At 43.2% G+C, this 72,089-nt stretch overlaps 2 protein-coding genes across 6 annotated transcripts; both read left to right on the forward strand.

Moving 5' to 3' along the window:
• Nucleotides 1–8,555: 8,555 nt before the first annotated feature.
• On the forward strand, nucleotides 8,556–39,194 carry grin1a (glutamate receptor, ionotropic, N-methyl D-aspartate 1a; the record flags this gene model as incomplete). Of its 5 annotated transcripts, none has more annotated exons than XM_079235146.1 (21): nucleotides 8,556–8,804; nucleotides 11,714–11,848; nucleotides 13,533–13,709; nucleotides 17,690–17,752; nucleotides 18,548–18,645; nucleotides 19,831–19,952; nucleotides 20,990–21,164; nucleotides 22,007–22,151; nucleotides 23,887–23,973; nucleotides 24,390–24,525; nucleotides 24,839–24,966; nucleotides 26,496–26,660; nucleotides 27,160–27,278; nucleotides 27,652–27,764; nucleotides 28,325–28,473; nucleotides 28,591–28,748; nucleotides 29,297–29,458; nucleotides 29,777–29,886; nucleotides 30,250–30,395; nucleotides 35,565–35,675; nucleotides 39,089–39,194. In XM_079235146.1, the coding sequence occupies 21 exons, from the start codon at nucleotides 8,556–8,558 to the stop codon at nucleotides 39,155–39,157; spliced, it is 2,817 nt and encodes a 938-aa protein (XP_079091272.1). The 5 variants fall into 5 exon arrangements, with proteins under 5 accessions (XP_079091272.1, XP_079091274.1, XP_079091273.1 ...); XM_079235148.1 differs by lacking the exon at nucleotides 17,690–17,752 and adding an exon at nucleotides 34,733–34,759; XM_079235147.1 differs by having other exon boundaries at nucleotides 39,092–39,157.
• A 5,178-nt stretch (nucleotides 39,195–44,372) lies between these two features.
• entpd2b (ectonucleoside triphosphate diphosphohydrolase 2b) lies at nucleotides 44,373–53,796 on the forward strand (the record flags this gene model as incomplete). Its single annotated transcript, XM_079235521.1, has 9 exons — nucleotides 44,373–44,489; nucleotides 46,630–46,747; nucleotides 48,305–48,455; nucleotides 50,200–50,359; nucleotides 50,587–50,814; nucleotides 51,358–51,627; nucleotides 52,179–52,298; nucleotides 52,619–52,753; nucleotides 52,848–53,796. 9 exons carry the CDS (start codon nucleotides 44,373–44,375, stop codon nucleotides 53,061–53,063), a joined length of 1,515 nt encoding a protein of 504 aa, XP_079091647.1. The 3' UTR covers nucleotides 53,064–53,796.
• Between the last annotated feature and the right edge of the window lie 18,293 nt (nucleotides 53,797–72,089).

The raw sequence follows: 72,089 nt of genomic DNA on the forward strand, positions 1-72,089 counted from the left end.
GCATGCATTGAATGTGTTAAATTGAGCAGAATCATGAAACATTCACTGTACTACTTGGCCAGTTTGCACTTCTCTGAGGCCCATATTGTTGCTTAGCACTCCTTATCTGTGAATATGCTTATCTTATCTGGGGTTTATGGTGGGAGAGCACTGTGCTGCCTTTGTTATACTAAAGCATTACATCAACGGTCGGCTCACACAGCTTTAGTCCGGGCAGAAAGTAGGTTAGCTGTAATGAGGAAACATGTTGCGCTTGTGTTAGCACGGCGTTAAACGCATGGAACGGACAGAAAATCCAACGTATTTTTGTTATGAAGTATGGCTGAGGCAGGAGTCATTGTGGCTGAGCAGGAGGCCGGTGTTGCACTGGAAGAAAAGCACCCGGAGGCTACAGAGAACACCTGTGGGAGAGTTTTCCACGCCACGAGGGGCGAGCAGGAAGATGACAGCGACTTTGTCACGCAGCCTCTGCTTCGGCACGAGCACCGGGATGCCGTTTGTGACGAGAGTCCCGAAGCGGGCGAGCGAACGGCGGCAGATGGGGCTGACCGACGGACATCTGTTCCACCAGAGCCGGAGTCGGCTGTGATGGATGAGCCGGGCTGCAGTGGAAGTGTCAGGAGTTCGTGCAGCGACAGCAGTCGGCACGAGTGCCCCATCTGCAGCGAGCTGTTCGACTCGCAGGGGGACCGCCGCGTCACCTTACTCCACTGCGACCACGCGCTGTGCCACCACTGCGCGGCCGGCATCATGAAGCGGGCCAAGGACCAGAGCCGACTGCAGTGTCCCTTCTGCCGACAGACCACCCCGTTCCCGCAGTGGGAGATCCGACGACTGCAGGAGGAGTCGTACGGCGGCGACTGCGGCGTCTACGAGCCCGGACCGGCCTCCGTCTTCGGTCCTGGCCCCGAACCTCATCAGGCCGTCCCAGAACCCCCCTCTCTGTGCTGCTTTGCCGTGGACACGCGGGGAAGCGCGTTCTGCGTCGACCCGTCCCGCCTCGTCGGAGGCCTGGGGCTGACGCGGCCGCGCTCCCTCTGCGTCTCCGTCACCGCCCTGCTGCTGCTCTGCCTGCTGCTGCTGGCCGTCTTCCTCTACATAGTCGTTCCCCTCGTCATGCTGTCCCTACTTTTCACACACGGCTAAGCTCAGAGATCAACATCAGTCGCCTGACTTCTGCAAAGTGTTTTTTTTCTTTTTCTTTTTCGAATGCCCATGCCCTGTTGACTGTTTTGATACGGTCATAAATAAGTGACATTCGGGGAAATGCAAGCAGCTGCACGGTTGTCACATTGAACGGGGAGCAAACAGTGAGGAACATGTTTTTCCTTATTTATTATCTTTCATTTTACATGCCCTGATTATTCCAGACTCACCTTTGGACCGTCTAGCAGTCTTTTACGGTAGATATTATTATTGGAGAAAGTCCAATTTGCAGTTGGCAAAAAGCTAACTTGAGTCCTAAATAGGATTACTTGAACGTGAAGAATTATTTTTTTTGTACTGTAAAATGTATTTAAAAAAAAAAAAAAAAGGAATTTGGCACCAGGAAGTTCATCGTACATCATTTTTAAAACATGACACATGTTCAAACTTGTCAACTTTTGACTTTTGTGTTTTTTGAAGAGTGCCTCTGCTTTGTTCTGTCGGGTTTGGAGCCACAGATAAATGGAGGTTTGACTTTGGATCAAAACTCTTCATATCTTTCTGGGTCTCGTATTGACCTACTTCTCATCAGAACAGCTCGTTGCTCTCTGCTGTGACTGCTCCATATTCTTAGCAACAACAAAAAAGCTAGCTTGATCTCCTGTCATAGTGCATAATTGAATCCTTTATATCCATTTTATTGTATCTGAGAGAGAAAGAAAGAGGGCAACGATGAAAGATGGAATCAAACCATTGATTTGTTTCTTCCTCCTTTTTTCCATTATTTTTTGTCGCTGGTGCACTTTTATGTTTGTCGCTACGTATCTGTGATACTAAATGGAGACATTACCATTAATACTCATAGATAGACTAGATTTCCTTTGAACTGAGTTGTGTGTCTGCCTTTTCTTTTGAAGGGACATCGTCGGATACGGACCTTTGACGAGCGTTGAGAATGTCGGAGTATAAACGTTTCAAACGTTCAGCTCATGAGATCGTCCTCGTGGAAACTATAACCGAGGCTTTACACGCATAACTAGGACGTTGAATCCAGCCAGGATCCTGTTATGAGCATCGTCAAAGGCAAAGATGCTTAAAATAGTCGTTTTAAAAGTTTATATTTAGCTTTAAAGCCACACTCATCAATATGTTTTATTACAAACAATGGATTAAAGGAATGTATGTGGAAGGAGTCACTCATAGTGACAAACCCAAAGAAAATGGCCACTGACTCAGAGGCTTTTTTTGTCCGTTTTGGATGTTTGTTTTGATTTCTCTGCAACTCTGCTCTTATCAGAGAGCGGTCTAAAACCTCAGATGAACCCAGTGCCACAGCCAGACACCTTTCTGGATTTACATTGATGAGTTGGACAAAATGTGTGAACTATTAACATGTTCGGCATTAAAACTTTAAATGTGACGATATGTCAAAGTTGTTCTCGGGTTGCCCCGCTGCCCCCAAGTGGACAAAAAAATACGATAAAAACATTCATTTGTGCACTTTTAACAAATGAAGTACAAATCAATGCAGAGATAATAATCCATAATTATCCATTTTAAGTCGTATGTAACGGACAGAAACGTAACTTTTGTTGACATTTTTTGGATTTGTTTTGTGTTTGCATTATTAGTAGGTCTGCTTGATTTAATATCGGCACAAAAGTTTTTTCAAGGCTTTAGGTTTCCACTATCATTGTTTGATTGTAGAGTCTAATGCCAACTATGAAGCCAAGACACGATTCACCAAAATACATCACCCGTATTACTTATAAAGTACTACCTCTATAAATAATATACATGCTGTATATATTGCATTGGGCCCTGATGTACAGACTCAATATCACCTTATTGTGGACCACAGAGTACACACACACACACACACACGCTCCAAGTATGCTTTATATTTATATAAACTACTGTATCCCTTTAAAGAGGATCAGGACCATTGTTGTGTCTTCATAATAACATGTCCGCCTGTTTTCTGGGGTCTAATCCTGTCCCGACTCGGTCGACTGTCTCAATTGCTCGAGCAAGAGACTTGGAGCCGACAGGCCTCTCTAATGTCAAACTGGAAATGGATCCACATTGATGAGGCCTGCAGCCCCTCCTCCCCTCTTCCCTCCCACAAGGCTGTGCTAACTGGGATAAAATACAGAAAAAGATTCTTTGTGTTCTCTGCAGCACGAACTCTCCCACTCGGCATCGGGGCGAGCAGGCAAGCGAGCGCCGAGTGGGCTTACACATCTATAATGTATGCGAGGGCTTCTCGCTACATGAGAAACGCATCAGATAGGCAGGCGTCCATCTGCAGATGACTCATTGAGGCAATCCACGTTCCCAAGACTCTGTTTGTGTCGACGCGCTGGCAGAGAATGCCCTGCTTTGCCTCTGGCTCGGATCGGATCACGTGGGCGTCCGACCACCGTCAGCTCCAAAGGGACAAGCGTATATTCAGTATGGAGGCCGACATGCATTCATTCATGTCAGAGCAAATGTGTTCTGAAAAATGTGTTCTCTCATCTGAAGCGAAGAGCAACGCGAGGAGCTGAAGACACGCAGTTGTTGTCACAGCGTCAAAGCAAGCCGGAGTGCAAGTGTGACATTCTCTGTCTGCTGCCCTCCAGTCCCACTCCGTGTTTCACACATGGACGAGTCCTCAATTAAAGGCTCTTTAAATAAAAAATAAAAGTGACATTAAGTCTGTTTTATCTTTCTTCAGAATGTCAGACTAAGTCCCATTAAGATGCAGGTTGGATCACTTTCATGAAAATGTCGATATTTAAAGAAAAAAGGGAAAGGATTTCAATTTGAAATGAGATCAGTCAGACTATTCGCTTAAATGTCATCAGTTAATATCAATTTAAAGTTATGGTTGAGTTGAGTCATTTGCTAATTGGGGGTAGTTTTCATGATCAATGGTGATGCATTTTCTTCAAAAATATATTTTATCAATTAAGGGAAAACATTCTGAAATTGCATTTTCATTTTTAAATTTGATTGGGTCATGCATATGTGCATACTCTATTTGTTATTTATTATACATTTCTAAATACTTTATTCTATTGTATTATTTCACCTTTAAATTATGTAAATATCTCAGTTTATTAATGTCCACAAAGGTTAGAACATCCTGCTGCAACAGAAAACGGGTTGTCCCAATATGTCCAACTTTGTAAACACGAATTTATGGTTTCAAGTCTTCTTCATTACAGCATGATGTTGATTTAGTAAATGATGGGCCCATATAGAGTCAAAGACCATAAAGCAGAGCATGCTTAAGGGCGATTGCCAGTTCCCTACCACCCTGATCACTCCTCCTCAGTCCAAATGTGGTCACTTCTGTTCACTGGTTGCAAAAATCCAAGATGGCGACGGGGAAAATGTCGAACCCGAGGCATCAAAACCCCAGTCCACAAACCAAAGGGCCGTCACAACAACTAAGTCCACTATATATGCAGCCTATGTAGCGTACACAAAACATTTTGAATGAGTGAATATTTATCGTCCACTGTGTTGGGTTATTTTTTTTATGAAGCACATTACTATTGTACTTTTCTGTTGATGTAAAATGAACTGCGATGCTATAGTGGGCAATAAGCATTCACTGGCTGGTGTGTTTATTGCAACAAAGTTATTATTTAGTGAGAATTCTGGAGCGCAGTGTGTTTAACCTTTTTCTTGCAGTCGGCCCTTTTTACCATGACGGGAATAAAAGGTGAGGAGATCCATGAGACACACCTGTGTGCAGGGGGAAAGCAGCTACCCAAAGCAGCATGGAGGAGGGGTGATGTTTTCAAGTTTATTTCAGCTTCTGGACATCTTTGCTCTAAAAACCAGCACACCAATGTGACACACACTACTGTAAGTAAACAACAAATAGTAGCAAGTGATCCAATAATCTCTGGCTGGATTCTGCTGAAGATGCTGATCCCAGAAAGTGGGATGAATGGAATCTTGTTCAGCTACATCTCGGACCTGTTCGGTTACAACTGTATCAAGCCATTAGGATAAATCTCTTTTATTGCAACTCCCCAGGCTTCTCCTTCTGAATTTAATTTCCCTCCATTTAATGGGCAGCACTTTTGGAACACACACACACACAGAGACAACCATGTTCTTGCAGAGGACTGAGTGTACGAGTCTGTTTTACAATGCGTGGGCAGCAGCTCAAAGGGTGAACGCAAAAATGTGTCCGTGTGTGGATTAGTGGAGTGTAAAGCCTGCGATCATCTTTGTGTGGCGCAGACTGACTGAGAGAGTTTTTATAGGTCGTTGTGTTGCTTCTCCAGAAAACTCCTTACATAACGACTGCAGAGCAGATTGGTGGCCTTATTGATGTGTGAGATGGAGGAGTGGGCAGGACGAGAGGCTTCATAACCTCACTTAATGAGAGGCCGGCCAGCACGCCGGCAGGGCCATCCAATAAGCGGTGAGGTAACAAACTGGCTGTGGCAGGCGTGCAGGGGCTGGGAGGAGAACCATTAGGTGCTCTGCTCAACACCAGTCATTTAACATTTATTTTCAGTGGTTTTGACGGTAGTAGGCCTCGTCTCCACCCGTCTGACATTTTGGAGGCGGCGTGTTTTGTGGCTCCAGGATGTGTCAACTTCTGCTTGTTGACTTCAATGAGGGGAAAAGGCCTTTTGAAAGTGGCTGCATCTCCAGAGGGACACTGTGTGCCCAATCAGACCAGCCAGCCTCAGTTGCTCCAAAATGTTCACACATTGTTGCTTTAGCACTCTTATATAATACTAATGTTTGAAACTAAAATATCATTATGTTCCCTTTTGAAGGGATTTCTTCCTCGGCAGTTTATTTTTAATTGGTAGATTTTGTGACTGTTGCAATTTCCTGCAATAACTGTTTAATGTTCTTTTAATGAACTTTCCGGGGGAAAAAGAAAAAGGTTTTAGTTCAACTGATGGATGTTAATGATTTTATGATCTCAGAAAAGTCTCCTACTTATTTGGCTAAATAATCCTCTAAAAATCCTTTTATTACTTTATTTTTGGATGATGGGTCCGAGAATCAAGTCAAGTGAATGGAATTAATGTGTTCACATATTCTGAGACGTGTTCACAGAGCTGCTTTGTGTTGATAATAATGATAAAGCATTTATAGTCTTCCGACCACTTTAACACTACATGGACTCACTAACATTCACACACCGTAGGCACAGCTACGTGAGCAATTTAGGGGTCACGTGTCTTGTCGAAGGACACATCATGGACATGGGCTAAGCGGGGATCGAACCACGGTTCTTCTGCTTGAAGGACGACCTCGCTCCCCACTGAGCTACAGAAACAAAAATACATGTATTTGCCAGAGCCATGCTGTGCCACCTTCACTTCTTTAGCTATGGTTTGTTTTTGCTGCACAATTGGTGTCCATACTTTCTAAATGCATTTCAGGCAGAGCTGTTTTCTTGCAGGAAAGAACAGAAAGTAAAATGTATTTATTTTAACAGTGCACATATATTATAGTCCTTGTCTTTAGAAAAAAAACTCAACTAATCATGTTTGAGACAAGCTCATTAAAGCTCACAGCCAGCAGCTGATGACTGTTGATTTCCTCCGCCTGGTGATTAATTCATCAGCTCTCTGCGACGCGGAGAGACAGCAGTGTTGTGCGATTTATAATTCAGAACACTGTTCGATGCTTTTACACTGGCCTCGTTTCCAGAACAGCCTTTTCAATCGCAGCTGCTGTTATCCGTAAACACACAACACAAACCCCCCTAGGGCAAAATAAATATTTAAATATTTGACTATTAATAATCAAGATGAAATTATAAACGGCCGTTTGAGGGCGGTTCACACAACGCGTCCTCTCCTGATGAAATCTCTTTTCACGGTTTCAGGTTGGCGCGCGTTTTGTTCGAGTCATTGGTTTCGACGCCTCCTGCTGTGATGAATACACTCAATGTCTGCCTGTCAGGGAATATTTCCTCCGTGTAAAGATCCCTTTCGTGCATGTGGGTTGTAAGAAATAAAATAAATAAATAAAAATCTAGTTTCCTAGGTAACCACGGAGGTTGACTGCTGCTCCCACCCAACATTTACCGAAACGCTCCAAAAGCGCCGGGTCAGAGATTACGCAACATCTAAAGTAACGCGGGCCGATCGTAGTCCGCGTCTGCACACACACACACACACACACACACACACACACACACACACACACACACACACACACGCACACACACACACACACACACACACACACACACACACACACACACACACACACACACACACACACACGCACACACACACACACACACACACACACACACACACACACACACACACACACACACGGACAGACGGGTGATGAAGTGTGACGGCTGGATGGATGGACGCCACTGATGCTGCGTGATTAATGAGCTGTCCACGGAAGTCACAGATATACGCGACACAACCAGACTATTTGTGTGTCTCTCTCTCCAGTTTGGAGTGAACTGAGTCCCACCAAAGCCGGTGTCATGGCTCATCTCTGACCTGAAACCCGCTAGATTGAAATACCCTCCCCCCTCTCTCTCTCCCTCCATCTGCTCTTGTGCAATCAGGCTATTTTAGGAGAACATCTCCCAGCCGTCTGGTTGTCATTACAAATCACCCGCATTAACAAAACCCACAAATATTAATCTGATTTAATTCAGCGGACTATACCCACGCCCTGCAGGTATGCAAACATACACGTGGGCTGCCCGGATGAGGCCTGTCCGTCATGTTATGAGTAGCATGGGGGTCTAGTGGATGCTGAACAAGTAGGTATACATTTATTTTTCATACGTTCTTCTTTCACTCAGCAGCAGCGGCGCGCCGACGCGCAAAACCCCCAAGAGTGGGGGAGCTGACACGTCGGGAGCGCGCACCCACCACCGCGGCGCGCATGCACAGCTGTCAGGACCAAGGACAGCAGCCGCTGTGCCCGGATTGACCAGCCAGCGACGCATCGGGAGCGTTCAGTCCGGACAAAGCGCGCGGAGCAGCGGCTGGAGGGAGCGCGACACAACACCCCTGCGGGAGGAAGCCGCACGGAAGCCGAGACAATGGCTCAACTCCTTCTTCCAAACCGTCGGGAGGTTTGAGAACATTCTGCAGAGGAGAGCGGAAAAAAAGAGGGGGGGGGGACAATGCGGTTTCAACGTTCCTGTTTGACAGCCGGCCCCTAATATGAGCATGCACATTCCTCCGCATTGCACATAGATCCACCTTTTTTCTCTCGGCCTCCCTCCCCTCCTCGTCCCTCCCCCAGTCCTTCCCAACCGCCCACCTGGATCCGTGTCTGCAGTAGCGCATTCAACCGGCCGAGCCGCGCTGCTGCTGCCGAGAAGCAGGTCGAGCCGACCCGCCAACGGCGCTGAAAGGGACCGGGCAGCACCGGGCCGTTTGGTGGCCCGCACGATGCGTCTGTTTCTGCTGGCGGTGCTCTTCTGGTGCTCCTGCGCGCGGGCCGGCTGCGAGCCGAAGATCGTGAACATCGGGGCCGTGCTGAGCCAGAAGAGATACGAGCAGGTCTTCAAAGATGCGGTGACCCAGGCCAACCAGGTCTACGGCAGGGACAAATTCAAGCTGACCGCCATCTCCGTCACGCACAAACCCAACGCCATCCAGATGGCTCTCTCCGTCTGCGAGGACCTCATCTCCAGTCAGGTATTCTTCTGCCTCCTCTGCAAACACACCGTCTTATTAATAACCTCTGCGCTATAACTCATATGGTCCATGCACACCTCCACATAACTGTAAAACGGGTTCGCTGTGAGTGTTTTTGAAGGAGAAACCCGCTGTGCCTTGATAGAAAGTTGTTTTTAACTAACATGACCTACATGTTAAAATCGGGTGTGTTTTCTCTCTCAAGGGGCCACTGAAGTGGGCAAAAGACGGATGGATGCATGTCGAGCCTCGAGCTCTGAATCCAGACTAGACAGCTGTCTATTTCGCCAAAGCCTCACACTATTCAGCATGCACATATAAGGAATCAGCCCATACTTTACTTACAGGCCTGCCAATTGTCCAATTTGGCACCATGCACTGCATTTGCACACAGTCCACTCAGTGTCGTTCTAATACAGCGAACTCCCCACGGACCCATCTGTTTTTACAGACGTCCATAAATAGGCTCTATATGGTTAGGGGCACATCTCGGATGAGAGGGCAACATGTATACGTTCCGGGACACACTGCTGCACAACCACTGAACTGCAAAGGATGCAGGGAGGAGTGGAAATGTGCAATACGTCGTATGCAATTACACAACTTGCATGATACCATTCTGGCCGGACAGCGGGGCTGACATCCGCGGAGGACAGCTTCTGTCTGTCGGTCTGCAGGGGTGGATCACTCGCTCAGCTGCAGTCTGCAGACATGATGCCGTTGGTGCACGAGCAGCATTTTTTATTTTAAAATGTTTGAAAGTATGAGATTAAAAAGTGAGGCAAATATTCACACCTCATGCATGTGCTTCAGATTTAACTAAGAAAGCATATTTAATAATGATATTTATTTAATTTTTTAATTATTTAATTTTTTAGAGTTGTTGAACCATCCTCTCATGTTTTGCTCAACAAGGCTTTGTGTTACATGTATAAATACATGTAAAAGAAGAAAAAGAAAAAGCCAACGTTATGTCACGCGCGCATGTTGAGGCGTGAAGTCCCGCTCTCGCTCTCATTTCTCCCACACAGATAATGAGGCTTCATGCGAACCAAAACACCCCCGCAGCTTCAGCACCGCTTTCATGTCCTCGGTCCTCTGCTTAGTGTAAAAGCCTCTAATTGATGCAGGCTTGCAGAATATCGCCGTTGCACCCAGTCCGCCGTCACATGCTCATCCACAGCATGAGCAGCTTCCACCAACAATGGTTCTGCTCTCTTAAAAAACACCCACATCCCTCTGGTAGAAAAGAGACGTGCATCACACCTTATTTAGACAGAAGGTCCGTGGAAGGTTTAATGTGATGGGATTGGCTCTCAGTTACTGAAAGGGAAGTCAGTGGCAGATGGAGGAGGAGATGCCTGGGAGCAGTGCTTGGATGATAGACCTCATTTTTGACCCAGCCATACGGACTGCTCATATTCAGCAATCCATGCCTGCACAGCCATGCCAGCTTTGTGTCCATCTTCCTTCACATCTCCCGGGGCATTTCTCAAGACTCCGATTTTTTTTCTTTCTTTTTCATGAAAGTAAAAAGCATTGGTTTGCTTAATGCAGGGATTAGATTAAGCCGAGCATCCATCCATGCATGTTTGTCTGCCAGCACAGCGAAGACATTTTGTACAAAGGAACCGATTTCTTTGCTTTTCTGTTTCTTTGTCGTAGGTGAATTTATGTAGATATTCAGGTTCAAACATGTTATTTTTAACCTGTTTAGAGCAGCAGTTGCACTCACTAAAAGATGATGATGTTTTATTGAAAGTGCACACGCATTTCATTAAACTTGAGGTTGAAAAGCAGATGTTTCAGCCGATGCGGCAGATCGGGCCACAGATGCTCGGGGGCCCCAAACGCTGTGTGTGGCAATCTTTGGACATTCTTATTCATCTATTTAAGCCCTGGTCAAGACAGCAGCAGAAAATTAAACAACGTTTTAGATATACAACATGTACAGTTACAGAGAATAACATTGCAGGATCCGGCAGGAATTTGAGTAATTGTAAATAATTATCATCCCACTTTTATATCTATCCTTTTGGAAAATATGCATGCTTGAATATACTGTTTGTTCCACCAATCTAAGATGGTGACCGTGAAGAGCTCAACACACTCTCACTTCATGCTGTTAACCCCGTTAACTGATCTCAGATATGCTGAAATGAACTTTTCATAATAACTGAATATCAAATGCTGTTTCATGTTAATAATTCTATGCATTCAATGCCGTCGCAGTAAACACGTTGTGACTTCAGACTGAAACACTGGCTTATAGGTTTAGGCAATGAAACCACTTTAGTTAGCTTTAGGAGAAAAACCATCATGGCTGGGCTTAAAATAAGTACATAATCTTAGGTCCAGGCAACAAGACCACTTGAATATAGTAACATGAACTGAAACCACGCAGCAAACATCAGTAGCATCCTTTTGGGAGACGAACACTTGCCTCCTGGTTGAAAGTCCTGGTGAATTTTCTCTGAGCGTCAATAATGACAATGATGGTGGGATAGCAGTTAAAAGCCGTCTCAAACAGACTGCCTTGTGCGTTGGGATTTGACGCCCTGGGAATAACAGCAGCTGGTACATTATGTATACCGTTTTTGTTGTTGTTGTTACAGCCTACAACAAGATACATACGCTATAAAGACTGTTTCATATGTCTTTTTGTCATAGTTGTCATAGTTGCTTGATACAAATGTGAGAGTTTAGTTTTATTGGCTTTACCAAGATGGATAATGGGCGTTTTGCAGCTTCCCAGTTGTGTGTTTGTGTACATATTTTCTGCAAAAATGCTATAAGAGAGAAAGATTCAAGTCTAAATTGGACCCCCTTAAGTCTTTTGCAGAGAGCGAGTAGCGGCGTTTTCATTTGCTGTCAGCATGACTAAGTGTTGTTCTTCTGCGCCTCTGCAGGTCTACGCGATCCTGGTGAGTCACCCTCCCCAGTCCAATGACCACCTCACTCCAACGCCTGTCTCCTACACTGCAGGCTTCTACCGCATACCCGTGGTGGGGCTCACCACCCGCATGTCCATCTACTCGGACAAGGTGAGTGACGGACGGGAGCGAGAGAGAGACTAGAAGAGAGGAAAACAGGAAGAGAGTGAGCAGAGCGATCGAGAGGAGCTCCCATGGGGCGGCTTCAAGCGCTTCCTAGATTAAACGTCCCATCACTGTCCATTAGAGGAGCTGTGATTAAATGGGTTTCCAGCAGAAAATTGAAAGGACATCATTAATAATTCCTCCGAACATGAGTTATGTTTTTATGAAGCCAGTAAAATGAAAACTTTAAAGCAATCACATAAATAAAATGCCGGGGACTTTAATAAGTCAATTTAAAGTATATTTTAGTGACACTTTTGCTAATCTTGCAACTTAAAGGGCATTATGCGTTTGTAGGAGCGAGAGGGGTCTGTGCGTTGATAGAGGCTGCTTTAAAAAAAAATGCACAAGATGTTTGTCCTTTAGTGAGTTGGTTTAGCTTTAATTTTACCATCTAAAAATGGTCTCATTAATGCACAGTGTCCCTAGGGATTTCAACTTTGTTTATATTCTACATCTATGTTTTGTATTGTACGGTAATAAAAGTGCACTACATGGCCAAAGGTATGTAGTCCCCCGAACCGTACGCCTATATTAAACACGTCATTCCAAAACTATGAGCGTGAATCTGCTGCTATAACAGCCTCCGCTCGTCTGGGAGGACATTAGAGCGCTTTGGTTGACCTTTGGTTAAGCTTGGGCACAAAAAACACTTAGTTAGGCAAAGGTCATGATTCAAAGTACGTAGTTGATCCTCTCAGGAATACTGGTCCCTACAGTGGATTGCTATTCAAAGGCATGTTTCTTGAGGTTTTGACGGCATAATTGCCACTGCACACACTGCTAAGCACTGGCCAGCCGTTGTAAGTGCAACACAATTTGCTCAAAACTAAGATGGCTGCCGCACTGTCAGAACCCAGACACGTGACCAAGCCAGGATTATTTTGTCAATTATTTTTAAGACTTTATTTTTTACATTTCCGGGTGTTTTTGGTTTGATGCTCTATATAAGGTATTTGGTTAACAAAAAGAAAAGAGAGAGTTTAGTTCTACGAAACAAAATATGTCAGTTAAAATACCCATCGTATTAATTTCGAAGCTTTTTGAAGCTTCAAAATTCTGAAAAAGAATTCTGAAAAAGAATTGAAGAATAATTTTGAATTCTGAAAAAGAATTGAAGAATTATTTAGAATTCTGAAAAAGGATTGAAGAATAAATTTGAATTCTGAAAAAATAATTCTTAAAATTCTTTTTGAAGAATTTTGAAGCTCTCCCGGGTCTTACAAACAGCAGTGGCTAAATGAGACTACAGAACGGCATCACGCCGACTAGTCCTCCTTTAGTCAAGTGGAGACGTGGAGTCATGTGACCTTAGTGTATTGTTAATTCATAGCCTAGCGGCATAAATAGTCAATTAATGTATATCATAAGGGGGATGGAGGAGAGGAGTAGAACCAGAGGAGTCTGGAGCCAGGTTCAACATCTATTACATATTGCAATTATTATGGTTGTGAAGACTGAAATATCCCTTTTAAAAGGGCAATAATCTCAATAATCTACCCTCGTGGAAGGTTTTTTTCCCCCACTTATTCCTAAATGTTCCGAGCAACGAGTCATGCATTCAGAATGAAGTGGCGATGGACAACCCCACCATGTTAACCTCTCCCTCCCGCCTCCTGCTCCCGCTCAGAGCATCCACCTGTCCTTCCTGCGGACGGTCCCTCCCTACTCCCACCAGGCGCACGTGTGGTTCGACCTGATGCGCGAGTTCAACTGGAACCACATCATCTTGATCGTGAGCGACGACCACGAGGGGCGGGCCGCTCAGAAGAGGCTCGAGACCCTCCTGGAGGAGAGAGAAACAAAGGTGAGATGCTCCGGCTCCCAGGCCCTCCTCCCCCACCAAAGAGTGTGTGAGCGTGAGAGAACACGCGAGTGTGTTAGGTTCTTGAAACCTCAGTGGTCTTCTGTGTATGTAACTGTTTTCCTTTCTGTTGTGTGGCCACATCTCTCTCTCTCACCGTTGTGTAAACATTGGCTAACATTCCTAGAGACATCAACAGCGTCTAATGTGGTCTAATATGACGAAAGTTTGTACGTTTATTTGCTCATCTTCACGTTGCTTTTCGCCATAGTCCAAATTATCCTGTGTCTATCCACATTGGGAGCCAAATAGTGGACTTTAACTTGGGGCTTTGCAAACCATCACAGACTGAGGTGTTTTATTGGGGGCCACGGCGGAGGACCGGTGATCCTCTCAGCGCCTGATGAATGGCCGGCTTCATTATTAGACACAGAGGCCTTGTGTTTATCGCACCCCGCGAGGTCATGTTCACATGATACGGGAGATGGTTTCGCCTCTTCAGATACCGCTGATGCGTCCATTTTGAGTGTAGCTCCGAGCAGTGTATGTGGGTCAGTGAAATGCTGATCTTCTTTGAGCCAAAACAGACTTGAGACTGCGATGATGTGTGCCCTTTAGGAACCGGGAGAGAGAGAGCGAGAGAGAGGCGGGGAGAAAAAAACCCAACTGCCATCTATTCCATCCATTTAAAAGAGGATGAAATTACCTTGGGATATTTTTTCTCCCTTTCTTCTCTGTACTCTTGTGATGCGTGTCCCTCTCTCCGGGGCACTTTGCTGTAATTGTGTGGCAGAATGAACTGAAGCCTGATTCAGAGATTTAATTAAATCAGAAGCCGAGGCTACGCTGAGTATGACACACATCCGAGGTAATTCACGGAAGGCGGCTACAGCGAAAGTGAAAGCTGCTTGAATTAAGTGACTGGGATCAGCATTGATTACCAGCCACCAGTAGAAAAAACAACATTTCAAACATTTGGGTTAATCAAGTTGAATAGCGTAACAACATCCGTGAAGTTAAAACAATTGTGCAGTAGAAATAATCCCAATGTGACTCACATCCTCCACTGGAGAAGAGAAATCTGTGTATTAAAAGCCGTTGATGAGAACCGAGGAAGTTGCTTTTGAGTTTGCACAATATGAGTTTGGGTCTCAGAATGAACCCATCTGTGCTCCCCATTCAGTAACTCATAATACTGAGGGAAGTGGCTGCAGCTTTAATTACCCATGTGTTTAGTTCGGACTGCAGGGACAGCTTGAGCAATTTTGGGGGTTCCTGAGCAGAATTCATTTGAGAATTTCTCCCAAATCTGAAGAGAAATCCTGATCAACCTCAAAGGATGTTGTTGGCGATATCATGGATTTTATCTTACTGTCGACAAATCTCACAAAAAGGCCAAAGCCAAAAAACGAGTTGATCCTAGTGACAAGCGTTATCTTCTTGCTCTGTGCCATAGAGCTCTATCTTGTTGTTGCAAAAACTATTTGACAGGGTTGCACTGGCTGACATGTTGTAGTTTATATTGAGCTGATACCACACGCACCGCCCTGCTGCACAAATTCACCCGGGCACCGACGGTGTATTAGTCAGCAGCTGAAAATAGTCCCTAACAAATGGACTATTTTCACCTGTTTGATTGATTGTTTGCGAAACACTAAAGTGCCCAGGGTTTTTTGGGGGAAATAACCGTGCCCTATATAAAACAAATGAAACCATGTATTTGTGGCCTGTTTCTAAATGTACGTCTTTACTGAAGAACCAATGAGCTTGGGTGTCAAAGACAAAAGTCTGTAGAGGCATTGTTAGGGATGTGGTCAAAATAAGAAAACAATAATATCAATCTGGTACAGTTTCTGTTCTTTTGGAAATTGAATATAAAAATGCCATTAGCATGCTCGTTCTCGGCTCGGCTCTGACTTCCCACGTCTGTCTCAACGTCAGCAGGCCGATGGCCCCTGCAGCACTTGTATTGTACCCTTTGTTTGGATGACGATGTCGGCTAAGCGCCCGAGCCGTAAGTGCATTGACAGCTTTGACTGTGTCGGGGGATGTGAATGGCTATTAGTTTGGATGTGGCAGACGTTGTCACATTATGCTGTAATTAAAGATGAGAGGTGTTGTTCTCCCTAATCACCCTGATGTGCTGCATAAACTCGGGAAATGTACATGTTATTTTCAGGCAAGCAAGTAGTTAGCCAGGTCACACAGTCACAGGGGGATCACTGTCACCAGCAGCAGAGAGGCTCTGGACACAGTGTGCAAACGGGACCAACACATGAAACATGAAATATTAATGCCTGACTGAGGATACAAAAATAGAGTGCTCAGAAAATCTCTGGGGGGGCAAAGACAGTTGGTTTTTTTGGTCCGCATTGCTGCTGGATGCAATGCTTCTTGTGGAGAGGATTTCTTCACGCTTCTCTGAGTACATGCCAGTTACACGGTAATTACATGGTAGTTTAATTGTTATAATTGCCCAAAATGTTCTTATCAAGGAAGTGGAATAAGTGGAATTATTTTTCACCCCACTGACAATTTGTCATGGTGTTTTCATGACAGTGGAAAACAAAAGCTGGCATTATCTGCTCGATGTCCTTCAGTTTGGATGAAGTGATTTCAGTTGTGATGATGATTCAAGATTTAACAATTACCTCAACATTTCATTTTGAGTGGGTTTCTGGTCGGTATTCATGTCATGACTTTGTTTGTCAGCTGTGTTACTGTACTGAGGAAGTGGGCACCGTCCACTTTGCGGAGAGAGGGAAACGGGTCCGGTGCACTGAGGTGAGAGCTGTGAAGCCAGATGTGTAAGGAAGAAACCCCGGGTGGAGCAGAGAGATGATGTGTGTGTGTTTTCCTGCAAAATGGCTGCCAGTCTCAGGCAGGACTCCAGGGTGTCTCCTCTAACTGAACCGGACTGGAATCTAAAATGGTGACGCCTCGGCTGCCCGAATGAAGTTCAACCTGAGTCAGTGCATTGTGCTGTGACCAAATGCCATCCCACATTACTAATCCCACACTGTATGTACTGTATCATCTTTACCCTCTACATACTTTACGTTTTTGTACCAACAGGAAATGATAAGAAACGTGCATCGAACTGCAACTTTGTAATGTGGCTGCCAATTAGGTTTCACGAAGAGAGAGCAAAAGGTTTTTCAAATTCATTTTATATCATGAATGAATTAGCAGCTGTAATTGGAGCCTCCATTTCCATTTTCAGAGTGAATCATTTGTGACATTTGTAAGTGTTTGTGACTTCAGCTTCTGCTTTGATTGGATTGGATTCTGTCAATCAAGATTGGATTGGTAATTACAGCTGTCGTGCAGTTTGTTTCACCATTAAACATTGCGGTTTATTTCATGTCAGGTTTCTTGCTTTTGATGTGTTGTGCCAATTGTTGTCTGATCACACCAGTTGATAACAATAAGGATGGAACTGGTTCCAGCTGGTTGGAGAGATAAGTAGTTTTGACAAGTTTACAAATCGTAAAACTTCGAACATGGTTTTCATACTTTTTAAGGAAGCCCCAAACCTGATCACACGGGTGTGTTGGTCATGTGTTGGAAATCCGATGGTTCTCGTTGGCGGCCATTTTGAGATTCCAAGTTGTGTGATGTTAGTTTCCAGTATGGTGAAGAAGAAACGAACCCGATGGCTGAGCTGCAGTTAAGTGTTCAAGGTCATTGCTGGAGCTCTCTCACAGCGCTAATCGAATTGGCATCGCTGTTAATTCACGCATTGAACACAATGAATACATTTCCCTCATCCCCAATTGTATTTGATATCTTGAACAATCATCCGCATTGTCAGCATTATTCTAAAGCGGTCATCTCTGATGTTTTGCAAGCCCCACCGTTAAAGATCCCAATTTGAAGCAGAAAAGTGGAGATTTGTTGGAATGCTTTACTGCTCCCCATTTTCAACTGTTTATAATATTTTTCTGTGTCTGCATATTTTCTCTGTGCACATTACTCATCAGAATAAAAAAAGGAACTATGAAAACCTCGACCAACTGTCCTATGACAACAAGCGAGGACCTAAGGTATATTTGCATGGTCAATGCACGCCGCCCACCAACTTTCCAAACGTAGCAACTAGAAACCAGCCCAAACCAGTCACCAGCCGACCCAGAAATGTTCCTCTCTTGGTAGCACGTGTTTTCTTTAATTTTTTACTTTTTGAGACATTTCCCTATGATTTAAATGAAGAATGATTTTGCTATGAAAAATCTATAATTTTCGGTCATTACAGAAAAGAAAAAAAAAAGAAAAAAGATTTCAGTGAACAGCGCCTCGCTTTTATCATTTTCATTTTCTCCTTCAATAAAGGAATGCATGAACTCAGAACACACATACTCACACACAAAAAGAGTTTGCAAGTCCATTCCTTTGTGGAGAACCGGTAGTGTGGGACCAAACCGTCTCCCAGATGCTACTTCCTCCTGTTCTGTAGCACTTCCTAGTTTTCAGCAGTTTTTTTGTTGGGGGAAAACGTCCCTCACCCCCCTCCCCCTTCACCCGTTTTTAGTTATTGGTTGCATTGACCTTCTTCTTCCCCTTACCTAACACATGCACGTCCTTCTTTGGAGCCTTGATAACCCTCAGTTTGCATGCGAACAAATGCAAAAGTTTTTTTTTTTCCCCCTTCAAGCTTTTTTTTTCTTTTTTTCGTTCAGCCGGTTTCCCTTGGATCTTTTTCCTTTTTTTTTTTTTTTTTTTATCTCTGTCTCGTTTTCAAACAAAATCGGCCAAGCTCGAACCAAGCAGGTAAAGAGGCAGCATGGCGTCTAAGTTAAGGAAAAGTAGCTGGCTTGACCTTTCTTATGCCCCGATCACAGGCAGAGAAAGTCCTCCAGTTCAGCCAGGAGACTAACTTAACTGCCCTGCTGCTGGAGGCGAAAGAGCTGGAGGCCCGAGTCATCATCCTGTCCGCCAGGTGAGATGTCTCAAATTACACATAACTTTCTCCTAACGTGCCTATAGGAGCATTGATTAAGGTATCAGACCTGCTTAGAACAAGAAAACAAGATCCTTGTGTTGGTAAAGGTGATGCTTAAACTGAATATTTTCATTATTAGTTAATCCTCCGATCATTTTTTGCGGACTATAAAATGGCAGAAATGAAATAAAAATGCAAGTGATTGTCTACAAAAGCCACACAATGCATTTTTTAACACAAAACAAAGAGTAAAACCAATTGTTGGAACTGAGGATATTTATGTGCTAGTAGTGCTTGAAAAATGTATTTTAAATTTGCCAATTAATTTCCTGTAGATCACCTTATCAATCAAGATACTAATCCTTTATAATAAACTTAGATCAACTTCAACTCTCTTGTTGGATCCAGCTGTGGATCTTTACGTTCAGTTCCAGTTGTGTTCCAGGGGCCGACGATACTGCTGCACCCGCAACGCTGCCGGCATCACGCAGTTGTGTGCAGAAGAGCTCTGTGGGCTCATATTGGGTCAATCAATATCACAGAAACTAGTGGAGACAGGGCTAACAATAGAATAAATCCCACATGTTTGTCTTTTTGGATGTCGTGAGGCGCCCCAGATGCTGCGAGGGTTGTCTTTCGCGCCACTCGTTATCATTCCTGATGCCCCAGGCCATTTGGTCAGGCCGAATGGGTCTGAATATTCCTTATTACTAGAACATTTTAAAGGAAAATTAGGGCACAAGAGATTAAAAGTTAGGGCATCCTGTTAGTCGAATGTTTAAAGTGGATATATCATGAAAAACTAACCTTTTCAGTGCTTGTGTACATACTGTACATTTGGGTATTTGGAGTGTCTCCCAATCCCTAAAATGTGAAATAAGAAAATCCAGTCAGTTTTTTGTGGCCTTCTTCAATAATCCATCTGACCTATAGGGACTATTATGTCCGTCTCTGTCTTCACTCGTTTCCTGTTTCAGGCGAATCAGCCATCCCAAAAATAAAAGCCAAATTCCAAAAGTCCCAGTAATGTCACGTACTGTAATCAGTTGGACAAACACCAACCCCCGAACTACTGCGAATAAATCAACCCCTCCCAAAAGTGAACATACCACTTCCTCCTGTCACTTCCATTCAGTGTTTCTGGGATGTAAAACCAACAAACAATCTTCTGTCAAACTCCAGTGAGGAGGACGCTGCCGCAGTGTACAAGGCTGCCCGCTTCCTCAACATGACGGGCTCGGGGTACGTGTGGCTGGTGGGCGAGCGGGAGATGTCGGGTAAAGCCCTGAGCGAGGCGCCAGACGGTACGTTCATCCAGAGGAGATCGGCGGGAATTTGCGAGTTAACCCCCTGGCTTTACTCAGAGGCCCATCATAACACACACAGGATTAGAGGGATTAACCGTTGGATGCATTACATGATTAACTGTATAACTGCTTGTTGTGTGTTGAGCGTTTAAACGTTTAAGCATTCTGTGTTTAAAGGTTTAAATGGGCCGTGTATCTGCAGTACACTTTAAGTATAAATGTGAATGTCCTGGATGATCCAAAGATAAATTCATTGTGCTATTCTGCCATGTCAATGCCCTGATTTCTAATGAATGGCAAAGGAAGAGTTTTACAACACATAACTGATAGAATGGTAAGCTACAACAGCCTTTCTTGTCTCTGTTCCTGGATTTTTTATTTTTTTCGTCACACAATATTTTATCACTGTGGTCACAAACGTCAAGCGTCTACCCCCCTCCTCCCCTCCCCTTTCCTGTCCGGGCACTCTCACACAACCAACCCCTGCAGAGCGTTTGTTGTCCATGTCCATGTCCAGTCTCCTCCACCTCCACTGCAGCTTCTTGCAGGAGTCTGCAAGACTGACGGACCTGGTTGCAATCAGAAAACTTAGCTGAAGTTGGATTGTCGCTTGGTTTAAATTTAGGTCTGATGGTATTTTTTCTGTTTGATTTATTCCGAACACAAAATAATGCTTTTGCCTGTGCTGATTCCCAAATCTTAGCTGGTAGGGCAGAAAAAAAAGAAATCCAACTTCAAGGGACACTTTACACATGCTGTGAAAAGGTCATCAGTGGCAGCGTCAACAAAATGGTCCATTTATTCTGCTGCCTCATCTCATAAATGACACAATGTGGAATCTTTCTTGATTATCTTCCCCCGAGAATAACGGGCAAGGAAGATGGATCATGCGGCTGATGTCTGACCTTTATTCAGGATGTCTAAACTGGGAGTCCCTATAAGTTTTTTTACACTTCGTGTATTGCAAAAAGGTTCCTGAGAGGCTGCAGTCGGCTCAGGTTAGTGATTATCTTTTGTTGTCGGCCTGGTCTCAGGTCTGATCGGCCTCCAGCTCATCAACGGGAAGAATGAGTCGGCCCATATCAATGATGCGGTGGCTGTGGTGGCTCAGTCCATCCAGGAGCTGTTTGAGAAGGAGAATATCACCGAACCCCCGAGAGGATGTGTGGGCAACACCAACATCTGGAAAACAGGGCCACTCTTTAAACGGTAAGCTTAACATTTCTTCACTGTTATAGCTGATTAAGTTGTAACAGTCTTTGACGTTCATGGTTTGTGGAGACATGTGAAGCTATAATGCCAAGCAGCTTAAAGATATAGCTGTATCCCAAACATCAGATTTCTTTAATTTTGAGGGCATATTTATTTTTTCAAGACCAATGCGTTCAACATTTAGTTTAGTATTTCCTCCAACCTCACTACTAGATGCATCTAAATCCTGCAACATGGTCCTTTACCTTTAATTTACTGTAAGCCTGTCTTAATTTAGCCAAATAGCATCATATTGAACAGCTGATTTCAACTCAACAAATTATCTTTTGTCAGTTTATGTTCAGTCTGAATTGTGCACGTTTTCAACTACCATTAAAGCTGCCCTAATCAGTATATTTAGATCAACAATTGTCTATGTATCTCATCATGTATGAGGCACTTAGTGTTAAATCCCACAGATAATTCATCTGTGCGGTTCTCTTCAGTCCCTAAAGTAATTTTTTTTTTATAATTGTTGTCATTTTTGATTGGAAAGCTGCCATACAGAATTATCAGGTTTCCCAGAATGTACTGAAACTCTATATTTGTCACTTCCTCCTGACAAGTGACTGAGTTTCGAGTGACCCACTTAGGTTTCTCAGCAGCGTAACGAATAAGAAATGCAGACAGCAGATCTCATCGCAGCTCTGCCTTGTTCATCACATGTGGTGAATGAGTCATTTTACACCCTGATACTCATTCAAATGCCCCGTGACACCACCTGATGACGAACGACATCCATGCATGGACACGTGTGCAACCATTCACACAAATTAATCATTTTCATCGTCTTGCCACAGGGTGCTGATGTCGTCGAAATACCCAGAAGGCCTCACGGGACGCGTGGAGTTCAATGATGACGGAGACAGGAAGTACGCCCATTACAGTATCCTCAACTACCAGAAGAGTCGACTGGTTCAAGTCGGCACATACAATGGAACGCAGGTATACTGACGGACAGACGCGACTCTGGCCTGTTCGACGTAACTATCCATATCCATACGTCCATTCTTTCATTTATACTCTCTGCCCACATGTAAGTTGCATCTACAATGTTTATTATATAGGGCAATACAGTTAAAGGCACAATGAGTTGGACTTTCCGCTAACAAATGTATAGACGAAAAGATTCCCACTCAATCTTATGAGCCACTAGCAGTGTTTAGTGGTGTCTGCATCTGCAGAGACCTCTTTTCTTTTCTTTTCTTTTCGTCCCGTGTTCGGGATGTTTCTGGGTGTCAACCTCAATAAAAACGGAGCAACCAGGTGCCAAATCGTAATGACGCATCCAAGAGTGAATCTGGGTTGGTTTTCACCCGCTGGCGAGCTCTGTTAGCCTCATGAGCCGACTTTCAATGTTGTTCTCAGACCTGCTCATTGTGCCTTTAATGTAGGGCAACTCAAAAACACTGCAGGTCAGCCGAAGCTAATACGAGGCTACAGCATTCTGTCGCAGTGAGTTTGATATTTCACAAATTTGAATGTTTTCGGGTTTTTTATCGCTGGGATGAATTGGAGCGTACGGTACATATTAAAATGCAACGCTTTTCTCAAGTCTGTTTCACCTCTGACAACGGCCCACGTGTCTGGTGGGAAGTTAAACTACTGGAGGTCAGCAACACCAAGATTTTCAGGCAGAGTTAAGTATTAAACATGACTGCAAACTAGCTCATTTGGCTCAGATAGACGGCAGTAGCATCACTTTGGTTGAATCGTGCTTTGTCATAAGCCATGTTGGAGGACATAGGACGTAGATTTGTCAATTGTTAACCACATTCAACTTCAGATAGCAAGCAGGAATTACATGTGATTGAAAATGAAACCTAACAAGGTACTTAATTTGCCCAAGGTAAATAAAAGGGATTAATTGCTGGGCAATTTTCAAAGCAGAACCTAATAATCTCAGATAGATCTCCCACATTTCAGCCTCTGGTTTCCATTTAATTCAACATGAAAACAACGATGCCAACATTCAAGACTGTCGTGTCTGTTGTGAAGCAGCAATGAACAACCACAGTCCCATCGTGGATAGTCTGTTGGGTTTAAGCTTGAATTAGGCTTCATCAGTGGAAAGACAGGATCCTTTATCAAGCCCTATCACTATGACATGACAAACAAGAAAGAGGACATCATGTATTGGATTATTTCATGCAAGTTTCAAAGTGTTGCAATTTGTATTGAATTTGGAAAAAAGCTAGAACTTCCATTTCAGAAAGAATGCCCTGAAAACGGGAGTGCATGATATGAAATATAAATGATACGAGCTTCGAAGTTCATTATTGAAGTCGCTCAACGACAACTGAGCCAACTCCCTCTGCTGATGAAGACTTTGGGATGAGAGCTGCGGGAAAATGTTGCTACCATTCTGCCTAATGATATTTTGTAGTTAATGCTGGATATTTAAACGGGCCAGCCATGCACACACGGCAAATAGTGAGGACTGAGAGGATCAGCACCTCTGTTCTCTGCTGATAGGTGGGATAATAATAAGTTCCCGAAACCCTCAGGTATGATACAGAAGTCAGAGGTCGATGACGTAGATGAAAGAACTGCTGAGCTGTGCTTATATAAGGCGGACTCATTAGTGATGCTCTCCTAGTGTGCTGGAGCCTCATCAGCAGCAAACCGCCTGTCAGCACTCACCTATGATACTGTGTGTGTGTGTGCGGCGTCCCGGCAGGTGTCGATGAGCAATCAGCGGAAGATCATCTGGCCCGGGGGAGAGACGGAGAAACCACAGGGCTTCCAGATGTCCACTCGATTAAAGGTAGGATGCCTTCACTTTGCTGCTGCAATGTGACATTCTTGTCCACACAGATCGAGAGCGGACCCAAGCTGATATACTCGCGCTGACGCTTGTTCCTCAGAGGGGGAGTGAAGATAATCCATGCTCTTAAAGGCAGCGCGGTGATATATTTGCTATGACTTTTATCTCTTCAAATTTGTCATAGGCCTGCAAAGACCTTCTCATCTGTATCCTTGTCAGTTATCGTTACATTCATCTGTCTGTCTTTGTGCATCCAGGAGTTTGTTGGGTATTTGTGTATCTGCCGGGTTCTTCCAATTTCTTTTTTCTTCTTCCTTATTCTCTCTCTCTCTCTCTCTCTTTCTCGTTGAAATCAGGATCGAAACGGATCCATTTTTTACTGTGTGATAAACAGCTTTCTGTCCCGTCTGTTGTAGATAGTGACGATACACCAGGAGCCATTTGTGTATGTGAAACCCACTCAGCTGGACGGAACATGCCATGAGGAAATGACTTTAAACGGAGTCTTAATTAAAAAGGTTATCTGCACTGGGCCCAATGAGACCATCCCAGGTAACCTATCAGGGACGTTTCTACTATCACTGTGCTTTTACTGCACCCGCCAAACACCCACTGGAGATGCATACATATATATGCAGTAGGTATCTATATATGTATGCATGTAGCTGAGTGTGCCATTCAGAGTGAGTGGTTGTTGGGATGCTTGGTCTGTATGCCGTGACTGTGTGTGTGTGTGTGGTCGTCTGCAGTGCACTGTCACGCATTTCGTTCATTCTACGTGCGCCGCCTTTGGATTGAAAAAAAGAACGTGACGTTTTTCCTCAAGAGTGATTGTAACTTGCAACTGTTGCTGGTTTTGTTACAGGACGTCCAATTGTACCCCAATGTTGTTATGGATTCTGTATTGATCTCCTCATCAAGTTGGCTATGACCATGAACTTCACCTATGAGGTGCATCTGGTGGCCGATGGGAAGTTCGGAACTCAGGAGCGGGTTAGTTTTGCATTCAAAGGCCACGTCGGTCGTAGTTTTGCATGAGGCACAGGTTGCACGCATTACCTCACCTTCCTTGAATATTTGTAATATTTTACCCCACTAACGGTAGTGACCTCACTAACTAGTCAGAGCTGAAGCAATAAGCAGTCAGATCATTTTTTTAGAGCTGGACAGACTGGGCCCTCATGAAACTGGGGTACACCGAAACCAAAACCTGTTACAGTGTGAGGGTTGAGGAATCGTAAACTGATATAGGCTACTGGTTTCTTATATTTTAAAGTTAATGTAACCAATTGTTAAATGTCCATGGACTAATACCAATACTGTTAACATTTGGAGTTTCTCAATGTGTTGGCCTATCTGGGGGCAGTGCCAGCCCACATGGCCAGCCTTTGGCGGCAGCAGTGCAAATTGGAAATACAACGGCTTTAATAAAATGAAAACTGGATTGGAGAACAATATTTTTTTTTTAAGTAGCTTCAGCTCAAGTACGAATATGGTGACTATTCAGTAAAGTTGACATTGTCCCCCAACGGCTTGCTAACCTACCTATATATTTGCAACACAGTAACTTTTAGCTAGCAGTTAGCTTATGGCAACCATTTAACTCACATTTTAAGCTTTGGCTAATTTAGCTAATGGTGGATTTGTTGGCAGTTTTGAAGGTTGGATATTTTCTAAGTTAGTAGTTTTTAGGCTAACATGTGTTGAGTAACATCATGGACTATTCATCACACACTGGTAGGCTATTAAGTTTATTATATTATACATTATGTCCCTTCAAAACCTGCGTGTTCGGGCTATGTGGATTGGTGCTTTGAATTGATGAAGGATGAACCATTCTGGGTTTGGCCATTGGTTAGGGCTTGTCCAATCAGGTTCCTTGTGGATGAAAAAAATAATCATCAAATTTGTATTATCACTAATAGGAAACATTTTGGAGAATGGAGAGTATGCGTACAGTTATTGTATGTTTAATAATGTGCGTCATATGATTATCGGTATATAGTATATTGTTTCTATTATTTGACAAAAAGTAACTTGTTTTTTTCACTTCAATTTCAGTCCCATATCAATATTTTTTCATAGCTCTTTGGAACCATAATTTTGATGTGTGAACAATAAAACATAATAGTCCCTATCAAAGGGGTCACTTGTAATGATTTGTTATATGATGTTATAAGATAATTCACTTAAATCTGCAGCCCCCCCTCGGCTTAACAGAGCTTTATTGCAAGTTTCAGCTAATTTTTTATCTGAAAAGATTTTCTTTCTGTGAAAACATTCATCTCTAACCCAGAAAAGGCCCGTCCTTTAGGCATGAATGCATGATCTTATCAATCCCCGAAAATAAGCAGACTCCCTTATGTAAGACAGAGCAAGTTTTAAAGATGAGGAGCACGCCAAGAACTTCTATCCCCACTGGGCTTAACCCAAATCCTTAAAAGCTGAAAACATTCTGTGGTCTAGACGGCAGCAGGTTGATGGCTGATTCTCATGTTGACACCTTCCTTTTGGGGCCTCAGGTGAACAACAGTAACAAGAAAGAGTGGAATGGCATGATGGGAGAGCTCCTGGGGGGCCTGGCTGACATGATTGTAGCCCCACTGACTATAAACAACGAACGAGCCCAGTACATCGAGTTCTCCAAACCCTTTAAATATCAAGGCCTCACCATCCTTGTTAAAAAGGTAAGTGTCCACCTCGAGTCCATTCGGTGCTCTACAGAGTCAAACAACTAATGTGGAGTTGCATGCATCGTTCAGTTGAAGAATCCTCACCTCTTAGGCTTTTTTTGTATATCTTTTGTGCATCTACTGTAAATAAACCATTAGTTTTCATTCATTTACACATTGCATTGAAGTAATGATAATCTCTTAGCACACTGTGCTCATTCATTTTTGTCCATTATTATTATGAGGCAGTGCAGACTTTTAAAGTGAGTCAGCAGTGTCTTTCAATAGAAATGAATGCCACCTTGAGGTTTGTTAGGCTTGATGACACAACTCAAGCAAATCTCAAGAGTCAAGAGAAAAACTCAATACCAAAACTGGTCGGCAAATATGTAAAAATGCACATGAGCTTCCGATAAACATTGGAGGACATTATGTCGGTCTAGAATATGTAAACGTAAGGTCATCGGAAGTTGTTGATTATCAATGGAATACTAACGGCGTTGTGTGTTTTCAGGAAATCCCTCGCAGTACGCTGGACTCGTTCATGCAACCGTTCCAAAGCACACTGTGGCTGCTGGTGGGTCTTTCGGTGCATGTGGTGGCGGTGATGCTTTACCTACTAGACCGGTTCAGGTACAAGGGGGACCTGTGTGTGTGTGTGTGTGTGTGTGTGAGTGCTTGTGCCCATGTGTGTTTCACGACTCACGACTGAATGGGTGAATGCATGTGTGCGTACATGTGTGCACATGCACCCCCGAGCGCTGCAGATCTTCCCTCGGTGTGGACAGGAAGGCAGACAGAGGTGAAGATTGGCTCCTACCATCCCACCGCTCTGTCTCTGTGCCGCCGTCTTTGTCTCTTTTCTTTCCGAGTTTGTCTCCCCTCTTGCTTTGCTCGCTCATCCTTCCCTTCCCCCTGCCTGGGGTCGCCAGGGTTTTCCCTCCCTACAGGTTCTCTGCAGTGTCTCATTTTATCTTCTGCAACCCACCCAATTTCTTCCCTTTAGCCCGTTTGGAAGATTTAAAGTAAACAGTGAAGAGGAAGAAGAAGATGCCCTCACCTTATCATCTGCTATGTGGTTCTCCTGGGGAGTGTTGCTGAATTCTGGTATAGGAGAAGGTGAGATGAAAAAAATGTAAAAAGAATGACTGAAATTCTCTAAATCAACTCTTATTCACGAGTAAATGTTGCTTTTCTCCCAGAACACTGTCATTCTGTTGAGTACTTTAGTCTTTACACGGCTTTGTAGTAATATAAAGATCAAAATCAAGGCGTTTGTACCTCCAGGCGTTGCCTCACTGTCATGTTTTTCTTTGAGGATGACACATTAATTACTTTCAACATCACATTTTGCAAAGAAAGCGGCTCGCCTTTTTTTTTTAAAGTTTATACCTGTTGCCTTGGCTGGTTTCCAATTTTCTTTTTCATGTCTGGTATTTTTAGCGGGCTATATTCTAATTTCTTTGTAAAAGTGATGTAATCTTTAATATGCAGGTATAAATAGTTTATTATAATGATCAAAACGTAGGTGTAGCAGATAAGTTATTGATCATTGGTGACAGTAGTTGTTGTGACAGAAGTAGCAGTGTTGAGGGTTATAAGTAATATCCAGCGAACAACTCTGCATAAATTAGACAAGTTACTGTGCTGAAAAGTTGAACCTGGAACTCACCACACAGGTGCGCCGCGCAGCTTCTCAGCGAGAATCCTGGGTATGGTGTGGGCCGGATTTGCCATGATAATAGTGGCTTCATATACTGCCAACCTGGCTGCCTTCCTAGTGTTGGACCGGCCTGAGGAGCGCATCACCGGCATCAACGACCCGAGGGTGAGTGCAGGGGGATCGTAGACCATGGTACTGACAACATTTGTTTAGAATATAATGTAAATACCGTTCAAAGGAAGTTATTACTCAACTGTGACTTGTCCCCGGCTCTTCACGCAGCTGAGAAACCCATCCGACAAGTTCATCTACGCCACGGTGAAGCAGAGCTCCGTGGACATCTACTTCCGGCGGCAGGTGGAGCTTAGCACCATGTACCGCCACATGGAGAAGCACAACTATGAGAGTGCCGCCGAGGCTATCCAGGCCGTGCGTGACAAGTGAGTCTCGGCCAGGCCGGGCCGACCAGAGCACGAGTCGGCCGGCTGCTCCACCTATCAGACACACAGACCAGGGCCAGTCCAGTCAGCTCAGTGGGGTGAGGGCCATGGACCTCTGGACCAGGCGGTAGCGGCAGGACTTAGTGCGGCCTTCCCTCTGATCCGGGTCCATCGCCCGGCCACGACAGACGGCAGGGACAGGAAGCAGGTGTGGATGTGTCAACAGCACTGGCACCAGTGAGAGGTTAAGCTAACATTGAGTGGAGGAGCACCCTTTTTCAGGTTGTACCCAGACGAACATCTTTGAGATGGGGGGAATCCAATGGGGGGACGTGCCCTCACCCATCTGGATTTCATTTGGTTCCATAAGCAGCGGTAGAGATTGCTGGTAAACGCCGAATGACACACACGATCTGGTGTGCGAGAGAGAGCGAGAGCGGGGTGGGAGCCGTAAATGTGTATGTAAATCATTGTACTGTTGCACCGTAACCCCCTCCTTCCCCTCCTCCCTCCTCCCCCCCTCCCTCCTCCCTTCTCCTCCCCCACAGCAAGCTACATGCTTTCATCTGGGACTCTGCGGTTCTGGAGTTTGAAGCCTCGCAGAAGTGCGACCTGGTGACCACGGGAGAGCTGTTTTTCCGCTCGGGCTTTGGCATTGGCATGCGCAAGGACAGCCCCTGGAAACAGAACGTGTCCCTGGCCATTCTCAGGTCTGTCCCAGCCGAAGCTACATTACTCGTATGACTTTCTTTGTTTGCTCTGGTTTCTCGTCAATAAGATTTCTTTGGTAACGTACTGACCATTTATAGTCATCCAATACATCGCCTTATGTGACAGCTACTGTTGCTGTATCTCCCCTCTCCTGCCCCTCTCCTGTGTGTTTGTCTTCGTCCAGTTGGTGTCTGTCTGTTAGTGCACCTGTCCTTCTGTCTCTGCGTCCTTTTTGTTGCTTTCTGGGAGTGAGCAGCTCGGATTTTCCCCGCCGTATTCGCGGCGCTTATTAACTTTGTCACCTCTCTTCCCACCAGTTCTCATGAGAATGGCTTCATGGAAGACCTAGATAAAACCTGGGTGAGATACCAGGAGTGTGACTCACGGAGCAATGCCCCAGCCACACTCACCTTTGAAAACATGGCAGGTATGGTCCTTCAGGCGTAGAGAAAGCGTTAAAAGTGATTGGACAAAAACTGCAGTGGTAAGGTACTGTAGCCCTTTTTTGTCCAATACCTTTTCAAAATGGATGTTTTAGTGTCGGCGTGGGTGCTCTGTGGAAGTGTGCCGTGCAGTATCTTGTTCTGTGGCTTTGTGCGCTTGTGGTCTTCGGTTGATTATGTGTGGGTTTGCAGCTGCCTTCTTCAGTCGGAGCCGCTTGGAAAAAGAGGGGCGGCCGCCGAGCATGACGGGCAGACCATGCATTCATGCTCAGTGGGCGCGGCGGTGTTGTAGACCAGAAACTCACGCATCTCCACCTCTGCTCTGTTTGTCTGTCCCTCACTAACAGGGGTCTTCATGCTGGTGGCAGGAGGAATAGCCGCAGGGATCTTCCTAATCTTCATTGAAATCGCCTATAAGCGGCATAAAGACGCCCGCAGGAAGCAGATGCAGCTCGCCTTTGCGGCGGTCAATGTTTGGAGGAAGAACCTGCAGGTAGGATTGATCCCCTCTGCTCGCTCACACCCGGGGTGGAATGGCCGAGGCTGGGGCGGCAGGAGAGCCGACAGACCCTCCTTGTCGGGGTGGGGATTCCTGTGTCTCGGCCTCTTTTGGGAGCTTTTCATTTTTGCACATCAGTGGCGGTGAGACTGCCAGATCACCGTATGAGAAAACCGTGTGATCTCCGATGCCTTGGTGCACTCTAAGGCATCCTCAGTGGCCACCGTGTAGAGGCTAACAGTTCCCAGAGGCCAACGGCGCCCGTGTCTCTTGTGTGTTGCCTGCAGGACACTAAGGAGATCTCTGGAAGTCAAGCTGTGTCCGGGACCCCCTCATTAGTATGTGGCTAAGTAGCAGAGCCATATCCACCCCCATGCCAGCTCTGGCTGTTAGAGTAACAGTAGGACAATTAGCTTTGTGACCCTCCGACATGACAGACATCCAAATTAAAACCTCACCTTTCACGTCCATGGCATGTCCGAGCATTCTCTAAGCTTATACCCTTCATGAGGTCAGATGACGGGGAATATGGAAAGCCAACGTAAAGCAAGGAGCAAATATCCACGTGTAAAAACCATAATAACAGTGATCTACGTTCCAGTTGATGCACTTTCATCGCTTCATCATTGATTGCATTCAGTCTGAAGGCCATACAGCCAGGAGCTAATGATGCAAATAGAGCAGAAAGATTAAAATCAATGCCCTGGCCCAATCACACCACAAGGACTCTCCCAGTCAGCGCAACTGTATGCTGCAGTGTACAAAATGTCTCCATTGCAGTGTCCATACTGCAGACACAAAATATGGATTCAAACTGATCTTGCAATAGGATGCAAGCAGAATCAGGAGTCAATTTAGGGTCAGCTCACCCAAATTTAAAACAAATGTTTGACTTACCAAAGTGGTATATTGCCATGCAGATCATTTTTGCTTTAATGAGCCTGACTCCTGCCTCGAAACCATTAAAATTTGAGGTCGAAGTCGAACGTCATCTGCATGGAAAGTACTTCTAGGAGTGAATCATTTTGACTGCTTTGTCATTTGAATGAAACAGCCCTTTTTAAGCATCCATAAAGCACTAAGTTCCTCCACTCAGCTGACAAAGAACATCATTCGCTACGGTTTTCTAATGCAATCAAACGTGTGCTGCGACGCGCGTCCACCGTCCCACACAGCCCCTGCCGTTTCCCCTCTTCTTGATGGTTTCACTCCCTTGATTGGATAGCTCGGAGGTCGCAGCACGCTTAACGACCATGTCCCAGTGTGACGTCTGTGCTGCGGCCTCACTCTGTAGAGGTTGCACCAAAAGCTCAGTGTTGGGCCCTGCTGAATAGAGACAGCAGGGCTTGAGGAAGGTACAGTATGAAATCACAAGTGCCTGTCAGCAAATCAATGTCCTTTCCGAGAGTGTCCGCCAATCGACCTGACCGATGGATGTCGTGAGTGTCCCCGTATGGATGTGCGTTCCCTGGCAGGCGAATGCATGCAGGGGGAGGGGGGACATTACTGAGAAAGGAGAGGGACACACTGAACCGCCCCGTAGAGCGGTGCGCTTCAGCTCCGTGTCAGCGACGATCACGTTGATTTCCTCTGCACCGCTGAACAAAGACGGCTCATGCATGCTCGCGTTTGCTCATCGACCGTCCCCCCGGGCCCCTCCAGCTATAAGTCGACGGGCACATGCGGTCTTCATAGAACCGCCGTAATGGGGTCTCACGCAGAAGAGCGCAGAGAGTGGAGCCCGCGAAGTCAAGTCGAGCCGATGCAATCTGCCCCGTTCGGCGTGAACATTATTCATACTGTTTGGGTGCACTGATTTGATCTAATGCTCACAAATTAAAAATGACAGCTTTGTTATGTGCAACACAAGCCCATCGCGACGGAAAAATCCAAGATCGCAGTTCACGGGGGCCTCCTCCTTTCTTAGTACAGCGAGCACTGAAACCTGCGGTCCCCCGTTGTTGACATCATCCTGACTGACTGTGCGTGTGTTTGTCTGTAGTTATGTGCTGACACGGCCTCGGGTTCGTGCACCATGCAAAGCACTGTGCAACGTGCACCCACATACCTTTGAACACAGAGACGGAACCCGAGAGAACGTGCACTTCTGACTAACTTGAATCTGTTCATGTACTACATCCCAACTCATCCCCCTTGTGCTGTTAATGCTCAAAAGCCCTTGAAATATGAGTTCATTACCTACAACAGCACCAACCGCTGCTCCCACATTGCTTTAAAGGGAAATGAAGGTGCATGCCTTGTAAGAATTGCATGCCAACGCTGTTCTTCAGGGAGCTGTAGCCACAGAGATGTAGTGGGGGTAGACCTACTTAATCTTTTTGAGGCTGAATTAAATCTTTATGATCTAAATTTATAGTTTGCAAAAAAAAAAGCAAGTATTTAACACGTCCTGTGTAGCCACATACACTAGACATTCAATGTTGTCTCTTTTGTGACAGATAATAATAATAAAAGACACCTTTCTGCTTTTCTTCACTGTCTCATGGCATCGTTTTTCAGCCATAGCAGCTGTCTATGGTGGCCTTCAAGGTCAAACGCGTCGCTGCACCACAAAAATGTTTCCATTAGGACAAGAAGAAAAAAAACACATTCGATAATCCCAAAACAAATACAACGTTTGAAGCGTACTGTACATGAACTAACACATTAACACGCCTCCCTGAAGCGGAAAATATGTAATTATTGCAGCGAGCTGCACTTCGCCACCACCTGGTGTGCTTTCAGCGTCGCAAAGCTGTACCTCGATGACAGAGATCAGTCTGACACGGAGCAGCAATATCACAAATGTGATCTTAATGCTACCAACTAACGAGTTGCATGCATTTGTATCATACAGATTTATGTTGTGTGTTCAACTTTACGATGCTGATGTCTCTGTTTTATTGACCACTACATCACTGAGAGGCTACACACGTCTGGCTTTCAGCTTTTCCCTTTTGCAACAGATGTTACTCAGAAGTGCACCGTCTGAGCGCGACTGAAACTGGTGTCAGTTTGGAGCGCAATCAAACTGCCAGAAACCCTTGATGATGAGGATGATGATGAGGATGATGAGGATGATGGTGCACTATGGCGGTGCACTGCAGTGGCTGCTGTGCACCGTACGTGTCCCATGCCACGTTTCATCTGATGGGCCAGCATGCAGCGCATGTGCACACGCAGCGCCTCATCAGGGCTCAGAGCGGCCGGACGGCACTCCTGTAGCCCGTGTGAGACATGGGGGGATGGGGGAGGGGAAGCAAAGGTTAAAAGAAGAGAAGTGACATCACTGAGGCATTGATTTTTTTTTTCTCCCCCTGAACCAAGACGCTTACAGCTTGAGGCACACGGTCCGACTTCCTCCATTTACTAACATGAGATGTCATCTTCCAACAGGAAAAGCATTTTACTTTCCATCACCTGCAATAGAATCGAGTGATGCCAATCATTCCCCTGCCAGCTCCCATCTATCCTCCACGCCAGCTAACGCCTGCTCGCCACCTGATATCGAGTCGTTAGGGGTTTGAGAGAGAAAGCGCTGGTTGGCGGGGTGATGGGTGATGGGTGATGCAAATGTGCCCCCAAAAGTGCCTAGTCATGTGACCTGATGAAAACGGATTGATTCGTCATGCTATTTGTTTTGTGTTTACTTACTTCTATGTTTCCCCCCCAACCCCTTTTTTTACCTCCTTCTCTCCATCCATAAAACGTTTTGGCATGTTGAAATTCACACCACACTGCCCCGCCCGGCTAAAGGGCCTCCCTCCCTGCAACTACTCACTCATCCCTCACTTATACGTTACTAACATCCACCTTAGAGTGCTTTCTTTTTTACTTTCTTTTTTTGAGATAGCAGCCTTTAGCCTCCATCTGCTCAGATCATCTTAAAATCAAGCAGACAGAATAGCAAATTTTTTTTTCTTATTATTATTTTGCACTTTGACTTTGATTCAGATTATGTTATGCGGCTACAGGTCACCATTCCTTACAAAACCTTTTTCTTTTCTAATGCACTTTTTCCTCATTCTCCATCCCATTCCCTTGCGTGTGGGGTGAATTTCCATTATACCACTTTCAGGTATAATGTCTTTAAATGGGCTTAAACTACTGTTGTTTTCCCTCTTTGATATGCATTTTAGTGACCTTCGATACTGCAGCTTCTCGACTTTTTATACCTGCCTGGCTTTGGATGTGGATGTTTGCTTTGCTAGTCTTTTTTAAACTATATGCGCCTTTTTTGGTTCCCTTGGCTTTTGCTTAAGGATCATCTTTAAAGTAATAACGATCAAGGATGGAAATTTATTTTATTTTCCTTTTCTCCCCCTATGCAGCCCTCTTCCTCTCTAGAGACTCAGGATGTAAGAATACCTTAATATGAGTTTTATATTTTATTTACTTTTTTTTTGTGCACACAAACACCCAGTTATTGTGCTGAGAGTAGCTGTGGGGCTCTGATGGTATGAGGGAGGGAGGGCACTAAATTGGCTCGCCATCTTGTAAGGGTACGGTTAAAACTGACTCTTGTTTTACTTTGCTAAATCCTTTTATGTATTTATTTATTACCGTGAATGCATTTCTAAATGTACAACTGAGTACAGTAGTTTCTAGACATTTTTCGTAAAGTCTATACATATTTCTATGCATATTTCTTTAGCTATTTCCATTATAATGTAAGATCACTTGTGTGTTGAGATGAGGAAGTTGCAACTGTGTGTTCAGGCCATAGCGAGCATGCAGGCAGAATATTCGGTAGTGCGACGTAGGTATCACACCCACTGACATCTTTACTAGTCATCCCTCATTCCAATGCATTTCTAGAGGCCGGGTGAATGTGTCAGCACATTCTTAGAGGACTACCGTGTGACAATGTCCCACAAAAAATGTAGACGAATACCCTCATGTCAGACTGAACACACTGCTTCCACTCTCACATCTAACAGGCTTTATCCCTTTCTTTCTCCCTCTGGGCGCATTTTTTTACACTTCCAAACGCCGTAGTCTTTCTCACAAGGACCCTCCCTCTATTTAGACACTGTTAAAATAAGGTGATTTACCGGGGTGGTGGGTGGTGGTGGCAAAGGAGGAAGAAGGGTGAGACTGAAACCACGGTTTTCACCCCAGCCGGAAGGACATGAATAATGTTTCTACATATATTCATTTTAGGATAGGAAAAGTGGTAGAGCAGAGCCCGACCCCCAAAAGAAAGCCTCTTTTAGGTCCATCAGTACCACCCTGGCCTCCAGCATCAAGAGACGTAGGTCCTCCAAAGACACGGTAAGGAGACGAAGAAGCAACATCTTCCCCTGTTGATTCTCACCTCTCCTTCCTCTCTTCCTCTTCCTCCTCTTCTTCCTCCTCCTCTGTCTCTACTTTCACCTCTCTCCTTTCTCCTCCTCTGTCCTCTCTGCCGACATCTCCATGTCCGACCGCGAGGGAGTCCCATGTTCCGCTCACCCACCCATTTCCACACGGCTCCGCGGCCTCTGCCACGTGTCTGTCCGTTCACCATCGATCAGCCATCACCATTCAGCATCTGTAGGTCTTCTACAGGCCGAAAGGGCATCAGTGCAGGGACTCAGGTCAGGCCAGGAGCTCGGCTCTGGATTTGCAGAGGGGTGGGTGGGCGTCCCACGCGTCCATGATTTTTTTTTTTTGCCGGGGTGGGTGGGCTGGGTTGATAGGATTAGTGGCGTGTTCCTTCTGGACAAAAGCACGCAGTCTGCCAGTGGTGTTTTGTCTTGGGCTGCTCTTTCTCCCTGCCTCTGGTTTTGGACGTGGACTCTGGCGATGGTGTGCTGTCGTTGGTGGCGTTGTGGTGTGTGTACCGTACTGAAGCGTACAAGATACCTATTTGTGTTTGTGTCCTGTCATTTTGACTGCTTGATCCTTTGTATATCCTTTTATATCCATCGTTTCTTTGCACCAATCCCACCCCCCCCTACTTCCTCCGTTTGGGTTTCTTCAGCCGCTGTCAGTTCGCTTTTGGTTTGAAATGCATGCGCTGTTGTTTTTGTCATTTCTTTTCCAAAATCCATTTCCAAGGTAGTCGTGACGGCCAGTCCTCCTGGGAAGAGAAAACTAATGTGTTATCTTACTTTTCAACATGTCTATTTCAGGATTACACTCATGGATTTCTATTAATCTATTTACTTTTTGCTTTGTCATATTTTCTTTGTCATAATTCTTGTTTATTTTCCAGTGTCCTTGTGGTCTGAACTGTGCATGCCTCTTTCAGGGTGTATTTTCAGGTGGTGATGACGGTCTTATTTTGTGTTTTAATTATTCTTTCTTTTGTTTAGTTTTTTATGAACTACAAACTCTGTGAAGCCTCAGACTCTCACTGTGTTACAAATACAAACCTTCTCCTTTTTTTGGGGCTAAATCACCATCTCTTTATCTTTGCTTGCCTCCGTTGTTGCAGCACAATGAGAGTGTCAGGTTTCCTCCACTTCTTCGCAGTTCAGTTGAAAGGCCCGGCCCGTTGCGGTTGGGAGCTTGTACTCCACGAGCTGGGAGTGCTCTAACAAACCAGTGACCCGCGATCATTTGTGCCCAGCTGCTCCGCCACACATAGCTGGTCGCTGACCAAATCTGGCATGAGGGAGAAAAAAAAAACACACAATCTCTGGAGATAGAACGGACACCTTTACAGAGAGCCCTCTGCACCAACATTGTGTTTTGAATGTGTTTCCCAGGGGAGATGTACTCAGCTAAAAAAACGTTATTGTGTGTTTTTATTTGACCTCCTGTTTTTCTCTCTTTCTCTTGTGTTAACTGTCTTTTTTTATTTTGTATTATGGATGTTTCTTGAACCAAACCACCTTTACTCTCCCCTGGAGGTTTTCTCAGTAGAATTGGTCTAGTTTGAAGAGAAGAAGAGTGGGATCCCCACTGTCAATATGTCTGAGTGAAGGTTCGGATGCTGGTGCCGGAGCCCAATAGCGGTGGACCAACACATTTTTAAACAAAGTGGACGAATAAAACAGGATTTTAGCGCAATGAAAAAAAGATGCTCCAATTGAAATATTTCCCATCCCCAGTCTTCGACCATTATTTTTGATTTTATATAAATGTTCTTCTTTTATATTAATGGATATCAATGGACTTGAGTGTCAGTGTCCCTCACCCACATGCCACACTGCTCCTCTCTCCCTCTGCAAGCATGCCGATGACTGTAACTATCATAGCTGTAGTAACGGTAGCCCAAACCATCTTTGTAGCTCCACACTAAGAAGGATCACCATCCTGAATACGTTGCTTTATAGCCAGTAACTGTGGTTGTGATGTCAGTGAGGTGTCTCTCTCTTTTGCTGGTCCACTTGACCCCAATAGGGCGCGCTGTTAGCGGGCCCTCAAGGTACAAGACGTGAGGAGACCCCAATGTGGGCTGTAAGCCATATGATGATGCAACTTGCGGGTCAAGGAGATGAGGGGCATCCACTCTGACCCCTGTTTCATTCAGAAGATTTGACGTTTTTACTCGTCAGGCTGGATGTCGCCCCATCTGCCAGCATGTTGGTTGCATCATAGCAGCTTCTGAAGCGCACATGCTTGAATGCATTGGCTCTATCAGCTAAACACGAGAGGCACGCCAATCCTAAGATCTTGCTTAAATAAGAAAGACCACAAAAATAGAAAAAGTACATTTGAGACGGGTACACTGAGGCAAGACTCTTCAGTGTTTTGGTTCCGCAATGTACATTTGTAGTGCATTGACAAACAAAAGATGTTCTCCACACATTGGACGTGATGAAAATGTTGTTTTTTCCCAATCAACATAGCGCTGTGGGCCAGGATTAAGATTGGCATTTTGAAAATCACCTCAGCTATAAAGAACACAACGTAAAAGAGTGTATTACTCCACCAAAACATGACGCTACTACACAAGAGAGCCGCATGTTTCAACCTCGTACTCATGATGCACTTAACTATTTTTACCACGAGTCATTCTTTCATCAGGTTTCTATACTGTGTTGCTCGTTAGCAGACTCAGCGTTGCAAAATATGGCTGTCAGACCACACACACACACACACACACACACACAGACACACACACACTCAAACGACTCAAAGGCAAAATCCCTGTTGCCATAGAAACTAAGCACCTGCATGGAATCGGGATCTTGTTTTCCCTCTCAGCATTGTAGACGCCTCTAATTCAACGCACTCTGCTTTAAAAGAAGTGAAGCAGGGAATGGACGCAAGAGTCCGGCTCAGCAGCACTTTGAAATCGGCCTGAAATAATCTGTCTCCTCCTCCTGAGATGCTAAAATTAGAGACGCAGTCTGTCTGCATGCGCACGGATGACTGTGGGGGGATAAATGAGCCGTCTGCTTTATCTGATTACCCATTTGTTTTCCTTATAAAATAAGGGGTGGCTGATTTAAATCTGCTGTTGTCTAGACTCAGGGCCTTACGTCTGCTCCCGACTAACCCACCTCAGGCACTACACCAAACTGCTCCAAACGATCCAAACTGAAGAGATTCAACAAAAAAGTGCTAAAGTGAGGTTTGCCTGAGAGGGGTTAGAGAACCCTCCTGCTTCTACATTTCTGCAGAAATGAAGCACAGGTGTTCTTAGAGTAAGGAAATAAACGTCCGGTTAAGTATTCTAGCGTTGCAAAAATGCTGCTTTTGTCAAGAAATGACTGTGCCTCCCTCCCCCCCATTTCTCTTCATCTCTGCAGCAGTACCCACCCACTGACATCACGGGCCAACTCAACTTGTCTGACCCGTCTGTCAGTACCGTGGTGTAATAGAGAGGGAGTCACCGAGGGTGCGCTCCCCGGGGAGAGAGAGGAAACGAGACGAGGAAAGGAGGAAGTGGACGGGGAGAGGGAGGGAGAACCCATCTCCTCGTTCAGTTCGCCGTCGAAGCCGGAGCTTTCATTTCACCGCCCCGCCGACGGAGCGCTGAGAGGAAACTGCTCGCTCAAGAAGTGTCAGAAAACACTGAACTTGCACCTTTTTTTTAAGTCGGGGTTACCTGGCCTTAGATGTTTGTAGGGTCCCTGAGCATGCACAGAAGAACCCACCCGACTCACATATACAACCTTTTTCCTTCTGTATATTATCAGCAGACTTATTTAACCTTGTTTTTGTCCTTTTACTCACAAAGGTTTACTTAATGTTTGATGTTTACTACTTTGAAATTTCCTGACCAGCTGTATAAGTTTAGCAAGCCAGGTTTAGTTTAGTTTACGGATTTACCAGTTTTGGTGCAAATACTGTACTAAACATATCACTTATTAGGGCTTAGATAACATAGTAATATCTAGTTTTTCTCAACAAAATATACTGCAATACAAGACGTACTGTAAGCTTCAGTGGATATCGAGTAGATTTTAATGAGAACTGCCGGTTTTTAGCGACATTTTAAAAGGTTTTTAGAAGATGTTTCTTTCATTGAGAAGCACTAATAACGAGGATATGACAAATCCTGTCCACAGTTGGAGATGATGGAAGCATGTGTGTGCTTGTATGTGAATAAGAGCTTTATGTATCTGAATGATGACATAGATAACTACGGTTATGTGCCAGATTCCGTAGTTGTTTAAATGGTATTTGTTTTCCCTTTTCATTTTGTACCAATCTGCGAAATGCAAATGTTTTATTTTTTTATTTCTCTGTTCAAGCTTTACAACTATTTGTATAAACAGGTGAATCTATAAAGTAAGGCCGGTGTTTTTACACCCGCGGATGAGACGCTCATCCGTCGGCCATGACACTTTTGGGGACGCCCTCTCTCTTCCTCCCTCCTGCCACAGCAGTCTTTCTCATTTCCAGTCTCCATAGGGGGTTGCATCAAAGGGCCAGGTTTTTCGCCAAACCTGCACTCGGCCTTTCGTGCAAAACCTCCTCCCATGCGCAGCAGCGCTGGTGAGCTTTTGCACGAGGGAGCCCGAGTGAATTGTAAACGTGGCCCAGCTCGAGAGCTCGTGTGCCCGTTGGTTAGGTGTCAAAACAGGCCTTTTCCCCGTCTTCTGGAGCTGAGAAACCACTGCTGCTTGTTGAAAAGACTATGACATCGTGTCCACTCTCTGGCACCGCATAGCACTTTATACTGAGGCGTCTCCCAAACTGTAAAATAAAAGATATGGATCCACCAAGAAACTAGAACAGAACCACGATACCATCAGTCAGACAAACTAACTTCTCCACTTGATTTCACAAATATCTTTTTTTGTTTGTTTCTTTTTTTGTTTTACTTCATTTGAAAGACAACAAGTCTCTGTAAGAGAAATAACGACACTTTGAAGCAACCACACAAACTGAATTTGTTTTCTCAACCTGAACCGAGAGTTAGCTTCTGATCGTGTTCTCATTCTGGCCTCTGCATGCTTACGTGTTACTACAGTATCAGTGCTTCGGTTTGCTCTTGGATGCGTGTTGTCGCTGTGACCGTTCAGCTGAGTTGAATGAAATGTAAATTCTGGTTCAGTGTCGACGGGGTCGAGATGATTGCACTGTTTGTGTTACGACTGCAACTGAGAATGTCTTGTCACACACATATGCGCACACACATACATGCACACGCACACGCACACACACACACACACACACACAAATGCAAAACCACTTAAGGGAGGAATCACTTGTTTTTCTTACCTTTTCCAGTAAAGATCTTGCATTGAATCATTTCGTTTATACAACTGTAAATAAAATATACTTGCATTGCCAAGTCTAACCCAACCTGTGATTTTATTCTTTTAGGCCGGCAACAAATTACAAATCTGTTTGTCTTCTAATTAGTTAGGAATAGCATGTATTATTCGTTCAACCAACAGTCAAAAACCAAGATATTTAATTTACACTAATAACAAATAGGAAAGAATAATCAGCATTTTTGCTGGATAAATGACTTCAACTATTAATTGATTATCAAATTGTTGTTGATCTTCGTCCTGACTAATGGATAATTATTAAACTCCTTATTTCAACACAAATTATAGCGTGTGTGTACCTCTGCTACAGCTGTTTTAGGAGCTACAAGAGGCTTTACAGTGACAAACCACAGAATGTAAGCTCACATCGTACCAACAAGAATAATCAAAAGAACTCTGGAATATTTAGTCTGTGTCAAGTCTCGTTTTGGTTATTTTGTCTGCCTTCAGTCTGTGTGGCCTACTCCTACCTGGTTACTCCTACCTGTCCTACTCATACCTGGCCTACTCCTACCTTGCCTACTCCTATCTGTCCTACTCCTACCTGTCTTACTCCTATCTGTCCTACTCCTACCTGTCCTACTCCTACCTGTCCTACTCCTACCTGGCCTACTCCTACCTGTCCTACTCCTACCTGGTTACTCCTACCTGTCCTACTCCTACCTGTCCTACTCCTACCTGGTTACTCCTACCTGTCCTACTCCTACCTGTCCTACTCCTACCTGGTTACTCCTATCTGTCCTACTCCTACCTGGCCTACTCCTACCTGGCCTACTCCTACCTGCGCTTACCAACTCTTCAAGCTGAGAGTCTGTCGTCGGCCCGGCGGCAGGAACCCGAGCCAATGGCGGCTGAACATGGTCGAGCAACGTGGGCCAGATATTTCCCTCAGGAGCTGTCTGACACCAAATAGAGCTTAACTGCTGAACACTGGTCTAAGAGGACACAAACATGCAATGATTTTGTGAGCGGTGAGCGTGTATTATTGAGGCTAATTTGTACTAATAGGTTAGCCATAATAACTGTGGGATTTATTTATGCAGTGAATAACTTAGAGAAAGAAGCCTAACGCATCCTTAAATGAAAAGAGTGAGCATGCAGTTGAAGAAATGGGTTGTATTATAGCAGAAGTGAATATGTGCAGAGGGTATCGGGCCTCAGCTGCACTCTGTGTGTACTGCATGTCAGTAAATGTTACCGCGCCGAGATGGTGAGCGTGGTGCACATTTCTTGCTTAACATCAGCATATTAACACTGTCCCCTGTGGGCATGTTAGCATCCTGACATTAGCATTTAGCTCAAAGCATTACGTAAGCTAACTCTTACAAGACGTGTGGTTATTTTAATGTTCCTTCCATGTATCTCAGGCTACCGCGGTACGTAAAGGCCAACCGACGAGTATGATAAAATCAAAGGTTTGCTCCTCTAAAAATCCAAAATGTCAGGTTGCATCAGTAAACAAGATGGGAGGTGCTGCGGGTTGTTGATCTGACAAATGCACGGACATCTTCAGGCTGATGTGTAAACTGTATTTTTTTTAAAAACCCAAACGTCTAAAGGTTAAGAGCATGTCTCTTTCATTAGCCTCTGCGATACCATGTGGTACGCTGGGTTCACAAGGACACAGTCACTGTCATAATCAGTAATATCTTTAATTAAAAGTGTCATCATTAATTAAATCGCGGCTGTCATTGTTAATTAATGGCATGCCTTGCAGAAGTTGCCAGGTGAGACGTTTGTTCTGCTCCATTGACCTTCTGCCCTGAACACAAGCAACACTTTGTCACACTGTGTCAGAGAGATTGATGTGACTGCTGGTGCTGATTGGTTCTAACGACCTGATCAGAAGTACTGGGTTGAACCCTCCGCCATGCAGGGCAGCGGTAGCTCAGTCTGTGGGCACTGCATATGAAACAATCTCAAAATAACACTGATGCCTCTCTATGACGTAAACGAGACCATCAGAAAGAAGATTGGTTATTATTCCATATGCTTGATATTGGTGCCACCAGCCGCTGCAAAATCAAATTAAACCATGCAGGTTCCCAAGAAACTCCCTCGGCTCCAGCAACGCCCAGCCCACCGACCCAGATCCGGCTTTGCTGCAGACTGGTGGGAGGACGTGAGCTCCGTGCACGGAAACAGTGTCCCGCCCCCTGCTGGGAGCCGCCCCGTAGACCACCACCTTGTGGGAGACCCAGGCCTTGTTGCTGTATCGCTGGAAAGAAGGCAGGCATGGGAGAACCAGAAACAGGTCTACGTGTAGCGGACTGTCAGACCCCTGCTTCAGTATGTTGAGAAGCTTTCTAAAGAGAATCTAGTGCCTGGAAACATGACCTTTTTCGTCCACAGGGACTGGCAAAATCAACACAACAGGAAAGTTGCTTGTAGTGACTTTAAGTTAACTAATTAAAATAATCAATTCCACGGTTTTGGCAATGTGGTTTCAAAGCCCAGCGCTAGGGAGCTTATATAAACTCAGATATTCTATTCAGAATGTCATGGACAGTATATAGTTTGCGATATCTAGCATAGTGCAAGGGGTACTAACATGAAAATGAGTGCTCTGAGTGACGACATGAAGAATAGTTGAAGTGCAATATTCAGAAGCTTCTTCAAAATGACTCATTATGCATTCTGCTAAATTTAGACATTTAGGATTAAAGCAAAGTAGACTTAAATAAGTAAATACATCAAGTGCATGCATAAAGAAAGCACATGCCTCAAGTGAAAACTTCATGTTGGATCAAGGCATTCAAATGAGGGCGCAATTTGCAAGTCAAGCTGCACCCATTGGCATGCAAATGCTGGACTTGCACAACATGCAGCTCTGCAGCACCTCGGCCCAACAGCCTGCAACCTGGACCCCGGCCAAGACACGCCCCTTCTGCCTAATTACTGATCGTATTATTATGAATCATGTGTTTGCCCTCTCTCTCTCTCTCTGGAGTAAACACGGAAGTGATTAAGCTGACACCCTGTAGCTCCAACCCAAGTCACCGGTGAATGCGAATGAGCAGCAGCGGGTGAAACACATTTTTCCCCCCATGGCACTAGTCGCCCTGGAGCTGTTTGCGTTCTCTGGCCGAGGAGGAGACGGTTTGGGGATTTGGCTGCGCCGGGGAGCGTAGATCCAGGTTTGCTATCTCAAGTGAAATGTAAAGCAGGAGGCCCGGCAAGCAGGTGAAGCGTGAGGGGCGGGCGGGACGCCATCAGCCACACCACCCGTATCACCCGTGGACGCTCCAGATACCCAGCGGGCGCAAAGAGAGAGAGGCAGAGAGAGACCGAGAGAGAGCTGCGCGTCATGGCTCAGCGCTGCGCTCACCCGGCTGTCCCCATCGCGCTTCTGGTGTTCGGACTTGTCGCCATCCTGCTCCTGACGATCCCCACCGAGGACGTCCGGGACGCGCCGGGGTTCATGGTAAGGTCGGCTCCGTCGGGTATTTTGGGTGGAGGGTAACCGAAGCTGCGCGGGTGCGGTGCGCGTGAACCAAAAGGTGATACACCCATAAAATAAAAAAATGTGTACATCTGTTACATTCGTAGCCTACTTGTATGTTGTTTGACCTACTTCTGTCTGATTTTCCTCTTGAGTCGCATATTGCATCCTTTCTTCTTTAGAGTCATGAGTGTGTTTACATGCTCTGATCAGCTGTTGAAGCCTAAATGTATGGAAGTTCAGGTGCAAAAAATATAAAAAGCCAAAGTCAAGTTGAAAATTGGGTGCCCTACAAGTGTGAACTAGTCTATTTCTCTCCGTTTAATAAGTCACGGTCTGATTCATAATAGCGTGTCAACTTATTATTACTGTATGTCCTGCACTTCACACCCTCACTGTGGGTCCATGGGCTTTAAAGCTTTACTGACTCTTAAGTGGACATGTTTAGGCTGTTAAATCATGTTGTCTTTGAGATCACTTCAACATATTTTACCGGGGCTGTTAGTTCAACTTAGATGCCACAGCAGATGCCACCCAGCGGGTCCCGGAGCGTCTCATACATGTCCTCTTTGTTGTCTTCTGGCCGACTGGATGCGCTGCGCCGAAGGTGTTCACTGTCACAAATGATTAAACCATGTGAACGAATCACTAAATCATGCACACTAATTAGCTTTAGGCTTTCTCTGAGACACCTCCTGGGGCTCTGTATGTTATTTATATATATATATATATATATATGAAACATTGTAATCGTTGGACAACGCACCACAATACCTTGTGAGCTCTCATCTGGTGATTTGCATTGGACAAAAGGCCTCGAGACCTGAGGCTGTGTATGATCAGTGTATCATTATCTGAGTCTGCAGAGGGTGACCTCATGGCTGTGATACTGATAAACCCAATGCTCCATTGTCATGAAACAAATTGTATGACCTTTACCTGTGGAGCGACCTGCTGGTTTAGAAGGCTGCCTGACATTTGGAGTGGACAGCAAGGTTTAGTGGATTTGGCATTCAGAGCAGGATTACTGCACACGTCAACTCCAGCTTCCGTTCCCTCTGCTCCATTGTTATCCTGTTAAATATTCCTTTTTCCCTCCCTTGTACAATGTAGCCGGCCTTTCACTCACTACCAATGTGGTCACACACCAAAAAAAAAGGGACACAAAAGGGGTTTTCTTACATTTTGTTGAGGAGAGAAGTCCAACAGTTCCCATAGTTCATCAAATGAAAGGACAGAAGCGATCATCAGAGCCGCTCTGTGTTCTCTGTGTTTTTGGCAAGCGTCAGAGCGAGTCCTCGCGACTCGCTGCACAGCAATAATGAGAAAACATGACGAGAGATAACAAGCGCAGCTTCCGCGTGACGTTCACCTGTCGCGCTGACTTGAGAAGTCGTGTGTTTTCTGGAGCGATGTGCGAAGTGTGTTTCTGCACGTGGATTCATGTGTGTGGTCTCCCTCCTCATCGTCAAGCCACATGTACTTTCTCGCACGGCTGGATTTCCAATTCATTCTGAGCCTTTACTTCTCATTTAAGCAGGTTGCTTTATATTCTACATGGCAGTGAAAGGGGAAGCAGTGCCATGGCAACAGGTTTTTCATCGCGGGTGGGTTAGGCCTTGGCATTTGAAGGAGATTTTTCTTCTGCTTAACAACTGAGAAACGCAGTTTCTCGATGATTTGCAAGTGAACGACGGCAGAATTATGGCACGATTTATAATAATGCAGTATAATACAAGTCTAATTTATCCAGGCGTACGCTGGCCGCTTCCCAGACACCAGTTCACCTTGGACCGGTCGCCAGTTTATCACAGGGCACAAATATAGAGACAGACAACCATTCACGCTCACATTCACACCGACAGGCAATTTAGAGCCTCCAGTTAACCTGAGCTGCATGTCTTTGGAGAACCCGGAGGGAACCCACGCTGCCATGGGGAGAACGTGCCTGGGATCGGGGATCGAACCCAGGCCCTTCTTGCTGTGAGGTGACAGTGCCTTGTCTACAGCCAAACGCCTGCCAGAGGCCAACATCTAGGTTACACAGCCTCCATCGTAAATGTCTTTTTTTAACTACGTCTCTCCATGTGTTTTCTTTTCTTCTGCCCGTTGCTCTCCGTAGTACGGGATTGTCTTGGATGCAGGATCCTCGCACACAGCTCTGTACATATACAAGTGGCCAGCAGACAAGCAAAATGGCACCGGCGTGGTCACCCAGCACAGCGAATGTCACGTTAACGGTAAGTGTCAGCTCCCCCTTCAAGCTCAAAACAACAACAAATGTTTTGCATATTAAACACTGTGGCTCTGAAAGGTTTATAACTTTATTTTCGCAGAGGAGAGCATCTATAGAAACACCGTAGTATTACTTTAGGCCCCAGGGCTCAGGATGTCTTGGAGGCCCCCCCTTCACAACAAGACACAGCCAGTCAAAGGACAGCCACATATTAGTATATGACAATGCATCAATAAAAAGTCAAGACGAGGTCATCAACCTTTTCAGTGAAAGAAAGCAAGCGTCACAAGCAAAGAACCGGCATATAAAGATCTATAAAACCAGCCTCCAGAAGCGCTTTTCTCCTGGTCAGTGTCAGTAAAAGCCACAATCATGTTCTTCATATCATTTCTGTGGAAGTTGTTTTCCTGAATCGTCCTCAAGCTTTCAGGTGGTTGAAAACATTTGGCATTTTTTATTTTTTGGGGGGCATTTATCGAGTGACAGATCTGTGAGAGCAGAATAAAAATCTGTTTCTGCTCATTCTTTTGCTTAGTCATTTAGTCTTTTATTTTTTTCTTCTTACAAATACATGGCTTCTGATTAACGTCAGCACAGTTAGCTAACTGTTGCTAATGCAACCATTAGCATTTCAAGCAGCTAACCACGTAGCTCGGAATGGATTTTTGCATATTTCAGCGAGAGAGTTTGGAACATCCAGTATGTATACGTACGAACAGCAAAGAAGAAAACCATTAAGGCTGCAGGATAAAGATTTGACCGACATGTTAGCACTTTATTGGCTCACTGGCGGGAAATATAAGTAGAAGAAAGTGTGCATACAAACGTAGGTGTCCAGTGAATGCATCCCACGTCTGCTGCTGTGATTCAGGGCACTGTGAGAGAGCGAGCCTTCTGTCAAGCCTTCAGACTGTCACAGTTTGTTTTTTGCGATATGCAATAGGAAGTGGGACCTGGAAGAGCGCCAGCAGTTCCTGTGAATGGCTGATATTAGCACAGCTGATGCACAGCAAGTGAAGCAACACTTTTGTCTCGGGCCGTGGTGAATCAGGAATGAGTCAGAGTTGAGCTCTGTCCCGCCGAAGGGTCCCTTGTACGTCTTGGCTCGGATAAACAAATGTTTATTTTGTTCCAATTAGTCATGAACACGGTGTTGACGCTGTCATGTTTCATAAAAGTACAAAAATGCCACAGTCGGAACTGAACCTTGACCCCGCGTTGGAGAACGATGCGTTTTATATATTAAACCGGACAATTCAAAGGCCACGAGATTCCTCAGAAAAGATTTGTGACATTTGTAGTCCTCACAGTGACTTCTGCTCACAGTAAGGAAGAACTCTTATGTTCAATAAGTAGATTTTTCAAGATTATCATGCAATCTTTTTTTCCCATGGTTGCTATGGAAAACCTAGTCGTGTGTGTGTGTGTGTGTGATAGATTTGCACCATGATGCATAATACAGCAGCCCACACAAGAACAAGATCCCACACATCCACCTTGTCCTAAGATGTTGTTGTTGTTGTTTTTCTCCCCTTCTTTATCCCGTCGATCGGCGGCTCAGGCGGAGGGATCTCCAGCTATGCGGGCCAACGGGGAGCAGCAGGCCAGAGCCTGGAGGCATGTCTGGACCAGGCAGTGAAGGACATCCCCAAAGAAAGACACCAGCTCACACCTGTGTACCTGGGAGCCACAGCTGGCATGAGGCTTCTGAAGTGAGTCAAAGTCTGTGTGTGTGTGTGTGTGTGTGTGTGTGTGTGTGTGTCCAGACAGCCTCTGTCTGTGTTTGTTTTGATGTGTTTCGGCGTGACTTTGTTTTTCTTTCACACGCCTCCGTCGTAGTTCTGTGAATGTAACGCTGTCACGCGCTAATCCTTTAATACAGCGTGATGATAATGAAACAATAAAGCAATAAATGCTCTTCACGACATCATTTTGTGCCTTATGCAATATAAAAACCTGTTATATGTGGACATCTGGGCTAACAGGAATTCTACTGACGCAGTGAACTTCTCTCATCTTGTGTCAAATATTTGGACACAGAGCTGTCTGTGTGCTGAGCCCTGAAGGCACCAATCATTTCTGTAATTATTCATATGAGGGACCATAAACATAGTGTCTGTTTTCCAACAAATAGGAATTAACCAAGCTACTGTAAGTTGGTGCTTCTTAAATGTGCATGCTTGTAGACGTTCCTCAGCGTTGCTCCAGTCGATGCATTAATGTCATGTTAAGACGTGTTTCTCCAGACTCGTTGCATCTTCCTTCTGGTCTCAATAGAAATGTGATACACTGAAGTCCCGGTGTGACCGCTTGAAGCTTTCAGAGCACGGAGCGGGGGCTGTTGACCGAGCGCTCGGACACCGGCGAAATCCCTCCGTGTGAAGTCTGACATTTTGTGATTATGCAGGTGTCGGAGGTGGATATGGAAATAATGTGCACAGTACAAACAAAAGCTACACAAAAGATGCAGTCGGAATCAGAGACGAGACAAGGTCTGCCTTTTTTCCATCGCCTCCTGCGGCGTGGGCACGTCACCTCGGTGCTGTTTTACATCTCTCATCTTTCCCTGGCTTCAAATCCAAAATGGTGCCCGTATTGGCGGGGTTTGTTTTCTTTGACACTAATTCTGTCACGTTTCGTCAACCCCAAAAAAACACTTGAACTTTCTAGTAAACAAATACAACGTCTGCTCCTTCCGCCCCCACCTCTGCTGGAATTTGATCTCCTTCATGTTGCTGGCAGTAAACCACATGCAGCCTGTGAGACGGAAGCGGCTCTTTAAACCCGTTAATGAACAAACGTAATAAAACGTTAACCACGTTGTCACATTGCCGATAACCAAAGCCACACAAGTTGGATTTAGTGCTGTGAAGTTGTCGGCACAGGTTTCCCTTTTAATATGTCTGAACGGCTCAAAATGATAAACGTCGACTCAGTTGAACATTGTATAAAATCTAACTGGTTTAAGTTCGTGCTCCAGAAACCGGACCGGCAAAACCGGAAATTGACACCAATGTAACTCCTTCCAGTGTACACGAATGGACTCATTTTTGTTTTGTTTTGTGTGTTTTATTCAGTCAATCATTACAATACAATACAATAAAAAATTCTATATAGTATACAAAACAGAAAGACTGAAAAGGAATAGGTAGAAGCAAAAATGCTTATATATTCCTATCCTAAATTATTATTATCAATTAAATCAGATAATTAATTTGAAATAAAGAAAACATTAAATAAAATATATATATATATATATATATATATTCACACTTGTAACCCTCAACAATTGTTTTATAATTGATCCTTTTGAAAACCAAAGAGAGACTAAATTGTAGCTACATAGGTTTGGGTCAGCGGTGAATCCTGAAACAGTTTTAAGCGAGGTTTGTGTAAACTCATTTTCAGCTGTCATGGTTTATTAAAATAAGTCTCTTTTTGTTTCTCCAAAACAAGCATGTCAAGCCCAGAGCTGTCAGCTCAGATTCTGCAGGAAGTGGGCCACAAGATCCAGTCCTACCCCTTCAGCTTCCAGGGGGCGACCGTGCTGAGCGGCCAAAGCGAGGGGGCGTTCGGCTGGGTCACGGTCAACTACCTCCTGGAGAACTTCATCAAGGTACCGTGCTTTTGGAGTCAGTACGTTTCATCCAAATCAACTCCAACGACGATTCGTGTGCAGCAACAATGGTGCTAAAAATTGCAGCTTTCATTCAAATAATTCTGTTACAAACATTTGCTTGCTTAAAGCGTATGTAGCAGGGGACTGATGACACCTAGTGGCCTCTGCAACACTGATGCTCACATGCCACGACTCCCTCTTCTCCCCTTGTCATTTCTCCACAGTATGGTTTCGTGGGGCGATGGCTCAGCCCCGGCAGGCCCACAGTGGGAGCGCTTGATTTCGGCGGGGCGTCCACCCAGATAACTTTTGCGACTCAGGAGGAAGTGGAGAACAAGGATGACGTGATGAAGCTGCGCCTTTACGGCCACGAGTACTCTCTGTACACGCACAGCTTCCTGTGCTACGGGCAGGACCAGGTCCTCAAGAGGCTGCTGGCTCACATCGTGAAGGTAGTGGAACACAACGCACTGTCATCATATATATATATATATATATATATATATATATATATATATATATATATATACCGTAGGCAGATGTAATCTTTAAATACCAAATGGTACAATGATGGATTTCAATGCAACATACAGCTGTCTGAATTGCTTTGTATGTACATGCAGAATTCTGACATCACATCAATGTTTCACTGTTTGTCCTACATACTGGCACTTAATATTTTGTAAAATAAATGTTTTATATATATTTTTTAAACATAGATGAAGGTATCTGCTATTCAAGCAGACTGAAACAAATGGCATAAAAATTATGCATGAAATCGGCTTGAAGTAGGAAAGCTCCACTGGAGTTTTGAGGCAGATACTGATGGCGATATCGACATTTGAGAGAATTATCTTGAAATGAGTTGGGTTCTCACTACTTTATGAGGTAGACAATATGGCACATGTTATGGTATCGACAGAATTGCATATGTGCATTTAAAAAGATTCTATTTCTCCACGTATTTGTAATGGATATCTCTGTGTCTCTCTCAGTCTCAGGGCCACTCTGGCTCAGTCACTCACCCCTGCTACCCTGCAGGCCACAACAGAACTTTAAAGTTGAACAGTGTATTCAACTCTCCGTGTACCGCGCAGTACAAACCCAGCTCCTACGACTCCCAGGCTTCTCTCACGATACACGGCAGCGGACATTATGAACACTGTCTGAGCAACGTGTCCGAGATCTTCTCCTTCGAGCGCTGTCCGTACTCCCAGTGCTCCTTTGATGAAGTCTTCCAGCCAAACGTCACCGGCAGCTTCATGGTGAGACCGGCTGGAGGAGGCTGATGACACAGTGGTAGCATTATAGACTAGACCAGAAGGGCGGGCGGCAAGGACTTCTTGATTTTAAGTGGTGGAACAACTTTTAAAAGAAATATATAAATAATTTCTGTGAAGAAAACTAAATAAAAATTGTTATTTGCTTAATTTTTTTATTATTATTTAGGAAATATGAGAGCTAACAGAAAAGAAAAAACTGAATCTGTCAAAAAAAGAGCCTCTGAAGTATGTATCATTGTTAGGAATTACAACAACATACATAATATAGACGGAGAATTGCATTAAAAGTTTTGATGCAATGTTCACATGAAATTCATCCAAATTACACAAATGTCCTGCATGGGCTTCACTGTTCTAGTTGTACAGTTTATCAGTTGTTCTGTCCTGTTATTGTTAGCATTGAATATGAGATGAAATCCATAAACTATGTCACTTAGTTGGGTCGTAAGTTTACTCAATAGGTAGTTTATTTTCCATGTGGTACTAATTGCCCCAGTCTTCATTTTGTATTTTCTCCTCTTTCTGTGAACCAGGCGTTCTCTGCATTCTACCACGTTCACTCCTTCCTGCAGCGGACCACCAGCATCGCTGCGAGCACTCCTTCACAGCTGGAGGAGGCGTCCAAAGCTTTGTGCAGGATGACCGTCAAAGAAGTAACGCTCTTATCTATTTACGTGCCGTTAATCTGTCTTTTTTTGTGTGTGTGCATGTGCAGAGTTGTGCCTGCAAAACTATGGACATGCCCATCAGCCTGAGGTGTACGTTGAGCGTGTTGGCATCATTCCATTAGCATTTAGCTCAAAGTAAAGTGTGTGTTTTAACCTTTATATCTATATTCTATTCTGCAACATTGTCAGTTCATGGTCTTGTTTTTGTGTGTGTGTGTGTGTGTGTGTGTGTGTGTGTGTGTGTGTGTGTGTGTGTGTGTGTGTGTGTGTGTGTGTGTGTGTGTGTGTGTGTGTGTGTGTTCCAGATGCTGCTTCTTGCGCCGGAGCAATCGTCTCGCCTGCAGGACTACTGCGCTATCTCTGTGTATGTTAAGGTTCTCATGTTGAGAGGGTACGGCTTCGATGACACGTCCTTCTCACGCATTTCCTTCCAGAAGAAGGTGAGGACTTTCATCATCGTTTTACCAAAATGCATATCCTCCCTGCTCGTTTGCACACACAACAAAAGTGTTTCCCCTCTTGCTGATCCTCCAGGCAGGAGACGCCTCGGTGGGCTGGGCTCTGGGCTACATGCTCCGGTTGAGCAGTCTGCTGCCGGCCGAGACGGTGGGGCTGAGGAAGGCCCTGACCCCGGGGGCGTGGGGAACGCTCATCTTCCTCTTCGTACTCCTGCTCGCGGCGGTCCTGGTCTTCATCTTACGCCAGGCCTGTAGCAGGAAGAAGAAAGGAGGCAGTGAAAGCCCCATCTAGACTCTGTAACACTGTGCAGCGCCGTCAGATGGGAAACTCGTGTTGCGTACGGCAACGTTGGCTCTAAATTTAAGGAAACTGTGAGGCGAAAGAGCTGAATTTGAGCTTTATTTAAAGGTCCATTGTGGCGCATTGCAGAAATGTAATATAATATTCATAACTACGTCTTCATTAATGTATAATCACCTGAAACTAAGAATCGTTGTTGCCCTAGAATGAGCCTTTCCTATCTGCATAGGGAACAGTGTATGAACCGTACATCTTTTCATATACATGGTCTCCAAGACATGAAGGCCGCACTGCATATTCACTGACTGCAAAGGATTTGACGACAGTTGTATCATTAGAATCACTTTATTTTTGAGTGGGAATGCTTCAAAACGACTCCAGCTTTAACTTCACAGTCCGTTTTTTTGTCATTTCAAATCAAATTGTACTGGATTACAGAGCCAACGCAGTGACAACATGCCACTGACCGAATCCTGTCTGAGTGGCTGTCGGTTAAAGAACGCAGCACACCGGCACTACAGAGGAGGTCTGAATGTTATTTATATTCTTGAAAAGTCCAACCAACTTTTGATTGTATGGAACGTAAAAAAGCTCCAGCATTTTGTGACTTACTCTGAGGCACTATGGCAGTAAAATGAAGTATATATATATATATATATTTATTTAAGAGGCATTTTATATTCAGCGTCTTTCCGGATTAACCTTAAACCATTCAAGCTAAAATTCAAATGTATTTGAATAACATAATATCAAAACATTTCCAAATGGTAGGAATCTGAAAATAATGTAATGATCGAAAATAGCTCTGGTATTTAGTTTCCTTGATGTCTATTATACGCTAAGTTAATGCCACACTCCCCTTTTGGAAATACAGAAGGGACGAATTTCTGAAGTTACTGAACAAAACTTGCATCTAACCTTCCAAAAAACATATTCACTTACAGACCATACGTTTATGTTTTCTTTTATTAAAGTAACACATGTTTTAGCCTCGAATCAGTTTTTGCTGAGACTGGTTGTTTTTGTATCTGATGTGTGTGGTGCTGTTGTACTATTGTTTTATAATTATGGGACATATTTTGCACCAAACAACTAAAATTTAAAGGACTGCTTTGTTGGATTGGATTTCGCACTGCTTGTATTGCATTTATTGTGCCCGCGTTCTGCATTTTATGCTGAGGAGAAACATGAAAGTAATTTGACCCTAAAAAAAAAATCATGATGAAGAAATTTTTGCTGCAACATAAAGATATTCTAATGTGTGCTGACATTAAACATTTATTTGCAATTATATCTAAAAAATATGATGTGTTTTTTGATTTCCTGCAGATGCTAAATAAAGGCCGATTGTACATTTTAATATAGCACATAGAATAGATGTAAATTTGGGTATGATGCAAATTAGCGTCATTAGGCACATTAGGTATAATTGGGCATGATAGTAATTGAACACATTTTAAAGTCTCAGGTATGTCGATTATTTATCGAAAGCAGTTTGAAACATTGCATTTCCAACATTGCACTTTGGAATACATTTTGAACATTGCAGCATATGAATACAGTCTGGCCCTTACAATGTGGGCGTTTGCAGTGTTGCTGTCCACTTTCAACCACTGGCTTTGAAATGAAATGCAAATTGAATAACACATGTTTCTGTACAATCACAGCTTGTAAAAATGTAGAAAGAAATAAACAACTAGACAACATATGATATCAATTTAGTACTTTTGATTTTTTTTTTTTTTAAATCAGCTGAAAAAATAATTCAAACCCACATGACACTCATCCCATCTCGTCTATTCAGATATGTTTAGCAGTAGAAGCAACCCATAAACTGGTATGTATTTTTTATCTTTGCACAACTTACCTATATTTTGGAGATGTCACAGGATTCAGTCGCGAAATCCATGAGGTCTGAAGAGCTTGACTTCCGGTTTCGTAAACTGGGTGTAGTTTCCGCCCCGACCACTAGATGGCGACAAAATGCATCCAATACGATCCTTGGTGTGTAAACTATGCATCAACAGGCGATAGTGGGATGGAAATTTGATACAAATTCGCGACAACCGTCGACAAGGGGTTTTAATGAAGGCTCTGGGTGACAGCTGCATGTAAATACAGCTTCTGCACTAAAGGCACAATGGTTGAATGATTGCAGTTATGATTTCGGATGGATTTCTACTTCTACTGTGCAGAAGTTCCCTTGCTCCACATGAGTAGATGTTTCCAGTGCTGTATATTGATGGTATATAAAATGCATATAAAATCACAAAAATTAAAAGTCTCAGTTTACTTACGTTTCCAGTTACAAATTTCAAATGCAAACATACCAGATAAATAAATCAATTCATGTCATTACCTGACATCCACCTATTGTTGTGATGACAGTGATGGTACAAACAGGCTAAATCCTATATATTCAATTATTTTGCGATCATTCGCGCGACTGACAAAAGACCTCCACAGAGACACATACATTACATCAAAAAGGACGCAGGGAGAATAGCCTCGATCTACTTTTTTAGTCCATTTATTGTTCAAATAAGAAATATCATTATGTTGATCAACTTGCAAAGTCTGTCACCAAAGAAGAAGGCAGGAAGGAAGAATGATCATAAATCAATGGCACCTATAATGGCATAACACATTTCTTTATTTAGCTGTCTTATCTGGACTCTTCTGGTCCTCAAAGAGCATTTAGACCTATATTTATATAATAATAATAATACTCATAATGTAAGCAGCATGTGCAGCCCGTTCTCAAGCCCAGGTCAAACACCAAAGCTTTGTCATGCCCCTTGGCGTACCGAGGCTCACTGACCTCACAGGCCTGATGCAAGCAGAGAGAGCAGACCGCCCTCAGCAGGATGAAGCGTTCCTTCGGCTGCATTCATTCAAAACCCGGCACCTTGGAACAGGTCAGTGAGGAGGTGTGGATATACGGTATATATTTCTGCTCTAGAACAAAACCGCTGGGAATAATTCAGAAAGTAATGTTTTATTCTTATATTGTTCTCATGCCTAGCCCTCTCCATTCACTCGGCACCTGTGAGTAACACCAAAAAAAACTCCTCCAGTTGGCAAAATGTCACACCGCACCTGAAGGGTACAGTGGAGCATTTGTAGATCCACTCAAAGTTACAAGGCGCTCAAACTGTGTCACACTATTAAAGTTGCAAAATGATGTGTCCAGAAGTGCATCATTATCATTTGCAGAAAGAAACAACCTAATGTCATTGAGCTCTCCAGATATTGGAGGTCCTTTTTGGAATTCAAACTCACTTTGACTTTGACTCAATGCCAAGAATGTGAACTGTACTCATTACGGATGTAAAGGGCCCATTCGGCTTGCAGAAGCAGCAATGATACCTCCCGAACGATACCTCGAGGAATGCAGTCATAGTCCCAGCAACTTTACGATGCCTGAATTACAGCGCCTCAGAGAGGGCAGCAGCTTGTACACACAAAAGGCAAAACATTTCCTCCTAATTCTGTACTTTAACTCAGTTGGTGGAAAACTATTTCACACATACACACCTCTGCATATATCAGATACACGTGCAAGTTTGTTGACTGTCAAACCATCCACCAATCAGCCCCCAGCAGCTGGATTCCTTTAATTAATCACCTCACAGTACAAGCTGAAAGACTTGCAACACCTCCCAGGGATGCATTACATTTTGCCTGGAGCAAACCGTAAGCAAATGTAATTGATTTCTTGCAGTAAAGACATAACTCTTTCTTATGTTCTGTCTAAAACTTACTTCATCTTCAGTGTTCACATTGGACCTTTTCAAGTACACACAGAAGCAAACCATCACAGTATAGCCTACCTTTCCTCGTGCTTCTGCCTTGCAAAGCAGGAAGAGAACGTCCAGCAAAATGTGAATTTATGTCTTCAGATTGCAGTCACAACAACGAATGTGAACCTGAAGATCTCACCTCCATCATGTAACCATTTTGGCATGACCGTCAAGACTATATCCATAGAAAGTGGCATGTATTGGATTTGTGTCAAAATATCACAAAGAACTGTCAGCTACTGGAGCAGTTCAAGGTTGGAAAGAGAAGTTGATATAAATAAAATTGTTCACCAGGGACTAGAGCCTCTAAACTAAAATATATTCTTATTGTTATTTGTATTGTTCAAAATAGGTTTGTTTGTTTGTAAAATAAAAATAGATTTGTCAACTGGATATTACCATTTAAGTTAATACTGGTCTTTACCAATCCATTCATGTTCATGTTTCTTTTGGAGTACATTGAAGAATTCAAGGATCATCTATTGTCATGATGCAACACAGGGTTGCACAATAATATGCTGTTGTAGCCCATTTGCTATACAAGGACAACATGACATAATTAAAAAAAGGAAAAACAGTTGAACTTTATTGTATGTAGGTGAACAGGTAAGTCCCCTTTCAAAACCACCTGTCCCAGACGCGTCAAATGCAATCCAAGACTCAACATTCGTTTCTAACAACAATTCAGTATATTAGTCATTTAACTTGAATTAATGTCAATGAAATGTCACACTCAAGTCAGATATTCCTTTAGTTTCAGTTCCAGTTCAGTGTCTCAGTTTAATTAGCTCAACCCTGAAAGTGAGGGGAAAAGTAAAAAGTTAAACTGTATAATTAACAAAGGAAATAAACTGTTTCTCTCTGTTCTCCACTATAAAAAAAGTTCAAATGATAGTGGAGGAGCATCGTTTTCTCCTCTCCATTTACTGAATGTAGACAAGACAAGCTCATAATATGTAAAACTATTTATATATAAATATATATAAATATATATATATATATATATATATATATATATATATATATATATATATATATATATATATATTGTTACACACATTGCCCTTGTTAGTAGAACAATACAGCCATAGACCTTCTGAAATCAAGTTTCTCTCTTTTCCCGAACTAAGACATCACAGTGTGAGACCTGTTTATAACAGGATGAGTCATGAATAAATTATTTATTTCTATTTATCTGTTTATTGTTATTTAAATCTCTGCTTATTTGTAGATGTACTGGGGACACTTGACCAACATTTCAACAGTGGCCTTGCTTTTCAAGAAAACCATCAACCATGTCAGAGGAGAAACTCACCTCTTCTCCACTTTATATTCTAATGAAGGGTGCTCCCACAGGGAGCTGAACCAGAGTTTAATAGAAACCTCTAACTGACATTGCAGTAATTATAAAACTTTTGTATGGTGTATTTTTTGGGCTATTAATGCAAGTCAAAGTATGCTTTCACAAATGATAACCTGTGAAATAAGAGATTGATGGGAAATAATTCAGATGGCACCTCTGTTAATTAATTACAATACTAATGTAATGGGGTGTCCACGATCAGGGATGAACCATATTAAATCCTATGATTTACACCCAAAGTCCAAAACAAAGTTAGACAGGCATACAACATGCTGACATACGTTTTCAGAATGGTTTTATTTAATATCAGCCTTACATACCATATTATATCGTATCAGTTTGACTATGCTACTGAACTATGTAAATGAAAACACGTTTTAGATGGGACCTGGAACAGTCTAGGATCAAAACTTCTCAACCCTTTTTAGCATACAAATATATGATTTACACAGTGATTTGGTAATTACAACTGTAATTAATTTAATATGATTGGGTCTTGTATAGAATGCATTGAGATTATTATGCAGTAATTATATGCAATTTAAAGTCTATTTCACAGTCGAGCAGGCTGCTGAACTTTGTCCCTGCTTGTGTTAGCTATTTACCAGCATGGCGAGGAGCAATGGACTCTGGGTAAAATCTGAGTGGGACTGGGGTGAATGTTAACCAGCTCCAATTCTGATTGAGCTGGATGATTAAAATGGCTTAAAGTCTAAATATACTGTGTTTTGTTTATCAAACATCAGCTGCCTTTAGCGATGATTACCTGGGCAGCTGGTTCATTCTTCTCTGTATCAGACTGTATTTTATACAAAAAATAAGAAACATTGTTCCGGTGAACGTGACAGATAAAGTGTCACTAATTAAACATAATATGAAATGACATTTGTAAATTCCTTCTACAGGAGTGTGTTTATGGCTGTTTTTGTGTGCCAGTGTTTTGAGTGTGTGTGTGCACAGATGAATGTAAGCGTGTCACAAATTGATGAAAGGCGGTGCTGTCATTTTAGATTAAGTGGAGTCGCAAGCATCAATGCTTCATATTACAGGAGATCCCATTTGATCAAAACTCCCACATACCTGCCAATTTTACACCTCAGCGCCTCTGCCTTTCAAACCCTGCACAGAAAACAGTTTTTCCAGCATTTCGTGGTTTTACAGCCTTTCATCAAAACTGTTTTTTAATTTATTTTTTGTGCAAAATATTTTATCTATGCAAACTGATAGCGTGGTTTTAGAAATGTTGACATAAAATAATGTAATAATAACATAACAGCAGTCATGTTGAATAGGAAGTGTGGGAGGGCAGGCAACGAGGCACAGGTGGAAACAATCAGGGCGGGGCTTGCAATCACACAGGAGGAGGGAGAGGTGTCTGAAACCAGAGACAAGGTTAGTGACAGAAAAACACAGACAACCTAACAGTGACAAAGACTACACAGAAGGGCTGGATGTTACATAGATGTGGCTGCCAGTAGCTCCCATGGATTATATTATATTATTACATATTATCTTCTCAGAGAATTCAGTCGTGTTTTCGCTGCCGCTGTGTGTTGATATGAGTTCCCCCCCCCCATCAGTATATGTAGCATTTCGGGTGAAAAGGCCACAGGTACAATGACATGTGACACTCACCACACACACACACACACACACACACACACACAGATAACCAGGGATGACAATCATTATGGGTGAGACAACTGAGAGTGAAGGAGAGCACATTTTATTTTAGAAAAGAGTTATGTTTGGGAGATGAAAGAAAGTGGAGAGAAAGAGGTGAGAGAGGGTTGCAAACACTGAGTAAACACTTGCTTTGTGTGAAATGAGAAAAACAGAGAGAAACTCCAAATGTTGCATTAGTAACCCCATGAGAGTGTAACTGTTGGCATCAGAGACAGCAAACAAACACTTCATCTTCTGGTCGGTCACGTATCCACTCTCAGTATGGAGCCATCGGTTTTTCAGTAAAGATACATTCTTAATTCTTCCTGTAACCTAAAGTTACTGTTTTGATGCAGAGGTTTCATGCTAAAAAGTTGTTTTGTGAGTGTATTATGATGTATATTCATTTGTTAGTGCTGTAGTTGCATTTTATTTTTGCATGCGCTATACGTAAACGTGCATATTTCGTTGCTTTGAGTCATTAGTGTTAAATATGCCATGGAAATGAACAGTATACTGGTGAAAGTCTGAGTACAAAGTGTGCAAAGAACAAACTAATTACACTTCCATCTGTCAGATGGAGGGGTTCGGAGAAGAGAAGACTTGCAAGTAGATAGTAAAGACAATACTGTATAGGAAATACAATATGTGTGTTGGGCAAAAATATGTGCACAATAAATCGACAAGATATAAACAACAGAAATATAAGTGAGGCAGCAGTAGAGGGAGAGATAAGAAGACAGATTAAATACAGCATAATAACTCAGCAGTCTCTCAGGAGAGATTATTGAAAAGTACGGACATTCTTGTTATTCTTTCTGTCTCTGCTACTTATTTAGCAAACCTACTTTTTAACGATGCAAATTGTCTTCTGTCCCTCAATCAGCACGTCAATTATAAGCACATTTATACCTTATTTTAAATCCATATTACAGAAACATATCAGGGCTTGTTGGGGGATACAGTCTAGCTGCTTGCAAAACAGTGCGAGTAGAATGTGAATTGAATTTCTTTTATTAAACCAGTTCCTTGATAACAACATACACTTTTTGTGCCTTGTTGGAAATATTTTGTTTTGTATGAAATACCAGTTGGTAGAACTTTAATCTGTCAGATATTACTCAGTAAATATAATTATAGTCAAGCAGATAGGGGTTTGCAAGTATTAAAATAATTGTACATTTGTTAAGTAAAGGGTTAAGAGATTTAGGTCACCCAACATAATGCTACTGTTATAGTTACTGATTCTTTTACATTTTTAGCAATAATATACTGATTGGCTTCATAAAAAATAAATAAAAACCTTGCTTTCACTAACCAATAAAATCATGCTGCAGCTTTCACGATAAAGCTGAGTTCAGTCAGGAAACTAATTAGAAATGTCACAATGTCCTTTGTTCCTGCAACACGACTTGGTATCACCTTTTTTAATATCAGCTTCTCATTTAACTCTTTTGCACTTTTTATAGACAATGTTCTTTCAGAATGAGCAAAGAAAATATGAGCTAGTTTTCTTCTACAAATCAAGTACTAATAAGGCAAAACGACCTCTAACTAGCAATGTGATCTCACAGTGAAATGGCCACGACCTCTTAACACATTACTTGGTTTACACAATGTGTATTGCATTTCATGTGTGTGTCCACCACGAAAAAGGAACCTAATTTACTTTCCATTGGCATTGTTTCAATTGTGCTGAATTGTAATGCGCTGACAAGAGATCATGTTCTTTTATCGTTGTTCTGTGAAATCAGGCCGAGAACTCTTGTGATATTTTAGCAGTGAAGCTGAGCTATTCCTGATTCTCCTCTGCATCTACTCCCATGACAAGCAGATTGAGGGGATAGCAACGAAGCATGTCCACCAAAAGTCAAGTTTCTGTTTGTCTTTGTTTCTCTGCTCTCTCCTAAGCACAATGCATGGGCCTTGTCAGTGCACCTAATAATGATGAACACAAAACCCATAACGACAGCCTGTCTTCCATCACTGTAGTGGAATCAGATAGCCATCTGTGAGGAGTGATGCAGTCCGCCTGGTCCCTGCTCCCTGCTAGTTATTCTTCTGCTCAGTTATTATTATTTTTTCAAAGTGAAGGGCAAAGTGCATATTCATTCAGCATCTGCTCGTTTGGAAATTATTGGATATCTCAGTGGAGAGATAAGCATTGAATTTTCAAATTTCAATTGCTCCAGTATGTACAGACACTATTCATTTTGCATATTCATTTTCACATTCTCGGCAGTGCTCATCAAAGCCTTTAGCTGCATTTTTTATATATATATATATATATATATATATATATATATATATATATATATATATATATATATATATATATATATATATATATATATATATAATGTGTATTATAAGTAGGTGTAAGGGTCTGAGGGGCAGGAAGGTCAGAAGGCTCCACCCACCTTCAGGAGAGCATTGAGATCAGGTGTGGGAAGAGACACACCTGATTCTGATCTCCTCGTCAGGGAGGTGGACAAAAGGCAAGAAGAGGGAATGGAGCAAGGGAGAGCCGAGCAGGTTTGACGTCACTTACGGAAGTGGTGAGGAGCTAACAAGCGTGACCACACGGACAGAGAGTTTGAAGGAATAGTTGTAGCGGACTGCATAAACTGATCTGTGACTGGACTAAGGATGGGAGGGAATAGTGATGGAGAAGGTGGGAGGGAGGATATGGAGTACAGTAACTGGACTGAAGTGGCACTGACTCACGGGCTGAAGGAGAAAGTTGGCGACATTTTGATGCCGAAGGTGCTGTGTGACGGCGGCTTGTTGATCAAGCGTAATGACGAGGGGCAGAGAGAGAAAGCAATGAAGCTGAAAAAAGTGCAACGTGGTGGTTGAGAGCGCTAAGAAGCTAAATGATGGGCCCTTTTGTGAGGGGTGTTATATATATGTTATCCCAGTGGAAGAAAAGGTGGAGTTGAGATCAAGTATAAAAGGGGGGGGGAATTATTGGGATTAAACGTCTGCAAGCTAGAAGAGGGAGAGAAAGGGTTGACAGTTTGTCAGTGCTGCTGGATTTCCAAGAGACGTCGACAACTCCACTCTGTCTCCCTCCCCACACATCCGCAACCTCGGAGTCCTGTTTGACAGCAACCTCACCTCCAGAATTGATTGCTGCAATAGCATTCTTTGTGGCACATCATCCTAAATAAACTCCAGTACATCCAGAACTCTGCTGCTCACCTGCTCACCCGCCCCCGTGATCACGTCACCCCTGTTCTCCAGAACCTCCACTGGCGGATCCAATACAAAATCCTTCTCCTCACTCACAATGCCCTCCATAATCAGGCCCCCTCCTACCTCACCAACCTGCAAGCTAGACGAGGAGGAGAAAGCGTTCCCTTTTGATTGAAGTGCCTCTAGACTCCTGCTGTGCCTCCACGTGGCAGCTCATGGTAACTGGGTCCAGAACCCAGGAAAAATCAGCAGAGCTCGTCGAGTTGTGGTTCGGGTGAACTAGACAACCACTTCTCGTTTTGTCGAGTTTTAGTTTATTAATGAAATTTCTCAAAAACAGACGCATGAATATTGTTTTTAACATCCTTTTTTGCCGTCTTTCAATAGTGCAATCAACTCTTGTTTCTGCGTGCCAATTTCCTTTAGTTGTGTCAAGATTTGACCCATACAGGTCACCATTTTCTTTTCAAATCTGGCTCTTCTTTTTTCTTTACGGCGCCTCCACTGCGCTAGTTCCGGCCTCACCAGTGACTCCAGTGCATGCGTCCTCTGCTCCGCATGGGGCTGTAGGTCTCCTGAATGGAAGGCTGGCTGCTGCCTTTTCTCCCCCTGGTGTCCTTCGTCTGGCGTAGCAGTGGAAGGACCGGGTTGCTCCTCGTCAGGGTCACATGATGGCGTCTGACTGGGGACAAGGGGTGTGGACATGACCATCCCTGAAGGTGCACTCCCCACCCCAGAGCCACCAAATATTTCATCCATTTGCTGTAAAAGGACACAACAGGATTCTAATCAAAATCAGATGTACAAAGTGGTTATTTCACAACTATGTTGCGTAGTTAAAAGTGTAGGTGAGAAAATACTGAAAAGGGAAATGGGAAGACTAACACTCAGAGTCCAACTAACATTTAAGATGTGTACAGAGCAAGCACTTACCAAGAAGTAACCCAGGTGATTTTGCCCTCTTGTTGCCCGAGAGCGGTCTTTCGCCCTTTTGTATGTGGTGAGCATGTTTCCAAGTTTTTTCCGAATTTTATCATTTGTAAATTCGTACCCTTTGCCGTGGAAGGCTTCTTTCAATTTTTTGTAAAATAACATTTTATTACGGTAATACACGGAGCGGTAGGTCATGGCCAGTTCGAGCAGTAGTAGTGTGGTCCGGTGTTGGAATTCTGTAAAGACATTAGAGTCATGTTAAAAATCATTCCTATTTTATTATAATCCATTCCAAAACTAGACACTATACCTGTCAGGGATTCATGGCATTCTGGCTGTGATGGCAAGAGGACTGTGGTGGTTCCAGGTTTGTTGGCTGGGTCAGAACCTCAGTGAAGGCAGGGGGAACCGTGGGCAACAAAGTGCAAATGAATGCATTTTTTTCTCGTGTGTTGTGGCTTTGCATTCATTCAAACCTTCTCAGCCACCATAGGTTACAGCCAAAAGGCATGTGTGAGCATTGCTGTGACATACTCTATCTCTATGGATCCGTTCAGGTTCACTGTGTCAATTGGTTAGTCTTTTTGTGACAACAATTTATCTCAATTGCTTTGGCTCATTTTTTAAACAGTCTTAACACTCTTAACTATAAGTGTAATTTTCACAACTACATCACAACTCTATTGCATCTCTGCAAAAGTGAGTGACTCACATTTCATGTCATTCATGCTTCAAAACCTAAATTAGCTAAAACCACAAAAATGTGAGTGCCACTTGTGTGCATATGTGCATGAATGAGATACCACCATTGTACACATTTAATAACTTAACACACACATAATGTGTTTACACAGTCCGACTTCACCCATACAGATTCTGAGTGGGTTTAGTTGATATCCATTTTCACCCTCAAGAAACTCTAACTAGGTTCTCAGATTCAGCTTCAGGGATGTGTGCTCCGGGTCAATGTAGTCACTGGGAGGGAGGGAGCTGAAGCTAAAAGGTCACAATGACTAACTAAATGGAGTGGAGTTCCCCACTTTCCTCTCACCAAATACCCGTGTCTCGGAGTTACTCAGTGCTGTCTTCATTATTAGCTTGTTTTATTGCTTAGCATTGTATTACATATTTACCTGTGGCAGTAGTGGGTGTAGGCGCGTTCTTCCTCTTTCATTCAGAAAGTAGAATTTTTAACAAAAATATGACACGGTTTAGTATGACCAGTAGTTTGATGGCCAATGTTAGTGAATTCAAGCTAGATGTAGATATTGATGACCAGCTGAATCAAGCACCAAATATTGGCCATCGCTAATATTGAATCAGACTGTAAAACCAGTCACAAATGTGTCACAGATGAGCTGTATACAAACATACATAGGTGCAGTATAGGCACAATATAAATGTAGTTAAAATCACAACCTCACTAGCTACCTTTTAATCTGAATACTTTTCTGCAGCGCTGAGATAAATATAAACTGCATGTTAACATTCTCAGTACAGATATGAAAATACACAGAAATATGATGAAACAAATATAGTACAGATTTTATTTAGCATCTGAGCCATTCATTTTACAATCTGAAAAGTCAGTATAGTAAAGAACATGTATGCTTCTTTGCATTCATAAAAGAAAACTGCAAATTAAACTATTCATTTTTGGCATGTCCATTAAAACAGAAAGGGACCAGTTGACACCTCTTTGAAGGTTTATGTAAATCACTCTGCAAAAAACCCAGCAATGCTGCCCTCTGCTGGACAACTCGACAACAACATGGACAACTCCATCAGCCTTCGGCACAGAAGAAGAGAGACTGGAGACTGTTTCGTTTACACCCTATACTATTTTTTTTTTTTTTTTTTATCAACATTTTATGTTTTGAATTTTTCTGACTTTTTTTCAACATACTATACACTTAATTTTTTTCGACATACTATGACTTTTTTATACAATTTATATTCATTGTTTATTATATACTATACAATCACTATGATGTTTTTTCGATAAACTATATCCTGACTTTGTCTTTTTACACGTACTATACTACCACTATAAGAACAGTGTTCTTTCGACACACTTACTCTCTACTCGCTGAGTGATGTTTGACACATGTCCTTCATTCATATCCTTTGGAGTGCTTGGATAGTAGTGCTCACTCAACTGGGTTACCTTGGCTGAAAAGTCATCAATACATCTTTGATGTTCTTTACTGCAGTTATTTTCTGCTGCAGCAGTGAAATTATCCACACAAATTATTACACTTTCACCTTTCTTTCAAGGTGTTGAAGACATTTTATATTAGAAAACATAAATTCTACTATGCAGTATAGTCCTTAACACAGTCCTTAAATTAGGTTACACACAGCTGTATTCTTGGGAGTAGATCACTAAATTAAAGTTATGTTTGATCCTATAGAGGAAATATTAGAACTTATAAGGCCAAATATATAAGTTGTTTTAATAAATACTGATTGCATTTCAATGTAAAAGTACCATAGTATTTTCCAATTTGATTATGTCTATGAATCTGTCGCCTGTGTACCTCGCTTTCTGTTATTTTTCCTCCTATACCTCCCACTAGAAGCTGTACTCGGCCAACACACACAACTCCCATGCAAACACACACACATGCCTCTCTGCTTTTCCTCTCCCCCGTACCTGCCGCCTTCCCTTGCACTGATCCTGTGGTCGTGTTTATAATGACTATCTATTAAATTGCCATTACAAGAAATAGGGAATGATGTTGTCCCTGGCAGAAGTTTATTGAAGAGTAAACGTACGCTCCCACACATGGACCATCTCATTAACTGATATTTACAGCCCTGCAGCACGGCGGCACGGGCAGGGATTGAGGCCCTGCTCATCTTAATGGTGTCTCAGCTGATAAGACTAACTCTTCTCCTATTTTACATGCACTTTTAATGGGACTTACTCTACCACTAATTACCTTTTATTGATTCCTGGGTGACTGCCTCTGGCTCACACCCCCAGAGAAATAGAACATAAACCGCCATAGAACATATTTTTACTGTATGTTTTTCAACTACGTCTTTAAAATGTTGCACTAGAAAGATTGAGGAATATAAAATTAAGTGAAAGCTAAACATTACGGAATATGTCAGTATTGCTAATCCACCACCTAGCTCCTAAAATAAAAAATACATTAAAACAAAGGTTGCCAAAAGAATGAGGATGATTGATGGATGAGGTGCATCAATTCAAATGACACATTTTACTTAATGGTCAAATAAACAATTATGCACAAAGTGGCTTATCTGCTAATGTTTTTCATTGTAGTCCTGCAGCTGTTCATGTAATTGTCTGTCACTCTAGCTTACTGCACGTTTTGTCAGAATACTGCCTGTCGCCCAAGGATCAAGTGTCAAAACCTCTACGTTACAGCTTTTCTCAAGAAATTCCAACTCTTTCCTTGAGGCTCAATGCATCACCGTTCTGAAAGACGGATGGCAGTGCTACCAGCCCTTCTGAAAATTCCTAACCATTCTTTCAACCTCTCAAGTGTTAGTGTGAAGTCTCTCAAAGTTCCCCGTCTACCCACCTTGGGTTCTTTTACGAGCAACTGGAGATAACATTATTGAATATAAAGTACCTGGGACTGGCTCCTCACCCTGGCAAGATCAATTTCAAGTCAGAGGCTGTAAAAAAGTAGCAGAAAATTCTCAGAAATAAAAAGGTGAAATATCACCCCATTGCAAAAAAAATCTGCAAATGTAAGGGTTCCTTCTGAAAAGTCTCACATAATAGCATTCATTTGTAAAGATATGAAAGGTTTAATTGACAAAAGTTGGTCCGTACATGAGTATTCTGTGTTGAGCATTGCATAATTTAATAATAAAATAGCTTATAGCTAAATCTCTTAATTCCCAATTGTTTTATGTGATCATAAAACTGTAAACAAAAATACGTTAGCTAATTGTTGTGTCCAAAAAAAGTGCTAATGGGCAGATTAAAAGACATGATGTTTACCTGCATGTCAGACTTTGGCCTGTAAAGGCGGCAATTAAAATTGCCACTTATTTGTGTTTCAGCTCCAAAAGATGACCATATCTCGCACTCTACCTTCTCAGCCGTCCCAGTTATTCACACTAATTTCAACTAAAATCTTCTTCTAAAATAAGAGTACGGGCTCTCATTCAACCAGGCCGTCACTCTTCTGTACATCTCTTAATAAGCTGCCTGCATTGCCCCATGTAAATAACTCATGATTGCATCTCCCATTGTCATGTCACACATTCATTAGACACAAAAGGAAATTGTTTCTGCTCTTTCAACGTGGTTTCAGAGGGACAGGAACACACTCCAAGTCCAGTTCTGTTGTCCGTCCGGGCTTACTATGAATAGATCTCATCATGTTTTCATGGAAATCCAACAATCATGTTGAGGGAAATGTTCATCTAAATGCAGCATGGCAATTTAAAAGTCCCAACAAATAAATAGCTGCCAAAATAAATCCAGAGGAGGATTGTGAATATCTTGGACTGGTTTGCTTCCAAAGGCTGCTGAAAATATTGGCTATTAACTGTGAATATGTAGCAAAACTCAGTCAGAAATATATAATATATTGTATTTTTCTAGCAACCAGGGCATTCATTTGTTGTGTAATAATCAAACTTACAAAGTTAATGTTCAGTATGAGAAACCGATTTTATTAGCAGTAGTACACCAATAACATCATTAAAATATTTTTTTAAGTGCACAAAATGAGTGAGTCCTTTTCTGTTCACTTAACAATGGCTCGAGGATTTTAGCCCTTATCCCCTGACAGACTGAATGTCTGGAGACTTAAAAATGCTTGGTGTTAATTTTAAGATGACGGGGAATAAAGTGTCCGAGGTTGCTGTGACCTGAAAGTCTCATTAAAAAAGCAAATCCGTATCAACTATGAAATATTCAGCTCATGTTGGACAGCTTATAGCCCAACGATAATCCAATCAATTAAAAGGGGTCATATTTAATAGCTTAATCATTAGCTGCATATCCACTTAGGAGGTTTAACCACATGGCTGCATTGATTCACTCTCAGGGTGAGGCAGATGATTGAGCTGCAGCTCGAGGATCCTCTGGTATTCAACAGTGAAGCTCGAATAACTGACACCGGAAAGGAAGAGATGGAGCAGATGAACCCCATCGACCCCTGGAAGCTTCACTGATCACAGCCGTGACAGCGCTGCAGATGTAGGAAGAAGACTGACATTAGAACAGGAGCTATGGAGATGCATGTCAGAGCTGGTACATACAGTATAGTGTCCTTTGAAACAGGTTTGGTACCTCTGTCCAAGATTGGTGATAACTTGAAAGACTATATAGAAACCTATAGTGATCAATGACAGAGAAGAAAAGTACTTTTTTTCCATTAAGTTAAAGGAATACAAAATGAACATCCAACAGAGTTTTTACCAGTTGAGATATTTGAACACTAGATGGCAGTTTGACACAGAAAAGTATTGTTATCTGCAAGCCTCGTGGCAAAGCTGATTATTTAATTTAGTATTAACTGCTGTTGATTGGTGATGCTGATGGAAGTGTTTACCTCCCTAGAGATTATTTTGATTGTCCCAAGCCTCATTTGATCCAGTCTCTGTCTGGAATATGAATCTTAGATCTGTGTGTGTGTGTGTGTGTGTGTGTGTGTGCGTGTGTGCGTGTGAGCGTGTGCAACAAGACAGACATGTCACACAACAACAACAAACGAAAGGACTATAAATACACATATAAAGAAACACTACCTGGTTAGGTGAAGGAAAACATTGGGTTAAAAAAAGTTCTCCATGTCCTGACTCACGATTATATGGGCTTTAAATGTATTAGCGTACAATACTTTTCATAGGCATAATTATGCGGTGAGTGAGAAACAATGTCTCGCAGAAATACGTGACATGACCACGACCTCTTAACCGTATGTAATGTGTTTAAAGTATTGAGGCACCATAGAAACAATTTAAAGTTCAGGCAACAAAACCACTTAATTGGGTTTAAAAAAAAAGCATAAAAAGCACTTATGTTATTACGAGTGGCCCCTACTAACCAGGGGCCACTTGAGTAGTTGAGTAGTCGGCAGGCAGTATGAATGGCTGTATGAAACGGGCAATAAAAGGTATTTTGAGAAAGTGTGAGAAACAGCATCACAAGAGGTCCTTGAGCATGTAGCATGAAGTGGCCGCCCTAAATATTATGCAGAATGTGAGATTAGCACAGAGGTGCACACTCACTCATGCACATATGCACACGTGGCAAATTAGCTAATTTAGGTTTTGAAGCATGAATGACATGAAATGTGAGAGTTACTCACTTTTGCAGATATGCAGTGGAGTTGTGATTTAGTTGTGACAATTGCACTTATAGTTAATAAGAGTGTTAAGACTGTCTAAAAAGATGAGCCAAAGCAATTGAGATAAATTGTTGTCACAAAACGACTAACTACTTGACGCCGTGAACCTAAAGGCATCCATAGAGATAGAGTATGTCTGCAGTCGAATAGTCCTTTTTGGTTTCTAACTGAGTGAAAAGACCCGGAGGTACCGAAGTGACCACCAAGATAAGTGCTGGTCGAATTCTCTAAATGCAAAAGAAAGGAGCTTCATGCTTCCCTACTTAGCTCCTTTAGCATAGGAAACACTGGACCTGCCTTTACGAAAGGAAAGGAGATAATGCCGACCCACAATTCCTTGTGGCGGCAACTTTTAAAGTGACGTATCATTCGGCCGTTCACGAGAACAAACGATCATGACCGACAAACTCATGTAAATAACCAGTGCAATAACGTGGAAAGAACAAACTGCTGTATTTGATATTCTCTTTGTTGTCATACTGCAGCCTCAGCCCTCATTCTTTTATTTTATTTCAGTTACAGAAGCTTTGATGAAAGTGTTAAACTGAACGAGCTCTTCAGTCTGCCATGTTTTTGATTATCATCTTTTGAATCAACCATTTTGTCACATTACAATAAAACACTATCAAGTCAACACTTGTGGTCACACCGAGTTGTGTGGCGTTTCATAAATTGTTGTCTGCGTATTCTTATGATCAGATTATAATCTGCATATAAACCATACAACAGGGATATGAGACATTGTTAGTGGGAGATCGTATTTAATTCAGCATGTTTGAAACTGAACAGAGACAGTTTAGTAGCTTTGTGCTCTGTGAAAAATATATTGGTTTCACTTTCATATTCCTTCTTTCATTTCTATTCCAACCTTGTTAATAAAGCAATACTATGAACCAGGTTGTTTAAATCGTCTACATGACCCAACACTGTAAGAACACGCGGATGAAGTATTTAAGATGCGCTTTATTGTAGTCCGAGATGGACTACAACATTGTAGTTTCAACGCTGCAGACCGACGTCACTAACATGCGCCTGCCGAAGCGTCATAACTACGTGGCTTAGTGAAAGTGGAGTTGGATCCTCTAAACACAGCGGTTGTCTTTTCCCAACTCCTCATGAATTATCCTTCCCATCTTTCCTTGACCCTGTGACAATTTCCACAGAAACAAGTGGTTAGGGTTAGACGTTAGGAGGTCATTTTTTGACTATACAACTGCAGCGCTCGCATGTCTTTTGGCTGTAACCTACGATGGCTGAGAAAACCAACAGGCACAACACACACGCAAAGAAAAATGCATTAATTTGCACTTTGTTGGACCCTACTGTCGTAACCAGCACTGAATACTCTAAACCACTGTCACAATTATCCTACGGACGCTCTCGAATAATGGTAAAAAGCTACAGTGCAGGTCTTGGGCGGAGCTGGAACCTGAAATAAAAAAATAAATAAAAACACTTTGAGAATTGTATCATTTTTTAATATAACCTCATTGTAAAGTCTGAGGGAGTTGATAATGGGAACTGTAATGGCATATCAGAATGGAAACCCTGGAGGGCCGGTGGTGCCTGAACAACATAGAGAACTGATTTGCCTTATAGTCAATCAGCATTCATGTGGATGTATTTCATTAGTACGGAAATTGCTTACAATTCAACATATTATGAGTTTTAGGCCCTCACAGAATTGACTGTGCTTGCAGAAGATTTG

Source organism: Taurulus bubalis (genome assembly GCF_910589615.1).
Source record: "Taurulus bubalis genome assembly, chromosome: 19".
NCBI lineage: Eukaryota > Metazoa > Chordata > Actinopteri > Perciformes > Cottidae > Taurulus > Taurulus bubalis.